The sequence below is a fragment of the Thermobia domestica genome, chromosome 9, assembly GCF_964235325.1.
Source record: "Thermobia domestica chromosome 9, izTheDome1.hap1.1, whole genome shotgun sequence".
Lineage (NCBI taxonomy): Eukaryota > Metazoa > Arthropoda > Insecta > Zygentoma > Lepismatidae > Thermobia > Thermobia domestica.
In genome coordinates this window covers 81,152,454-81,224,542 of record NC_137462.1, presented here as the reverse complement: position 1 = coordinate 81,224,542, position 72,089 = coordinate 81,152,454, and the positions used below count along the sequence as shown (strand labels likewise).

At 34.9% G+C, this 72,089-nt stretch overlaps 10 non-coding genes across 10 annotated transcripts; 4 read left to right on the top strand and 6 right to left on the bottom strand.

Moving 5' to 3' along the window:
• Positions 1 to 6,843: 6,843 nt before the first annotated feature.
• On the bottom strand, positions 6,844 to 6,916 carry TRNAA-AGC (transfer RNA alanine (anticodon AGC)). The gene has a single exon. It is a non-coding gene; the product is annotated as a tRNA-Ala (tRNA).
• A 1,266-nt stretch (positions 6,917 to 8,182) lies between these two features.
• Positions 8,183 to 8,254, bottom strand: TRNAE-CUC (transfer RNA glutamic acid (anticodon CUC)). Its single transcript has one exon. It is a non-coding gene; the product is annotated as a tRNA-Glu (tRNA).
• Positions 8,255 to 9,827: 1,573 nt separating this feature from the next.
• Positions 9,828 to 9,899, top strand: TRNAE-CUC (transfer RNA glutamic acid (anticodon CUC)). The gene has a single exon. It is a non-coding gene; the product is annotated as a tRNA-Glu (tRNA).
• Positions 9,900 to 16,221: 6,322 nt separating this feature from the next.
• Positions 16,222 to 16,295, bottom strand: TRNAT-AGU (transfer RNA threonine (anticodon AGU)). The gene has a single exon. It is a non-coding gene; the product is annotated as a tRNA-Thr (tRNA).
• A 1,343-nt stretch (positions 16,296 to 17,638) lies between these two features.
• TRNAT-AGU (transfer RNA threonine (anticodon AGU)) lies at positions 17,639 to 17,712 on the top strand. The gene has a single exon. It is a non-coding gene; the product is annotated as a tRNA-Thr (tRNA).
• Positions 17,713 to 20,607: 2,895 nt separating this feature from the next.
• Positions 20,608 to 20,681, bottom strand: TRNAT-AGU (transfer RNA threonine (anticodon AGU)). Its single transcript has one exon. It is a non-coding gene; the product is annotated as a tRNA-Thr (tRNA).
• A 9,242-nt stretch (positions 20,682 to 29,923) lies between these two features.
• Positions 29,924 to 29,997, bottom strand: TRNAT-AGU (transfer RNA threonine (anticodon AGU)). Its single transcript has one exon. It is a non-coding gene; the product is annotated as a tRNA-Thr (tRNA).
• A 2,186-nt stretch (positions 29,998 to 32,183) lies between these two features.
• TRNAV-CAC (transfer RNA valine (anticodon CAC)) lies at positions 32,184 to 32,256 on the bottom strand. Its single transcript has one exon. It is a non-coding gene; the product is annotated as a tRNA-Val (tRNA).
• A 5,748-nt stretch (positions 32,257 to 38,004) lies between these two features.
• TRNAV-CAC (transfer RNA valine (anticodon CAC)) lies at positions 38,005 to 38,077 on the top strand. Its single transcript has one exon. It is a non-coding gene; the product is annotated as a tRNA-Val (tRNA).
• Positions 38,078 to 41,433: 3,356 nt separating this feature from the next.
• TRNAT-AGU (transfer RNA threonine (anticodon AGU)) lies at positions 41,434 to 41,507 on the top strand. Its single transcript has one exon. It is a non-coding gene; the product is annotated as a tRNA-Thr (tRNA).
• The last annotated feature ends 30,582 nt before the right edge of the window (positions 41,508 to 72,089 follow it).

The following is a 72,089-nucleotide window of genomic DNA, read 5'->3' as shown; positions in this document are numbered from 1 at the left end:
GAAACAAGTGGAAAAGGAAGGGAAATGAAGGTCTTGAAAGTAAAACGAAGACAAATTTACCAGTCTTCAGAAGATTCTGTCTACAATGCAGTGAGCAGAGTGGGTCGGTAGATCAGACTGAGTCGGTGGATCGCAGTAGGTCATGATGGGTGGTGGGTCACAGTGGGTCACAGTGGGTGGTTGGTCACAGTGGGTCATGCTGTTGACCCATGACCCACTGAGCCACTCACAAAACTTGACCTACTTGACCCACATACCCACTCCATCTCTGCCGGGGATGCACCAATAACTACCACTACATTTAAATTAAATTTGATATTTTTTTGATTTTTTGAGAATGCCTTTAGGTATCTATGGTGTGAATGAGGAATATTGTTTTGCTTGGTGAAGCCTTTTCCTTCAAGCGTCAGAAAATTGACTTAAACTATTACTTTTGCAAAACTCAGCTTTTTTAAAGCGCCAATAGGAAACATGAAGGCAGAAAATTTCGGAAAGTGTTGCTGTTTTCAATGCTAGCTTCTCATTTTAGGTAGTATATATTTACAACGAAGAGGGGGCACATGCACCGGTGCACCCCTAAATCCGGCCCTATATATATATATATATATATATATATATATATATATATATATATATATATATATAAAGTGTTTCAAAACAACACCGTCAACGTTTGGGAGGTGATTCCTGACACTAAGATAAGACAAAAAGTATAGACCAACCTGGGTGCACAAATGCTTCCTTTCGAAGTTATAGGCTGCCGAAAACATGAAAAATGTGAACTTTATAGGTCAATAGTTCCAAAACTATGGGACCTACCGTAGTCGGGTCAAGACTTCACTTAGGAACTAGTATGTGCTCTATCTAAAAAACCCATGTTCAGAATAATAAGGTACTCAAACATCAATTTTTATAGATGCAGTTTGGCTACGGGCATATAATTTGAAGCACTGACCAATTATTTCTATAAAAATTGTCGTAGAAATACCAAAGGATTCTGAAACATGGATATTTAGATAGGACACATACTAGTTCCTAAATAAAGTCTTGACCCGACTACGGTAGGTCTCAGAGTATTGAAATTCACTTTTTTCATATTTTTGATAGCCTATAACTTCAAAAGGAAGCATTTGTGCACCCAGGTTGGTCTACACTTTTCGTCTTATTTTGGTGTCAGGAATCATCTCCCAAATGTCGGTGTTGTTTTGAAATACCCTATATATCTATTCTTTTATAATTCGAATAATGAGTTTTTCGTCCTTGTGCAACACCAAGGTTATGAATGACAATTAACGTGGTCTCTGAACTTCGACCGGTGCTTGAATCTGGTGTAGTTGGGAATTTACAGAGACTATGATGCATCAGAATCAACCATAAACTTTGTGTGGGCTAATATAATTTATTAAAAATAAATTATATGGTGCAAGTTTTCCTAAAAGGGCATTTTCCGTTACGAGAAACAAAACAATATCAACCAACTTTAGACAAAGTGCTAAAAAACAGAAAAAAACGTTAAAAAGCAGATAATAATAATAATAATAATAATAATAATAATAATAATAATAATAATAATAATAATAATAATAATAATAATAATAATAATAATAATAATAATAAGCTTAATTACTATATTCTATTTTAAAAAATTGAAATCTGAGACAAGCTAACAAATAATACCTCATAAAAGTATGGAGTTACTTTTTGTTTTTAAGAGCTTTTATATTATTATTATTATTATTATTATTATTATTATTATTATTATTATTATTATTATTATTATTATTATTATTATTATTATTATTATATCTCCTTTTTAGTATGTTTTTGAAATCGGTTAGTTCTCTTTAAGTTCGTTGTTTTCCACTTTTTCGTTATCCTAGTATTTAGTCAGATAACTAATCTAAAGAAAGGGCATCCACTAACTTAAAGGGGACCTGAACTGTCATAAACGAACTTAGAGATCCCGAAAATTATAAATTCAACACTAATAATCCCTTGTTTTCTTACCTTTCAGGATGTTAATGTGGCCTAAACTTGGACTTAAAACGGTATTCGAAGTTTCATTATTATTTATCTAAGGGACCCGAATTTGGATTCAACGCTATATTGATCGATTTCAATAAATTTTATATGTCAACTCTCCCACTCCCCTAGGTATGCTAGCGGTCTTACCCCCCATAGTACGTTTTTCAAACTGTAAGTAATGTAAGCAGGGGCGGATCCAGGACCGACTTCTGGGAGGGGCGGTGGGTTGTCATACTGCTACTTTTAGGGGCTCCAAATTTTGGGATGGCTTTTATTTATATATATAAAATAAAAAAGTTTCCTCTTCTAGGGGGGGGACGATCGCCCCGATCGCCCCCTTCCCTGAATCCGCCCCTGAATGTAAGTACCAAGTTTGGTTAAAATTGCTCCAGGTGTTCCACAGTTATGCTGGAAGACACACACACACGTACCGTACGTATTGACAACCTTGAACGCAAAATTGACCAAATTAGCTAATAGCTAAACTACATTTTTACTAGCTAAACACAATGTGAAAATGGCTAGATTTAGTCATAAAATGGCTAATGTGGCAACGTAAAAAGGATATATTTTACAATAAGATCTATTCCTATTAACAATACGCAGTGTGCGAATTAGATAATCTATATTGGGGGGGGGATAAAATTAGGCCAAAGGACATAGTCTGAAGGTTCAAATTTCAAAATGAGACAATAAATGCCTTACCCCCCTGATATATATATATATATATATATATATATATATATATATATATATATATATATATATATATATATATATATATATATATATATATATATATATATATATATATATATATATATATGTGTGTGTGTGTGTGTGTGTGTGTGTGTTGTGTGTGTGTGTGTGTGACATCTGTAATAAATAAGAGGTTTATTAATTTAATAAATCTACCGACAATAACTATGCACATATATATTGTCTGACACACACACCCCATTAAACCTTTCTGAACGTGTTTTAATGTTGTACTCACTCTTGTCCCCGTAGCTCTCTAAGGTTCATTTAGTTAATAATTTGGCTGGAGCGATAGCCATGATCACAAGCATATGTTAATTTTTCCACTCATATTGAAAGCTTCCACTTTGCCTTACTACATACAGGTTGCGAAAAGAAACCTACTTCAGTCTTGTGAAAACCACTAAAATTATCAGTTAAACCGGACTTTTTTTTTTTTTTTAAAGAAAATCTAGATATTAGCCTATCAAATAAGAAATGGATTGTTGCTTGACCCGATTTCTCACATCAAGGTCAAATCGAAGGCCAAATATTTAAAATCTCTCAATTCAAATTTCGAGCTTGTGCTTCTACTTCCCGCTAAAGCTGTGCTCATCACGATTTTTTTTCTCCAAATATCCATTCCGTGATGCGAACACTTAAAAATTACTTTACTGTTAGGTTGAAGATGAGTTGATTCACTATGGGCTACGTTATTCAAATAAAGTAAAACATTACACTGAAGTTTTTCAGACAACATTAATTGCGTGGACAGCAAACTGTACAGCGAAAAGATGAAAAAATGAAGGGTTAACTTAAAAAAAAAAAATCGCTTCAGTTGAAATGCTTATACAAACACGAAGAACCAGTCGTATTAACAAATGCTGAAACAAATCTCGAATTATTCGCTTATTCACTTAAAAATCACCTTCATTAACATGTCTGCTCACTAGGAGCGTATCCCCCAGCGTGTACGTTAACATATACTTACGAGAGAATACCTATATCTCAGATTTTGAATACAGTTTCAAATGTTCATTTCCGTAAACTGTAAAAGCAGTGATTACTATGCTAATTATCACAAATTAAATGCAACTTTTGAGTTGCATACACACAAACTACTAGGGAATGAAGACCATGTGCTAACAAAGAGTACACATGGAAAATGAAATAACATGTTATAACAAAAATTAAAATAAGATGATAATCGATACAAATATAGAGGATGAATATGACGTATCCGAACTTCGCCAAGTATGGTAGAAGAAGCTATTTGTTTACTTCTTCTTGGCCAACCGCTAAGAACATTTATAAATCTATATGTGGCTTTGTTATACGCAATTAGTACATTCAAATTCACAAACGATGACGAACTGAAGGCTACGAAGGTACAGTTGCAAGTAACAACCGTAGTCATAATAATATAGTTCTACTAAACAACGTTGAAAATAGTGGGTAATTAGGTGGTAAGTAGAAATGACCAAAACTAAACAGTTTACATCGATCATTTCGAAATACAGCTAGAAGATTAAATTTACAAGAAATAACAAAAATCAGTGAAATTTGGAGTTATACTAAGCATAGTTTGAGGGGGAAAGCGAGCATCCCCGGTGGGGATACTTCAGCTGACTTCTTTGGGGGGGAACAAAATGTGATTGAGGGTGAAAATCCCCCTCATCCCCCCCGGTAATTCGCACCCTGACAATACGTATAAAAATGACAAATAGTTGGTTGAATGATTTGACCTTGGTAAGATTTTTGAAGGTCAAAAGGAGTTTTGACTTGCGAGAGGTAAAAAAAAAAAATTCGCTTTTATTTCTTTAACCAAAAAAGATTTTATTTTTCACTTCTTTTTAATATGTTATTATTATTATTAAATGTAAGCTTCTTTTAAGAGAATGTCGTTTTCCATTTGTTTGAACTTCAAAGGATGAATAACCTTTTTAACTCTTTTTTTTTTTTTCCCTCTTTACAAATTCAACGAGCAAGATAATCTTCACAATTTTTCTTATACGTGGTGTTCGTTCACCTTGAAGACATTATTATAACATGGACTCTTCTGTTCCGTTGCCAAGACAAGGAAACAACGAAAACTTTTTAATCTTTATTTTTAAACTTTATAGTGAATGCAAGCAGACTGTGAATGGTTACGCACCATTAACCAAAAACACTATATCCACATCGTTTATTTTTCTAAAAAGTTCACATTCTTTTATTATTATTATTATTTACTTATTTATTCGTCCAATATCACTAACACTATAAAAACACATTCATATACTTCTTTCTTACACTATCGTTCAATCAATTTCTCATCCAAGGGCACACACACACTCTTCATCAAGATACCTTGGAGTCATCTTTCCTATATATAGTGACACGCTAGGAAACTGAGATTTCTGGGCTTTCGGCGTCTATGGCCATTTATCCAGTCATGTCTATGAGGGATGACGTCCCTCGACGAGCGCACTATTCTGGGACTTATAAGTTAGATGTGCCTAGTACAGTATGAATGAAGAAAACCCGGGAAAACCTCATTCAGGATGGCTGAACTGAGAAAGCTATTTACACTTTTTCCGGGACCGTGATCCCTGGTCTGCTGGCACCGAAAGAGAAAGGGCTCGTAGGGGGCACTGACACGCTAGAAGAACACAAAAGTGGAAAACTTTAACATAGCAAAAATCAACATGCAAATTCTCAATACATGTAACATTAAAGTAATATAGTAAAATAAAAATACATTTTTTTTTTATTTTTCCGGCGACGATAGGGGGAAAAATCTTTTATTGCTGTTAAAGCACTTTCTTCATATGCATTTCGAATGTATGTCAGCTGAGTAGCGGCTCTTGAGGGGGTGTCACATCGCAAAAAAAAAAAAAAATAAATAAATAAATAAATTAATTAATTAATTAATTAATTAATAAAAAATCCAATTGTATCGGTATAAGGTAGGAGGAAAAAACTTATCTAATTCTAATTCTTGCAATCAAAATTTAGGATCTTAAGTAAGTTTTCTTCCCTTAGTTTAGAGCGATTCAGTGTTAATGTTTTGTCGATGTGATTTCCATCAAAAGCCGCCACTGGTCTATCCAAGCCACTTTATTATTATTATTATTATTATTATTATTATTATTATTATTATTATTATTATTATTATTATTATTATTATTATTATTATTATTTAGTTTCATAAGTAATGTGTAATATAATGGCATTCTAATCATTATGCCATGGTACTGAATTTTTACATTTAAAAATTTTAGAAGCTACTAATATAACCTATTCAAGTGTGAAGCATCAAGCAATCCCAGGTAATTTATTAGAAAACTAGCAGCGTTCACCCCGCTTCGCTGGGGTCACCCCGGAACGCAATAAACTTTGTTACTTAGATAATTTTTACTTTTTCGCTTTCAAGTGATATGATAAAAACCATAGAAGATTGGAGTAAATGTTAACATTATATCGCCTGTCATTTATGTTAACCCGCCGAGTGACACGGTCATGTGGGTTGCATATAAATACGGTTAGATTTAGCTATGATGAGCTAACAAAGGATTTGTACGTTATGGACACTTGAATGGTCAATTATCTCAAGACACTGGTAATTGAAAATTAAAGTGATATGATAAAAACCATCTAGGGTCCAAATCTTAATAACCCCCCAAAAATGAAAGAAATTGGTTCAGCCGTATTAGCGTGATGAGCTAACAAAGGATTTGTACGTTCTCTTTTATATATATAGATATTTACTGGACTTGAAAGTTGAAAAAAAGTCCTGTTCGTATATGAAAATAGCAATAGATTCCAGAAGTAATTCGCTATTACTCCTAAGGTGTATATTGTATGTTGTATTGCATGCCAAAAGGGATTAAACTGTTTATCTTTTATTTTAAGAGCTTGGGATTCTATTGTTGATGTAGAATATGGTGAAAAGTAATGTGTGTGGGTATGCTTAACGTCTCGTCATGAATATTTATTTGGGGGTAAGTAGAATAAATCATATTACCAAGTTGAATTCATAGGAACTTCAATAATGAGCCCCTATTTAAAAAAAATATATAAATTTCATAAAATACTAAGTGGAGATGCTGGGTATCGATCCCAGTACCTCTCGCATGCTAAGCGAGCGCTCTACCATCTGAGCTACATCCCCATACATAATACTTATAATTGTAAATTGTGCAAAATATATGCAATTGTCGCTTGCGCATACTAAACTGCAGCAAAACATATTATAATAGCAACAATCCATATTATAATGCATACAAATTATTTATGTTACCTAATTTGCGTGAAGAAAAGATGCAGGTATCGATTTCAGTTCCTCGTACATATTAATGATATTAGAACCGGTATATAAAAGCAAAAAATACATTAATTGTATCAAAAGATTTCCAAAATTTAAAAGAAACGACATGCATCAAGAGAAAATTACTTGTATATAAAGATTTACAAAATTAATACATTATATAGGAAAATTATATACATTAAGAGATCATAAATTATATCAAAGCATTGACAAAATTTAAAGGAAATGTGCATCACGGGAGTATTTTTGTTTTTTAAAAGTAGAAATGAATTGAAATGACCATCTTTGGTCCTTGTGGATACTGCAGAAGGAATTTTCTATAGACAGTAAGGGACTCTTAAATAATCCACCGAGCAGTTGTATGATACATCAATATGAAAAAAAATCCTTCAGCAGCATTCTTAACGTTTTGACTAGTCCATTTATAATTGGATAGTATTGGCAGGAAAATATAATTTTTGTTCAAATTTTCATTGCTTCCTGTAAAACCAATAGCATATATTCTGAGTTTTTCAAGTTTATTTCTCAATGTATTTCGACACTTTTAAGTGTTACTTAGTATATAATACAGTATTGAAACCTATAGTGCTTGGGTGTTATACCGAAAGATGTGTTGTAAAACTACTGAAATACATCACTTATATAAATAATTAGATTACACTAGCTTTCTTATACTTCTCTACTTTAGGGATTATTTCCAACTTTTCTTACATTCCATCAATGTAAACTAAACTGAACTAAACAACTGGTTGTTCAATACTCACACTTTCCTGTTTATTCACTATTCTTAAAATGTTTTCTTATTTTAAGTCGCCTACTCAATTATATCACTAGAATTGCCCGTGTTTAAATTGTTTTATGAATGAAAAAAGTGATTTCACCACTTGCAATATTCAATGCAACCAAAATGACATAGCCGAATTGTCGGTTTTTAGTAAACAATGCAAGCAATAAAATTGATGTAAGTAAAATAGATATTGATATTAGAGTCGGATGAGTGAAACTTAAACCATATAAAATAAAAATTCACTGAATTTTGTTATAAATAATTGCTTTATAACATATTAATTTTAATGTAAAAGCTTATGAAAGTGGTGGCTAAAACCAAATTTCCGGCACCGGGAATCGAACCCGGGCCTCCTGGGTGAGAGCCAGGTATCCTAGCCACTAGACCATGCCGGAGTACGTTACTTATTTTCTTCTTCTTGTTCTCCTCTACCGTAGATTGGTGGCCAATATGGAAATTTTAAACTTTTCTCTTGCTTGTGAGAGCTGTTTTATACTTTCATAAGGCCTCTTCTTCGTAAATGCATCTAGATATTCTTCCTGGTTTTCCTTCTGTGGCCAAGCATGCTGTTTCTTCTTTTTCCTATTATCTTAATGATCTGTCGTCCTTCATTAGCTTCCTTTAATACGTCTTCATTCCTTTTCCTTTTGGTCCATGATATGCGCAGCATTCTGCACCAACACCACATTTCAAATTCTTCCAGCTTGGATATTTCAGCTTTTCTGACCATCTAGAAAATATATCTATAGACAAATTTGTCAACTGCTTTACTACTAGGTATATCCACTAATATACTTCGACATTTATTATAAACTTCCCACCATTAATTTAGACACTAAACTGATTTCCTTCAAAATACGTGTTAATTTTCTGAGTACAATCACTCTCCAAATACAGCAACAGTGTGAAACACTCTATATAAAAGACATTGAAAACGACTACTTTTTACCTTCATCTTCTGTTCCTACTAAATGGACTAAAACTTGCTTCGTTATTTTCGGCTACCATCGTGAAAGGGTATAACGTATTGAAAATAATATCGAAAGAAAAGTTGTCGAGAGCATTACCAGGAATATGAAACACATTTTAGGTTTCGTCTAGCATCAATATTAACAAAGTTACGCATCTTTTAAAAATACGTGAAATCGAATTTAAAACTCCTTAAAAGCATAACATTTTTATTTCTGACTAATTATTTTGTTTGCCAGTTTCAAAACCCTAGGAATATTCCAAATGTTGAGTTTTTATCCCAATTTGAAGGACCTAAACTTTTATTTTTTTTTTTTAATTGAAAAATAACCCTATTTGATTGACAAAGGAAAATGTTTCTTCTTTCGCTTGGAAATCAAATGGGATTACTTTTGGTTGGTGAACTTTGTTAATATTGATGCTAGAGGAAACCTAAAAAAGTGTTTCTTAATCCTGGTAATGCTCTCGACAACTTTTCTATCGATATTATTTTCTATAAGTTATACCCTTTCACAATGGTAGCCGAAAATAACGAAGCAAGTTTTAGTCGATTTAGTAGGAACAGAAGATGAAAGTAAAAAATAGTCGTTTTCAATGTCTTTCATATACAGTGTTTCACACTGTGGCTGTATTTGGAGCGTAATTCTCCTCAGGAAATTAACACGTATTTTGAAGGAAATCAGTTTAGTTTCTAAATTAAGGGTGGGAAGTTTATAATAAATGTCAAAGTATATTAGTGCATACCTAAAGATATACCACATTGACTTGATACCTTGTCTTTCGTTGCTGCTATCGGCTGAAGGAATTCCACTCCCTTTGGTTAAGGCTCTCTCGCTTAGCAACAACTGAACCCTTATTGGCTCAACGCATGAGTGTGTGAGCTTTAGTTCGCATATTTGCCACGGCTCAAGACATTTTGGTAGCACAATAGTTGTAAAGCAGTTGACAAATTTGTCTATAGATATATTTTCCAGATGTAAAGGATAGTAGTTAACGTACTCCGGCATGGTCTAGTGGCTAGGATACCTGGCTCTCACCCAGGAGGCCCGGGTTCGATTCCCGGTGCCGGAAATTTGGTTTTAGCCACCATTTTCATAAGCTTTTACATTAAAATTAATGTTATAAAGCAATTATATATAACAAAACTCAGTGAATTTTTATTTTATATGGTTTAAGTTTCACTCATCCTGCTCTAATGTCAATAACTATTTTACTTACATCAATTTTATAGCTTGCATCGTTTACTAAAAACTGACAATTCGGCTATGCCATTTTGGTTGCATTCAATATTGCAAGTGGTGAAACCATTTTTTTCATTCATAAAACAATTTAAACACAAAACAATTCTAATGATACAATTGAGTAGACGACTTAAAATAAGAAAACATTTTAAGGAAAGTATGAATCCTCAGCGACAAGTTATTTAGTTTCTGACCATTGGTGGAATGTAAGAAAAGTAGGAAATAATCCGTAAACTAGAGAAGTGTAGAAAGCTAGTGTAATCTAAAAAATGAAATCTTTGAGTTTTACGTCCCACGGTTATGTCGGTTAGGCTAAAGGAGACGGTGATGATGAGTGATGAATGAAATGGTGGAATGAAGAAAGTGGGAGAGCCCCGAGAAAACCCACGCACACGGTGTTTGTCCACCACAAAGTTCACTTGGCGGGGCTGGGATCGAACCCGGGACCCCAAGCACCAGAGGTGAGCGCTCTATCACTGAGCCACCGCGGCCCCTAGTGTAATCTAATTATTTATATGAGTGACATATTTCAGTAGTTTTACAACAACCTTTCAGTAAAATACCCAAGCACTATCTATAGGTTTCAATACTGTATGTATATACTAAATAACAGTTAAAAGTGTCGAAATACATGGGGAAATAAACTTGAAAAACTCATAGAATATATGCTATTGGTTTTACAGGAAGCAATGAAAATTTGAAGAAAATTATATTTTCCTACCAATACTATACAATTGTAAATCGACTAGTCAAAACGTTAAGAATGCTGCTGAAGGATTTTTTCATATTGATGTTTAACTGCTCGGTGGATTATTTAAGAGTCCCTTACTGTCTATAGAAAATTCCTTCTGCAGTATCCACAAGGACCAAAGATTGGCATTATTAGTTCAATTCATTTCCACCTTTAAAAAATACTCTCGTGATGCACAACATTTTCCTTAAATGTTGTCAATGTTTTGATATAATGTATGTTCTCTTAATGTATATAATTTCCTTAAAATTTTGTAAATCTTTTGATACAATTAATATGTATTGTCTGACACAAAAGAAAACGCATGTTTTTCGTGGAATAGTATCTTGTGCCCCTTGAAGCAATGTAAGATATGAGAAAATCAGATTGTTTAATAAGTAATTGACCTTATTAAAACTTTTAAGGGGTAAATCTTGGTAAAATAACAACGTATATTAAGTTTGCAAATACAATTAACACAACACATAACACAAATAGTGTAACAAGCAGGAAAAACAGAAAACACTTATTTTTGGAGAAAAACTCGTTTGAATCATTTAGATAGAATCATAACTTTACGTTCATTTTTAACTTATTTGATATTGAAACGTATAACAAAGTACTAACAGCTTAAACAGTTCAAACTGGTCCGACAGAGACACCGCGTTGTAATTCTTGTACGCAGAAAGTGTTAATACGGTTCTTACTACGGACATTGATTTCTCGATTCCATTTCACGTTACACATTAATCACAACACGATGACGCAACCGTGAGGCTTTTTCAAATGTTGCAATAACTTTTTTTTTTTTTTTTTAAGTTTTCATTTAATATGAACACCAACAAAGCGATGGCATAAGCAATGACGATATCTTAAAAGAATTGAAAATTTCCCGATAGAAGATATTAACCTAATGATGATGATGATGATTAGCGAGTGGTAAAACATGACAATTCGTGTTTAAATCAAACAGCGCAAGACAATAGCAAAATTTGGATTTTATTTTATCAAGGCGTGTCAATACTTCTGGGCGTGTCTCCCTGCTTGAGAAGCATTTTTTGAGGTTAGAAAATAAGGCAATTGTGCAACTACGCAATCTCTGGCAGCATCCGCGTCCGCCTGTTAAGTGAACTAATTTCTCAGTTACCTAACGATAAGAGCCAGGATCGGGAATTCTGTTTGTTCCACCGGTAATCGAACCCGAGCGCCAAAGGCAAAACTAACTATTCAGTTACAGGATGTTTTTTTTATTATAATAACTATATTAGCAATTGTTATTAAATAGCAGTATCACGTGTACTCCGTGTGAAGAAGTTTGGTCCGTGTAGTGTGATATTTTCCCAAATATGATAATACTGAAACAAAAATCAATAGTACATTTATACCACCTTTGGTTTTAATAGTGAGATTAGGGTAAGGATGGAATATACTTTTGGGATGCTTAACTGGTTGCAGAAAACAAATTCTCGCTATTTTTTACCGTTTCTACACAAGTTCGAATCCAAGGGGCCGCGGTGGGAGAATGTGGGAGGAGATAGGAGTACTCTGAGAATGTGGGAGGAGACAGGAGTACTCTGATAATGTGGGAGGAAACAGGAGTACTCTGAGAATGTGGCAGGAGACAGGAGTACTCTGAGAATGTGGGAGGAGACAGGAGTACTCTGAAAATGGGGGAGGAAACATTAGTACTCTGAGAATGTGGGAGGAAATACTCTGAGAATGTGGGAGGAAACAGGAGTACTCTGAGAAAACCCGTGGACACAATGTTGTCCCCCACAATATATTCGTATCGAGATGTCGATATAGTTTTTTCGGCAAAAAAAAGTCGTTCTGACAGCAGTGAATCAGCACGAGTAACGTTATTCTTTGACCGATTCAATGGTTCATGACTTCTGTTCACCTAACCGGCAACAAGGTGACGCTACGAGTTATATTTGTTTGAATTTTCATTACAATTCTCATTCATAAGTTTGCATTATTTTAAATAAATTATTTCATGTAGTACAAATTTTGATATATACATATAGGAACTGGCTATATACATATGTTCAATATACTGCATATGCTGCTTTAGGCTTTCCAGAAGGTGGCAAACCTAAATAATCTAAAGGATTATCGTGTGATAGGAAGGAAATTCAATTGATGTCCGATTTCACCATTCACTTGGAACGTTCGTATTCTAACTATATATTATCTTCCGCCGTAGGTCATTGTACTCTCACTGTATTGCCGAAAACAAAATGCTTTTTCTTTTAAATTATATTTTTATTTTTATTTCTTTTCTTTCTTTTTTTAGGCAACGTTATCTGTGTCCACCTACAATGCCCTTATTCAAAAACGCAAAACGTGAAGACATACTGTGGTGATAATGATAAAAATATTTTTTTAAAAGAAAGAAAAAAAAACAAAAACGGTGGGTGGATATAGAATTGCCAGCCATCACGTGATAAGCAATCACTGCTGTTCGAGTGGGGTCTCTTGCCTTTTTAGCGGTGCTCTGGTAGTACAGAGACCCTGCGGGGTCAATGCCATTCAAAAAGAAGATTTCAGACTACGAGAGAGAAAGAGAGAGAGGAAAAAGTCAAGTGTATGATCTTCCGAAGATCGTGCCGCAAGCAGAGGTGGAAATTTTACTTTAATTTTAGTCTTAGTATGATTTTCTTTTTAAAATGTTTAAGCTGACGGTGAGGGTAGATGTAGGGAAAAAACTTTACAGAAGCAATTGACGTATAACTTTTAGTGGAAGAAAAGAGGAGGCACAGATGGATCAGAATTTCAGGGAGCCGTAATTTAAGAAGACAAGGAAAATCTAGGAAGGAAAAATGATAGTTCTCATTGACTATAAGGCATTGGCGAATCTATGGTGTGGATGAAAGGGCCAACGACCCTCCTAAAAGCTATTTGTTTTTATCAACTTGCAACATTAATTCGCCAGGGAAATATATATATATCTTTTGACTTTCACAATATCTTCTTCCTTTATATATATATATATATATATATATATATATATATATATATATATATATATATATATATATATATATATATATATATATATATATAATATTGGCTCGTTCCAGTCTGTGTGACACAAACTTGGCAGAACGGAATCAAAATGTACTTACTTAGGAGTGTCATTTAAACTTCTGAACTGTGGATATGCCTGTTCATATTTCCTTGGATCTGTCTCAATAAGCCCCAAAAGAGCGATTATAAGAACAGGATCATCCTTGGCACATGGAGCTGTAGGAAGGAGTATAAGTCACTCCTTGAACCGTATCACAAGTATATAGAAATGGATTTGAGGACCCGAAATGTGAGATGCACTTTACGTCAATTCAAAGAGAAAACAATATAATCTAATCTTCAGCACTCCTTACCGAAAACTTCTCCGAATTTGATATCTATGGTTAATTTATTTAATTACATTTACGGTCTTTGTCAGCAATTAGGCTATGTAAGAAAATGGAAACACACTAAAGTTTAATATATATATAAAACCTACCTATATCACTTATATTGTTTGTTCAAATATATCGCACCACTTTATTCTATTTTGATATAAAATTTGTGTTCTGTATCTCAAGCCTACGTTCATCGTCCAGAAGGTGACTCCCCTTTCAAACTACACTTCTTAATCCGGTAGTATTACCTAAAGGAATAAGTATTTGACTCATAATAAAATTCTGTTTTCTGGATTCTGCTTGTAGTGATGTAGATATATTAATACTTACAAGTAACGGGTATTCACAGATAAACAAGACTGTGACTAATTCTTTGCTAAACAAACTACGAAGGTTGAATAATCATTTCCTCAGAAACAAAATGAGTTGATTTGAGTTGATTTTGAGTTTAACGTCCCTTTTCAGCAGCGAGGCTATATGAGACGTGGACCTACTGATTAACGTGGAATCCGAATCACATGAGCTCCCGCCGGGAATCGAACCCGGGTCTCCCGCGCCAAAGGAGGAGCTCTCAGAAACAAAAGTCTGCCATTTGATACTATTACACAGCACGCTGAAATATTACCATGCAATTAAATGAAAAATAACAATAGTTTGAATTTAATGGGAATTTCACATTTTTTTTGTAATTTGCACCCTTTCCACATTATGTTTCTGTTTTTTTCTTTCTTTTAAATTTATATAAGTAAGAGCCCTCCTCCTTCCACGTCATATTGAGACATGATAAATGTCAAATTTCATACCTTTTCTTCCGCTGTTTTCGTTTTTCAATTTTGTGGGCTATAAACACAGAAACCAAATGCTTACACAACGCAATATTAGACAAGGTTGTGGTGTAATATGTTGTGACAAATCAATCCAGTCAAAATGGCTGTACAAACTCCTGTATTCTATATTATTCTTTCACTTTCTTAGAGCAATCATAGGAATAAACATCAGGCTCGTATTTACGCAACGGCTATAGGGGCCCGGGCGGCAAATTTCCACGAGCGACAAAAATCGAGATTCAAGTATGGTATGCGACAAAACGAGTCTAAACACGAAAGATAAATTTAAGGGAGTTCTATACTGAAAACTGATTAACTGTACTTGAAAATTTATTTAAAATACTGTGTTGCATTTCCTGTATGTGCCTTGTAGTATTTGTGATTTTTGATTTTATGTTGTATTCTAGAGACATAATGTTTAGTCTATGTGTGTGTGTGTGCTGTTTTTGCTTACACATAACCGAATGTGAACAAATAAGAAAGGGAGGGAGCCGGAAAATTTTCTTGATCCCAGAGGCGTAAAATACCTAAATACGGGTCTGCTAAACATAATCAGATTCCCAATTAAAATCTTTGTCGTCCGGAACAAACTAAGATTTTGCCGCCCCATTTTCGGCTTTTCCTAGGTTTTTTTTTTTTTTTTTTTTTTTGTAGTTATAGTGTTGAATTTTCACTAAAGTGGTATATATAATCTTCTACTGCAAACGAGCTCGAAAGTTTCATATTTTTATCATTTTCAATGTGAATCTCAATGTAAATTAATCATTTATGTTCACTGATTTTACAGAAGTCTCTCCTAATCCGACCAAATTCTTTCAGTATAACAGCGAATATGGCGGAATAGAAAACGTACAGTACATACTCGTTATCAGAAGATTAACGGATTTGTACTTAACGCCCCGTTCCTACTGAAATTATGGGACCGGGCGTTGCTGCTGAAAGAGGACTCCAACCATAACTCTTTTTTTTTTCCTTCTCTCTTCAGAGGATATTTCCTCATAGGGATGGAATTGGGACCATGCATGCATACAGAAGGGACGGCCGATTTTATACGTCACTATTTGTAAAAGAAGGAAATGCAAATGGTTAATTTCCTTTCAATATGCCTGCAGCAACACAGAATGACGAACAGAAGGCAAGTAATATCAATGTATTTGTGATTTACTAAAGAAAAATATCAACATTACCAGGCACCGGAGGGATTCGAACCCTCGATCTCCTGTTTACTAGACAGGCGCTTTAACCAACTAAGCCACGGCGCCGTACACACTTCACATTTGCATAACTACTTGTCTCGCACAAAAAACTCGGATGATATTTAGTATCTCTCCCAACTCGTGTCATGACTCCACCCACACAACACCTGACGTGTATGATATGTAAGATAGATAGAGCTACTTTATAGATACTTAGATTTGTTACGTATAATATCTATATATTTTAAATCGGTGTCAGCTGTTTCCCAAGGCGTAAAGTCATACATAATATATACGGATATTATCCGTAGCAAATATACATTCACTAGATGGTGTGCATAGCAACTAGTTTGCGCATCCGTCAAAGATCAGGTGCCATTGCTTGTTATAGCCTGTTGTTTGCAAGATTGGGAAAGATTGGGAATATCAGCTAAAAACTCTTTCTACTCCTTAAAACTGGGGTGGTGGCACTAAAAACTATTGGTCGATTGGTTTACCGACCAATCTTGAGAATGTCCAAGAATACAATTGGCTTATCAATTTAAGACTTAAAATGCCAATTAGTTTTGTTATTTAATATATTTCCATTTTGATTGACTTTTTTGGTTCGTGACATAATCTTGCTTTATACAACATAGGCCTACCATTTCTCAATAAAAGCCCATTACTTTCATGTTTATCTTCATGTAGTAAAATGAACAGCTTTTCTTCCATTGGACAGAAGACCTCAGAGGTGAGATGTAGATGGACCACAACCTCTACTCCTCAAAAACGTAATTTATTTGAAATTAATTTATATTATATAATGATAACTGTTAAGTCCTATTTGAAGCTTTCCTTCAACATTATCAATACATATCAATCATTAGTCAATTGACACTTTAGTACGAGACAGTGTTCTTATGTTCCACAACATGTGCTATTTTTTGAAAAAGTATGAGAAAGATTAGGGTAACTATGTTTTCGAATACTCTTTAACCCTTTACGAACGGCTATTTTAAATCAGTCTTTCTTCAGACACACACACACACAAATTGCGCACTTTCTGAATACTATAGAAATTGCCTCCTTTTCTCCTCTAAAAGCAGAATTTTCTAAGCTGATGTAAGTTCTCAGCTAATGTTAATTATGACTTTTTTATGCCGAGCTTGTCTCCTGAACTTAATTGATTCGTTAGATATTCTATTCTTGGTAAAACAATTAAATTTTATTTTACTGCCTTTAACATATATTGTACATCTGAAATTAATAGGGTCTATATTGCATTTTAGAAAAGCCTTTTTTCATCCCTTACTTCCGTGACAAAAGCAGTTTTATGCCAAGATTTCACGTTTCTAGTCGTAGTGGTACCCTATATATATAAGTATAGATTAAGGAGACAAGTAATTATGAAAACGAACTAATTATGTGGCGCCGTGGCTTAGTTGGTTAAAGCGCCTGTCTAGTAAACAGGAGATCGAGGGTTCGAATCCCTCCGGTGCCTTAGGTATTCCTTTAATTTTTCTTTCGTAAGTTACTAACGCATACATTTCAGCATTCCTCTGATTCGTTCTGTGTTTAGAATACTATTAATTCCGAGAACCGGGCAGACACAAATATACTCTGGATTATTTCGAGTGTTCTTACTGGAAGCTGTAGAGAAGTGGAGCTGAGCGGAAAGAACACTAATAGTTTCTTGAAATGCACTAACTTATTTACAGCAAACGAGAAAAATAAATTTCATGTTTCTAAAGTTAAGAGATTTAGAGATAGTTACATATTTCTTATTATAAATCCACCTTTTTTTTTTCCTTCCCACACATTTTCTACCCCTCTAGGTAAAATATCAATAAACGCTGAAACACGAGATTAATTATTTAAAATAATAACTCTATCTATCATATTTCACATTTCTAACCTTAAGTGATTCTAAAATATGGTCATTTTAATATTATAATTGCTACTTCTATCACTTCCTTCCTTCTTTAATAGTATCTTACGTCAGAAATCCAATTTTGCACTGCCCAATTTTCAAGTGTCCAGCTTCAGTGGTTTGGCCTGGATACTAGCCACTCACTCACCCTATCAGGACTTCTTTTATTATAGAGCTAGTGGGACAAGTAAATGTGTGAATTCGAGTATGTGTGTGGCGCCGTGGCTTAGTTGATGTTGATGTCCACTAAAAAGATATATACTGAATTACTTCACAGTGTTTTATGTCACTCTGTGAATCGTATTTGTAAAATGTTTCCCACATATGACTAGACTGTGATCTGGCGTAATGAGCACATCAAAATATTATCTTCGGACATTCGTAGTGTTTTGTTGAGCTTTATTCATGATTTACATCCTAGTAATGAACGATTTCACACTATCCATTGTGCTGATTCTCCTAATTGTGTGCACTGTGGTTGCCTGGATACACTTTTGTATCGTGTATCGGAATGTAATGATACTCTTTGCATCTGCACCTCCTCACGTTGTTTACTTGCGGTGATCTGTCGTAAATCGGCTCACTATTTTGATCACCGTCTGCTTGCTTTTCCGGACTATGTGTGGTATCCCTATACTAAACTTAATGCTGTTAATTGGAATATCGGGCATACAATCTATTATACTCTGTCTTCTCGGCCGAAATGTACAGTGGAGGAATATTAGTTGTATTTAAAATATGTTAGTAATAAGACATTTCTTCAGTCCACGAAGCCTGACCCTTCTGTATTTGCTAATTTTCTCACAGTGATCCTGTAAGGTTTTATAGTATCCTTGTCCGACGCTAGGTAATATCAGTATCTGTAATGTAATGTAATAGGTAATTTAGTTCAATAAACGTAATTAAAAAAAAAAAAAAAAGTTGGTTAAAGCGGTTGTCTAGTAAAGAAGAGATCGATGATTCTATTCTCCCCAGTGACTGATCATCCTTACCTTATTTTCCTTTAGTAAATAAATAATAAAAGACACTTGCATTCTTTTGATTTATTCATGTTATAGATAGAATGAACTAAGTGGGCAATGGAAGGTTCCCAAGAACTCTCTGGTTTCCTTTGAAGCTGTGTTGATCATAATGAGGTTGCGTTTTCAATAACTCTATTTAATTCAGTATACCAGGTCCCATTCCAAAGTAAATTTCAAGTGAGCATGCTGCTTAGAATCTCTTAATTACGTGCACATGGTGTGGAAATTAACCAACTTCTAGTGTGTGTTTAGATTATTCATATGCATAGGTGGAATTACCCGGAAGGGCCATGCCTCTCTCCGCGAGAAGCCATGCTGGCCACCCTAAGAATTTTTTACTAGAACAAGAAAAAGTCCGGGAGAAACGAGTCTGCGGAGTATGGTGGGTGATTGACACAACTCCCCTGTTGGCCAAGAACTGCTGCACCAGAAAGGAAGTGTGTGGCCGGGCATTGTCGTGGAGCAAGATTCAGTCGCCTTGCTTGGCGTACTGAGGGCTTATCCGTTTGGTCCGTTGCAGCATATGTTTCAGAATTTCCACATACGTAACGGCATTTAACGTGGTGCAGTCAGGGAGGAATTCTTTATGGATGAGATCCTCAGAATGGGAGAACACCACGAGCATTGCCTTGATGCGAAATATCTCATTTCGCACCTTCATGCTTTTCGACGACCCTGGACCCTGCTATTCCATACTTCGCTTGCCTTCGGGGGCGTACTTCAGGCACCATATCTCATCGCCCGTGACGATGGTTTACAGGATGACTCCACGGCGCTAAACACGTAATCACCCTCACATATTTACATATTTCGCTACCTTTATAATAATAATAATAATAAAAAGTCCTGAGTGGGTGAGCCAGTGAGGAAATAAATGACTGACCACTATCCAGGCTGCACCGCTTAAGCTGGAAACTTGAAATTTGGGCAGTACATGGATTTGTGACGTAAGACACTACTAAAGAAAGAACTGATAGATATAGGAATGGCAAATTATTTTATTAAAATGTCCGTATCTCCGAATCGCTGAAGGTTAAAGATATGAAATATGGTAATGGCCTATGGACTTATTTGTTATTTAAAAGAATTCAGTGTGTTTCAGTGTTTATTAGTATTTTACCTAGAGGGGTAGAAAATGGGTTTGAAGAAAAAAAGCTAGAGTTATAATAAGATGTGTCTATCTCTGAACCTCTTAACTTTAGAAACATTAAATTTGGTTTATTTTTCTATTTTGCAGTAAACAAGTTGGTGCATTTGAAGCAACTATGACTATTCTTTCCGCTTAGCTTCACTTCTCTACAGTTTCCAGTAAGAACACTGAAATTAGTCTACAGTATGTGTCTGCCCGGTACTCGCACTTTATGTTATAAACACGAAATGAATCACAAGAATGTGGGAGTGTATGTGTTAGTACTTTACGAAAGAAAAATAAAACAAGTATCTTAGGCACCGGAGAGATTCGAACCCTCGATCTCCTGTTTACTAGACAGGCGCTTTAACCAACTAAGCCACGGCGCCACAAAAGGTCTTTATTTTACATAATTATTTGTCTCATTAATCTATATTTATCATTATAAAAGAGTAAAAGTGATTCACTCACCAGTGGCCTGGGTATACCACTACAGCTAGAAACGTGAACTCTTGACACAAAACTTCTTTTGTCATGGGAGTAAGGGATAAGAAAGGTCTTTTCTGAAATGCTATATGTTTTATTTCAGAAATGTAATATATCTTGAAGGCGGTAAAATAAAATGTAATTGTTTTGCTAAGAATAGTATACCTAACGAATTCATTAAGTTCGGGAGATGAGCTCGGCATAAAAAAAAAGTCCTCAATAACATCAGCTGAACATGCATTTCAGCGTTTTAGGAAATTCTGCTTTTTAAGAAGAAAAGAGGGGCAATTTCTATAGTATTCAGAAAGTGCCTAATGTGAGAACTCACTTAAATTGGAGGTTTTAAAATTCGGTTCATAAATTCTTAATTCAGTTTAAGGGAACGCTTCTTTCAGGGTTTTCGGAAATTCCACTCCTAAAGGGAAAAGAAGAACTCTTTATATACTATTCACAGTTTCTTTTGTTTATCCAAAAAATGCCTAATGTAAAGATTTGATTAAGTTGAATTATGGAATTAGGTATTTTAACTCTCAATTAAAAGTAAGCGTTTCAGCGTTTTCAAAAATTTTGCTGCTGGGTCGAGTGGGAAACGAATGAGAGTGTGTTACAAATGGTGGAGAAGAAAAGAACAATTTTACATATAACTAAAAAGAAGAGGAGAAACTGGTTTTGACCAGTGTTTCTTCCAGACATGTTTTTTGGGGGGCACTGCCCCCCGGAGCTCTAAGGGTGCCCCCCAGAGGAGACCATAATAATAGGTCTATAATATAGTAACGAATAGAATAGTACCAGGTGTGTCAAATACTTAAGAACATAAGAAAAAAAATTTCTGACACCTTAAAAAATACGAATATACAAATGAACGAGGATAACCTGTTTCCGATATCCATGCACTGTATATAGACCAGAAGCCCGATAGACATCATAGGGAGATTACAATTCTAAGGTGTTGTTTGTTGCAGGTTAATTAAAGTGACTATTTTTATAGATATTAGGCCTTATGCAGAGACGTTCTGAAGCGTGATTAGTGCCCCTACTAACATATGTTTGCTGCAGAAGTCAAGCCTTTAGTATGACGCTAATCTTATGTCAAAACGACTCTGCATAAGGCGGATTGTCTTTATTTTCTTGTTGCAAGTAATGTATAGTGATTAATTCACACATAATTTCTTTCTTTTCTTGTAGCAGATGAGTCATGTTGACTAATTGGTAAGTGTTATGTGTGTTATGTAAGCGTACACATAAATGGTAAGTGTTATGTGTACTAATTGGTTGTTTTTAAGAAAAATACAAAACGGTAAGTAATGTGGAGAATGCGTCCGGATCTGGACGACAAAGACCATCAGAAATAGTATACGAAGTGGTCTTCGTGAAAGTGTATTCGAGCCGCAGAAATCAGAAGGTCGCTTGAGCCCTGAGTTGGACTTTCACCAAACAACCATTAGTCAAATCTTAAGAAAGTATGAACATCGCCCTTATAAGTTGTTACTACACCATTTGACAGAAGACAATCCTAACAGTCAAGTGGAAATGTGTGAGTGGTTTTTAAAGAAGATAATAGATGACGTGGATATTTTAAAAGCAGGATAATGTTTTCCGATAAAGCAATTTTTGTGTGTGTGTGTGTGTGTGTTAACAGATAGGTAAATCGGTAAAATATGTATTATTACTGATTCAACCAGAATGCGCATTGATTTACTGATATGAAACAGCAAGATGCCGAACGGATCATTGTTTGGTGTATCGTTGATGCCTACTTTTTTGAAGACTACTTATTACTAGCGAAACATATCTTCCAATGCTGGGAAAATGATTTCAAATCTCAGACTTAGAAATAATTGGTTCATTCATGTTCGTATTAGTTTATGCAAAACAGAGAGCACCACCACATAAAGGATTGCAGGTACAGTACGTCACTGGTTTGATAAAAACTTCCGTCGGTGGATTGGTCGCAGACGAACCGTGGAATGGGCTCCCAGATCCCCGGTTATAAAATCCAATGGGTTCCACAGTGTGAGACTGCTTGAAAGCCAAAGTATAAAGTGCAAATATCAAAGACAAGGAACATCTGCGTGAGTAAATTGCTTCAGAGTGTGATGCTTTTTCGCCAGATATTCCACCCACATACAACGTGGTGTGGGCCAACATCTACAGACAGACAAGTACACAGAAATTTATTTCGGGAAGGGTCCAAAGCTTTTTTTTTTTTTTTTTTTTTTTAGGGAGGCCAAATTCTTTATAAGGATAAATTATATTAAAATTTGTAAAATCATCCCTAAAATTATACTAAATTTACAGAAAAGTCGAGATTTCGCGGGTCCGGATCCCCAGGACCCGTCCTCTCCGTATGTCCTGAATACAGATGTTTATCGACAATGATAATGATAACATAGAACAAATCTTGTAGTCTCCTATTGTGCGAAGGTTTAAGACCACCCTGTGTATCAATTATTTGTGCTTAAAATAATTTGTATGATTGTATGTTATACTTTATCGTAAACTTTCATACAAAAAGTTCTTTCGATAATCTCTAATGGAAATCTGTTAATGAATATTTATTAAACAATGGAAGCTTAATCCATGTTCCTTTCTCATACCAACCAGATTTCGAACACTAGACATAATTGTATTAAAATTCTTCCTTCTAAACAAGTGCGGAGAAAATACAACGAATACAATAAACATTAGTTTACGTAAACAATAATATTCCTGAATAAACACAGATCAAATTCAAATGAATCATCTAAAACGTAAATTATGAATAGATTAATTTATTTTTTTGATACCCAAGGCATGCAAAGAAGCAATTCTAAGCAGCATGCTCCCTTCTAACCTGAATTACAATAGGCCCTAATACAAAGAAATAATTAGATTATTTATTTGAAATTTTGAAAATGCAATGTCAAGATGTTCAATACTGTTTTCAAAATTTGCATTTTAGAAGAGCCAGAGCATTGTTCGGAAACCTGAACCATCCATTGCCATTTCTATCCTTAACCCTTTAATGGGCAAGCATTGGTAGCATTACCATTAAAATATTTAGTTTGCTTTTATGGTTGAACAATGTCTTCCTGATCATAATTTCGTAATTTTTAAAGTATTTTTGTACTTTGGTTATAAAATACAGGGCGCTTATTTCAAAGAAACGTTTTCATAAAATATGTCTTATATGTAGCTACTGAGCAGCATTGCCCTATTATGGTAAAATATCATAAGAATACTCTCAATAATTACCAACAGTCTCGTTGAAATATTTATTTTCCTACAGAGCAAGAAACCACAAATAAAAAAGTTAAAAAATGAACTTTCGCGGAATGTAGGAGATAAAGCTTCTACAATACTAAATTTGACTGTCTCCTGTTCTAAAAAAAAGTACCTACAGAAGCGACCTGCAAATCATGTATATGAATATTGTATGAAAGTAATAATGCCAATTAAATGATCACTGAAGTTATAATTCGTGCGGATAACGCAATAGAATGCGATGTTGCTTGAGAGCAACACTGCGCACTAAAATGTTAAAAGATGGGTAGTCGACTGAACTGGGATTTTAGTTGAAATAAAAGTCGTATGTAGCGACTTTTGTCTAATATTGCTCTGACGCATTTTATGAACAGACTTCTCCACACAAATACAAAGGTTTCGATATTTCACTACACCCACTGGTACCAAATTTCACATAAGTAAATCCCCACGCTAAGCGGGTTTGCATATCCAGGCTCCTAACTATGAAAATATTTACGATCACTCCAACCCCAATCATTTCACAGATTCAACCTGTTGTATATAAGTTATTAGGACGTAAAATTGAATGTAATTTATACGAAAAACCCTTTTATGCATTGCAAGACCTGTAACGTCCAAATATTCACCACAAACTTATAGTTGTATCGACATAAACAAACAAACAAACAAAAAAAAAGTGTGGAGCACGAAACCACTTTACACAAAAGTCAAAAGAGGTCATTGAAGACATAACAACTGGTCGAGCGGTTTGTGTCACTAGTCTATCAATCAGAAATTTCTGTGTTCAAACCCTGTAGAAAATATTCGTTTTTTTTCTGAAAAGTGTGTTCCTATTTTCATCAGAGAACTGAGAACATTTCTTTGAATAAATCTTTGGAAACTACTTTTCTCTCAAATTCGATTAGAAGCGAACATTATATGAATTGAAAATCTAACATCCACAGCTGAGAACAAAATATTAAGTATGTTCAATATGTCATTATTATCCTTTGATTTGTAGTGAAAAACTAATTATAAGCATTGACAATTTCAGAAGATTCTCCCCCGGTAATGGTCAATATATGAATGAGAAAAAACTGATAAAACATTATTAGTCCATTTGAGCATGATCGAAGATAACTTATGGCCATGAAGGGGAAATTTATGTCGACAGGGTCTCAAATTCTCCGACGGGTCATGACCTGAAATTATCATTGTTTGAAAGATTTCCTTAACAAATAGAATATTATATTTATTTCTCGTTCTACGTTTTGAAATGGAAAAATCATAATTTTAAATAGAATTATAATACGATAAGCATAAAGATTTATACAACTAATGAAGTAAATATCCTTGTGTAAGTTATCGATTTCTATTCGGATTAAAACTCGAATACTCGTTTGCATCACATTTTAAAGTAATTCCTCTCTCTATATATATTTCCTACTGGAAAGCATGTTTAACTCCAATTACTTAATCAATATTTTTAATAATATATTTTTATTGTAATACTCTTACTATTCAATGTTCTATGCACTTAATTTCTCAAAGCAAAATCTCACAAATGTATAATTGACTAGTAAATATTATCAAATAAATTATCATTTAGTTTACGTAAATATTGCATCGCCTGATTTGAAACTTCGTATTTTAAATAATAATAATAATAATAATAATAATAATAATAATAATAATAATAATAATAATAATAATAATAATAATAATAATAATAATAGTAGTAGTAGTAATAAAATCATAGCCCTATCTTTATCAGAATTTCAGGCTTAGTCAATAAATGAATTCAACATAGTCTCTATTCGAAGCTCTATTTAATCGAATCAGATAGAAATACGAAGAGGAACTTCGAGAACAGGTAAAAAAAAATGTCACTTTGGTGGGTTTGGAAGTAACTTTTAAGAGTTTTTTTTTTTTTTTTTTACAAATTACAGACAAATGCCTTGAACACTTTTTTCTTTTCTTTAAGTTAACTGATTCACCGAACGTATCTGACATATGAGTAACTTTTCTCTATTTTCTACTCGGTTATACACTCTTTTCCATTAACCTTGAACGACAAGAACACGAACACAAAAACATCCACATAGGTATGACAGTTAAAATTCCTAACTTCCCCCACGGGGAATCGAACCCGGGACCACATACACCTGAGGCACACGTGCTAGCCACTGGACCAGCGGGAAGAGCAAATGAAATGTATTTTGTAGTGTCTGAAGTTTATAGCTATTTCACCCTGTTGTAGTATGTCTATTGATTTTTTAATGTTTACCGTATTCGTTACTTTGAGGAATGATATATATTATTGATATAGGTTTTATTACATATTTGGCCATAAATATATAAATTATCAGAATTATTCATGATCTTCCATGGAAATTCACTGGTGTATGCGCAGTAGAAACAGAAGAACACAACTTTCTGATGTTGGTCAGAACACAAATTTCTAACAGGATGTCTGAATTCCTTGGTGGAAAGCAGTAGTTCCCAACCTAGGGACCCGCAGCTTCCTCCTGAGTAAGCATGAAGAGCGAGTAAGGTGGCGAAAGCTACTGGCATAAAAGAATTGTGCAATAAATAAATAAAGCACTACTTATTATGACTTTCAAATTCAGCTTGACAATTTTATAATTGCCGTTTTACAAAAACATATTGCACTAGGAGGGTATGCAAAAGTCTTGCTGGAAATAAATATAAATTCCTGGGATTATTATTATTATTATTATTATTATTATTATTATTATTATTATTATTATTATTATTATTATTATTATTATTATTATTATTATTATTGGTCTCCTACTTCTTGGCCAAGATGTGAAATATTCACTACCTTCTTCATACCGCTAAATCAATTTCTTCACTGTTTTCTCGTCACAGCTCATACCCCTAGCTATCTGAATGGCAATTTGTCTAATTGTTGCTCGACCTATGATTTTCCCTCGCATAGTAACATATAGTTTTCTACAGCTTTTAGAGCGAGGTATTTTGACAACCTGTAGAAATTTGCATTGTGATTCGTATTAGCAATGACAGTAAAGTGGATATTTCTGTTCCTACTATGCATAATCAGTATCATTATATCAGAAGTATTCCACCATTACCAGCGGGTCACTTACCGCAGCTGAGAAGCTGCCATGCTCCACGATCCTCTGTTAACCTCTCCATCTTCACATACGATTTTTCTGTTTTGATATCGCCAATAGCCTAATTCTGTTTCTATATAGTCTAATTCGTCCTCTCCCTCTCTTCCCTGCCACCATACCCTCTAGCACATCCGTCATGATACAGTTCCTTCTTAACAGTTTCTACAGTTTCGTCCATGTTTATGTCCTATAAATACAGTAAAATACAGTAAACGAAGCCTTTTATGAGTCTTTTTCTTTACAACTCTATTCGTGGTCCCCTCAAAATACTATTTCCTCCATCCTAAAGGCTCTTTTCGCCATTTCTATCCTTGCTTTTATTTCACGTTCGCATGTCATATCATCACTAGTAATAGTACTCAGATATCGAAAACTAATCACTTGTTGTTTTTTCCCGCTCCTACTTCTATATTTCACACCGATCGCTTCGTTTCAATCACCATGGATTTTGTCTTTCTAACATTTATTTTCATCCCATATTCTTCACAAGCCTTTCTCAAGTTTTCTACATCTTATTAATTTTCTTTTTAGATTCTGCAACAACAACCATATCAACCCCAAACCGTATACACCTCACCATTCTATCTTCTACGGAAATTCCATCTTCATTATGTAGACTCGTTTTCGTTATCTCTTCTAAATAGTTATTAAATAAAATATAATCGGCGGAATATATAATCTCTGTTGAACTCATCTTCCAATTACACTGTCTGTCTACTGTGCATGCACCAGTGAATTTCCATGGAAGATCATGAATAATTCTGATAATTTATATAATATTTATGGCCGAATATGTAATAAAGCCTATATCAATAATATATATCATTCCTCAAAGTAACGAATACGGTAAACATTAAAAAATCAATAGACATACTACAACAGGGTGAAATAGCTATAAACTTCAGACACTACAAAATACATTTCATTTGCTCTTCCCGCTGGTCTAGTGGCTAGCACGTGTGCCTGAGGTGTATGTGGTCCCGGGTTCGATTCCCCGTGGGGGTAGTTAGGAATTTTAACTGTCATACCTATGTGGATGTTTTTGTGTTCGTATTCTTGTCGTTCAAGGTTAATGGAAAAACGTGTATAACCGAATAGAGAAAAGTTACTCATATGTCAGATACGTTCGGTGAATCAGTTAACTTAAAGAAAAGAAAAAAGTGTTCAAGGCATTTGTCTGTAATTTGTAAAAAAAAAAAAAAACTCTTAAAAGTTACTTCCAAACCCACCAAAGTGACATTTTTTTTTACCTGTTCTCGAAGTTCCTCTTCGTATTTCTATCTGATTCGATTAAATAGAGCTTCGAATAGAGACTATGTTGAATTCATTTATTGACTAAGCCTGAAATTCTGATAAAGATATGGCTATGATTTTATTACTATTATTATTATTATTATTATTATTATTATTATTATTATTATTATTATTATTATTATTATTATTATTATTATTATTATTATTATTATTATTTAAAATACGAAGTTTCAAATCAGGCGATGCAATATTTACGTAAACTAAATGATAATTTATTTGATAATATTTACTAGTCAATTATACATTTGTGAGGTTTTGCTTTGAGAAATTAAGTGCATACAACATTGAATAGTAAGAGTATTACAATAAAAATATATTATTAAAAATATTGATTAAGTAATTGGAGTTAAACATGCTTTCCAGTAGGAAATATATATATAGAGAGAAATTACTTTAAAGTGTGATGCAAACGAGTATTGGAGTTTTAATCCGAATAGAAATCGATAACTTACACAAGGATATTTACTTCATTAGTTGTATAAATCTTTATGCTTATCGTATTATAATTCTATTTAAAATTATGATTTTTCCATTTCAAAACGTAGAACGAGAAATAAATATAATATTCTATTTGTTAAGGAAACCTTTCAAACAATGATAATTTCAGGTCATGACCCGTCGGAGAATTTGAGACCCTGTCGACATAAATTTCCCCTTCGTGGCCATAAGTTATTTTCGATCATGCTCAAAGTAGACTAATAATGTTTTATCAGTTTTTTCTCATTCATATCTTGACCATTACCGGGGAGAATCTTCTGAAATCGTCAATGCTTATAATTAGTTTTTAATTACAAATCAAATGATAATAATGACATATTGAACATACTTAATATTTTGTTCTCAGCTGTGGATTTTAGATTAGCAATTCATATAATGTTCGCTTCTCACCGAATTTGAGAGAAAAGTAGTTTCCAAAGATTTATTCAAAGAAATGTTCTCAGTTCTCTGATGAAAATAGGAACACACTTTTCAGAAAAAAAAAACGAATATTTTCTACAGGGTTTGAACACAGAAACTTCTGATTGATAGACTAGTGACACAAACCGCTCGACCAGGTGCTATGTCTTCAATGACCTCTTTTGACTTTTGTGTAAAGTGGTTTCGTGCTCCACACTTTTTTTTTTTTTTGTTTGTTTATGTCGATACAACTTTAAGTTTGTGGTGAATATTTGGACGTTACAGGTCTTGCAATGCATAAAAGGGTTTTTCGTATAAATTACATTCAATTTTACGTCCTAATAACTTATATACAACAGGTTGAATCTGTGAAATGATTGGGGTTGGAGTGATCGTAAATATTTTCATAGTTAGGAGCCTGGATATGCAAACCCGCTTAGCGTGGGGATTTACTTATGTGAAATTTGGTACACTAACAGTGACATGAAGTGAATTAAAAGGAGGGAAGTATAAAGTCACTTACTTAAAAAGGAGTCACAAATATTACAAGGCACCGGAGGGATTCGAACCCTCGATCTCCTGTTGACTAGACAGGCGCTTTAACCAACTAAGCCACGGCGCCACATTCCAAAGACTATGTGCATAATTATTTGTTAGACTAACGTTATAGTGAATAGTTTCTACTTGCCGGCCTTCTATTGTATAACATATCCCTATTATGTTAGGAGCCACCGAATTCAGTTAGTCTATTTTATATACGATTTTGAAAACTCATTCATATTATTATTAATACGAGGAATTGCTCAAAAGTTCCTGGCTTTACTCAAAAAAAGTAGAGCTAGAGGGATGAAATTGCGCAGTTATTCAACATATCTCTCTCCTCCCAATGAAATTGATAGACTTGGTCCAGTGATGTAGCAGGGGGCGGAACATGAATTTATAGCTATGTCCCCGAAAAAAACAGCAGTAAACATTATGATGTATCCAAAATGAAATTCTACTTTCCAAAGTTGAACCAGCACGGAGCGTGGTTAAAGCGATAGCGTCATCTTTCCAGGGGCGTCATTTCAGACTTTGCTTGGGGGGGGGGGGCAAGAGCACCACCGACATAAGAATTTCACATTTTTTACTAGTATATTAGTATGCACCGACTAAGATATATGCATTTTTCAAACTCTTGGGGGGGCAATTGCCCCCTCCTGCCCTCCGTAAATGACGCCCCTGCATCTTTCTTTCTCTATGACCGGCCATGTAGCACTTATGCAGTTAGATGTTCGACGAACAGTAACAGCGAAGTGGTACATTACTTATTGCCTTCCGAGTGTCTTTGAAGCTTGGAGACCTGCCCACCGAGTCTCCACTATCTTATTTTCTTCAGCATGGCAATGCATGGCCAGACACAGCAGCGAAAACTTCAGAGTTTCTACAGAAAAGTTGAGTCCGTAAGCGTGCCCAGTTCATTCTCCAGGTTTATCTCCGTGTGACTTTACCTTTTCCCCAAAACTCAAGAAAAACCTTCAAGGATTCTGCTTTCAAACATGTGATGAGGCTATCGCAGCGTAAAATAATAACATTTCTGATATTTTTTAAAAAAAGAATCACGAATTTTTAAAAATATTTGACTCCTAGTTTTCACGAATGCAAAAGTGTATTGATGTTTGCGGGCTATTTTGAGAAATTGTAAAAGGTTTTGTCTAGATAAGTTGATCTGTCAAAGAGAACCTAAAAACCGTCGGCACGACCCTCGTAATTTGTGTTATTCATTTCTACGTAAAAGTATCTTCAACACTATTAATAATTTATCAGTTGATTCACAATTTGATACATGGTAATGCTTATTGCTAAATCGGTTCATTATTTATTAGCACATAGTTTATTTAAAATCTCAACGGAAACCAGAACATTAAATGCATGAAATATGCACCGGAAATATTCATCGTTCAATTATGAAGAGATAAAATTTTAATTTTCTTTGTTAAGTAATTAGTGATCTTGCTTTCATTTGCCTCGAACTGTTTCTCCTCACTAATATCCTTTCATTCAAGAGTTTTCAAAGGACAATATCCCTTCCTGGGATCTTAATTGGAAAGATATGTTTAACTCTTAACTCGTTTACCATAGAAAGGACTATTCTGTCGTCTCTTCTTATCAGGAGTGGCTTACAATTGTTTCCATAGTGTAGAGGCTATCACACGCGCAAGGTCCCCCGTTCGATCTCAGGCGGAAACATAAAAGTTTTCAAATTTTTATAACTTTTTCAGTGCTCATGTAGTAATGAAAAAAATAAAGAACTAAGAGATAGGGTAACATTTTCGCCTCATATCCATTTTAAATTACCAAAAATATAATTCGTTGGATTTTAGTTTCCCCTTTCCTGCTAAGATTACTCCGTTCATGTTTATATGCTAGACTTGAACAATTTGGTGCAAAAGGAAAGATTTGATAAAAGTTATTTAGCCTGTTGGTTTATTTAACAGCGTTTTGTAGATATTATCTGGCTCATTTTCAATTTTTCAATACTCTTCATTGTCTTTAATTTACTGACAATAATTACAAATTGTTAGTAAAATTAGAGAGGAGGAACCTTAAGAAACACTAATTAAGTGTTCAGCTCTGAAGTATAGCCATAGACAGAATAATTTTAGGAAAGTGTAGAGAATAAAATGCAATAAGTTTCCTTTCGACTTCGTACATTTGACTTTTCTTTAACTTTCTAGATACTCCCTTCTACCTCACAATATGTTTTTTAACATTTCTGTATTCCTACATGAATAATGTGAAAGTTATAAAACTTCAAAAATACTTATGTGTTTCCGCCCGGGATCGAACCGGGGACCTTGCGCGTGTGAGGCGCACGTGATAACCACTACACTACGGAAACGACTGAAAAAAAGTTCTCCTCATAAGAAGAGTGGATAGAATAGTCCTTTGCAGGATAAACGATCTCCAACCAAACGATACATTATCTACAGCTTCAAGTCAGTCCTACTCAGAAAGTGTTTTCTCTGATTCATAATGCGATTAAACACATCAATGTTACATTTGTAAGATAATAAGTTAATCAGTCACCATCCTTACTTGTGTTAGTAAGACACATTTATAATAGAAAGAGCAATGATTGTTAGAATAACTCTACTTCACTTGGAAAGAGTATTACGTGAAGTGTGAATCACTCAAGCGTCAGATCACGACTAAACAGTGTTGCCACAGTCCTAGCTATGGAGTGGGCTGAAAAATAGTACCAAATTCCAACAAAAAGGGCTGAATTCTTTATTTTATACCAGTGCAGGACCGTGCCGTGGAAAATCAGCGCCCGGGGCGAGAGTATACGATTTCGCCCCCATACATATATTCCAAGTATTTTTTCCTATCTTTTTTCCTTTTTTCTTCCGAATTTTTCGCCCCCCTTGCTTCGGTGCCCGGGGCCGTCGCCCCGCTCGCCCCACCCCCCACGGCACGACCCTGTACCAGTGTAACACCTGGCTCTATTACACGAACCTAAAATAAAAGGTAAAGTTCGGGAATCCCCCCTCTTCCAACAGTCCAAATCAAGAAACTGTTCTTTAAAAAATAATTTTTAAAAACATCCAAATAGGAGGACACCGAACAACCGTGGAAGTAGATGAAACTTTTCTCGCACGTAGGAAGTATAACACAGGCCGCAAATTAAAAGGGAAAACAGTTATCATCTTCGGTATGTATTGTAAGGAAATCAAAGTGACTTAATAAACCAAAACAGTATTATGCCCATATATGAAAAAAAATATATAAAACGAGCAAGAAATCAATCATCTCCGAGTTCGTGTGTAATCAGTAGGTTATAATAAAATATTAAAATATAAATTATTGCACTTCATTCTCGGTTATTTGTTAAATGGTGATGAATTGGGTAGAATTGTACCAACTTTTTCACAAAAGGGGCTCAAAATGCCTCCGTGGTACCAACGGGCCAATGAATGACAAAAAGGGCTGAATTTGGTACAATTGTACCAAGTGTGGCAACACTGCGACTAAATAAATGTTCCGCTTCCCATTCATACGTTGACATTAGTGCTTGACAGAAACTTTGACACTTTATGTAAATATTAACCGTCGGAGGAGGAAATAAAATACTAGTTGCTACTTATTACGAACATGGTTTAAATGAGAAACAAAAATAAATAAATAAACGAAAAGAAAATAAAAAATAGATGAGATAGATATCAATCAATAGATATAATAAAGGTAAACAAAATTATATGGGCGTATAGAAATGCTTATGTGTATACTTTTCCAGAGAGTAGAGAAAAAGATTTCTGTTTTAAACTTAAAAATTAGTGCTGTATGATAATCACACCATCTGCGTTACTTGAGATGAAACTAATAGACTGGAAGTACTGTATACTCAAGTCAAGCTCTTCATCATGGACAATAGTACGTCACAATATGGGTACTAAGATATACAGTAGCTCAAAATTATGATCAACTTTTTAAACTTTACGTTTTCCTTAATTATATTGTGCAAAGATAGAAGATATGGCATTTATTCCGAAGTTGGTTGTCCGCCTAATTTTTGACAAGAGACGTAGTGACAGCTACGAAAATCCATATCAAGGTAATGAAATAATACTGTATTACTTGCTATGTTTTATAATATTGAAACTAAAATTAGTAGTACATTTCTATCAATTAGTAGAGAGACACGTGTGAAGATGGCATTTTTTTTTTTTTATCAGACGTCGAATCGATTCCAAAAAACCGCTTGTCACTACCTGTTACCGTTTTTGTTTTATTCGTATGGTGATCGAAGGTGAAATCGAAAATGCTTAATTACTACCACTTCTGGTTTAAATACAGGAATAACTGGCGAGATGGAACCTATTCCTAGGACGCTGAATAGATTTTAAGAAACAGATTTTTGATATCTTGACTGCTTTTCTACTTAGATACGTGTTAACAGTTAGACAGACAAACGTACATAACCGCTCTATTAGACTTCCGATACTTAGCTTAGCACAGTTTGGAAGCCTGACAACGGGAAATTAATAACAATAATGATAGAACAATTGATTTGGTTCGATATACACTACAACCCAGTTTAACTGATTTATGGTAGTGTTAATAATTAATATACTTTAGTGGTATGGCAGTGGAAAAGGTTAGAAGACCTTCTCTAGGTTAACGGAGAAGGTCCATTAAGAGGGCTCTCGACGCCGAAATTAAATTGCCCGCAAATTTTAAACTTTTTCGTAAATATCCCAGTAACGTATAAAGCAGAGAAAAATTGCAAGTTGTTGTTCTTTTAACAATATGGTTTTACAAATGATAGGGTAGTTACAACTTCTCTGAATGTTTTCCGTTGTTCGAAAGTTAGGAAATCAAATTTTTACCGCGAAAAAACAATTCGTTCCTAGCTTTTTTACATAACCAAAACATGCAAAGGAGTTGTAACTACGCTATCATTTGGAAAATCACATTGTTAAAAGAACAACAACTTGCAATTTTTCTCCTCTTTATAAGTTTATGAAATATTTAGGGAAACGTTTAAAATTTGCGGAAATTTAATTTCGGCGTCGAGAACCCTCTTAATATAAATGAATGATTATAAAGAACCCATAGACACGACGTTGTCCGCCACAAACTCAGACGGCTTCGGATCGAACCCAAGACAGCAGGAGCGCCCAAAGAAAATTTTCTAAGGAGGGGCCCATCTCCATGGTTGCTATATTACGTCTGTTATTTAATATACGTGGTTTGCTATATTACGTATACAATTTAGAGAGCCAGAGGGGGGCCTGTGCCCCACCCTGCCCTCCCCTTCGGGCGCCATGCAAGACAGTACACCACAGATGAGCACTCTACTATTGGACAACAATGTCCCCATTGGTCATATATAAGCTTAGCATTATTATTTCATCAAGATACAGGAACACTTATATTAAATGTTGTGCTTTAAATCTTATATATTTAAAGAAAAACATAGAGTACGAAGAGTTTCCAATGCTGTGCCGGATCAGGGAAATGAGCCGGGCTGAGTTTTCAACAGATCGTGCAATGCTGGCGGCTGAGATCACTTAACATCTTCCCGAAACGAGAATAGCAAACAATGGATCGAGTAAGATAAAGGAATTCTTCAACCTACAATACTTAAGAACAACCAAACATATGTGTCGGTAAAAAAAAAAAAAAAAAAAAAAAAAAAAAAGTCGAAAGAAAAGTTCCACAATATTAACGAACGAAAATGCTATACTTTATAGAGTATTTCAAAGAACAGTAGCAGAAGGATTGAATTTATTGAATTCTACTTCCAAGATCTAACTCAGTAATATAAAAAGCAATAATTTCTATGGTTACAATTCCTCTGAAACACTTACGAATGCTTCCAGCTCATTGATACTCTGGGAAGTCAGAATTGAAGAAAGTTTATTAGTGTGTATATACCCATGATATAGCCATAAATACTCAGTTTCTATACATGATACTGGTTGTTCGGTTTGAAGATTGCCCCTTTCCAGCATCAGGGCTATGGAACACGTGCAGGATTGTCAACGAAACGAGAAGTGTAGACAGAGTTTTCGTGACGATATATGAGACGAGACAGAGAATTTCGGGTAGAAACAAATACACTTTCTGAGACGACAGATCACTTTCGTGGCACCTTTTTGAGACGAGACAAGTCTCAATTCTTGTCGCCTAGATAACCCTAAAGACGTGGATATACACAGCTTACTATTTATCTAAACTACATGAGCTCCACCGAGATGTGAACCCAGGATTCCTGCACCGAAGACAAATTTGCATACGACGTAGTCCTAATCTTAATTTCCAATCAATTTCTTTTTTCCAGCTCCCCTAAATTCCCATGGATCATTTTCAACTACAGGGGAACACCGTGGCTCAGTGGTAGAGCGTTTCCCTCTATTGTGTAGGGCCCTGGCTCGATATCTCGGCCAAGTAAGCTTATGGTGGATTACGTCGTGTCCATGGGTATTCTCAGGGACTCCCGTTTCCCCCCACATTCTCATTCCACCAATTCTTCCATCATAATTCGCTTGCCTTATTCATCCGTCCCCCTCAGTCTAACAGGCATAATCGTGGGACGTTAAACTGAGAGATTTCATTTTATTTCTTTCAACCACAGTGGCAACTGATCATCCTGCTTTGTCGTCTTGCTTTTTTTCATTTCTTTGAAGCCTGTAATTTACTGTCCCTCCCTTATGTGTGATAGTTAGAGCAGTCGTTCTTCACCAACGTGTCGCGCAGTTTCATAAGATATGTCGCGAAATGTTTGAAGTTAAAACTCATGAAGCAATTAGTAATTCATTAAAATCAATTTTGAGACAGATTTACTATTCAATGTCTCCAGCGGTAACATTTTATAGAATATTCTATTTTATAGAACTATTTCATAGAATCTTATAGCTTTACAAATTCATAACTTACACTAAAGGATGTCCATAAAGAACGTAACTCTTAAAATACCCGCCATTTCTGTTCTAGTAAGTTGGCAACACTGAACGTTACTCGATTTTCATCTATTGTCTTTGTGGTTAGTAGTTACAGAACGTCGAATAGCACCTGATCGTTATCTGTTTTCTGTATAGATAGGAATGAACCGCTTCACGACGGAACAGCGTGTTGCCATAGTGACCGACATAGTTGTCCGTCTTGAAGCGCTCGTGTGCAGAAAACATATGATTGTCAGGCGCTATTCAGCGCTCCGTGACTAGAGTACGTTTGTTTTATCTTGGCACGCTTTCCGCATAAAGGATGGATCTGTCTGCAACGCGTTGTTGCCAAGCCACGGTTAAGTTGCGAGTCACAATACGCTAGGAAATACAACAAAACGCCACACTACTCACAAATCAGTGTAACACACTTGTTCGCGTGTGGCAAACTAAGCAATTCAATTACCCGACAAACATCAATGACCTCATTTGATTGGTTAGCTGACAACTAACGTCACCTTCACGAGGGAACCAATAAGACATCTATTGGATTAAAACGTTCACGTGAGTGCTAGCAGAAAATACTTTAAAAGCCAACCAAGTACACTGGCGGGAGTGTGCCAAGATAAGACAAACGCACTCTAATAGCCACAAAGACAACAGATGAAAATCGTATAACTTTCTGGAAACGGAAAATGTGATTTCCGGAAACCGGAAAACTCTTTTTCCGGAAATGGCCATCCCTAATATATATATATATATATATATATATATATTCATAATTGAACGGCGTATATTTCCGATACATGTTTTTGAATAATGTTCTGGTTTAAAACTTGTTCGTAACAAGTAGCAACAAGTATTTTATTTCCTCCTATGACAGTTAATATTTACGTAAAGTGTGAATATTGCACTAATGTCAGCGTATGAATGGAAAGCGGAACATTTATCTACTCGTGATCTGACATTCGGGTGATATAATAGTGTTTCGAAGTGAATTATCTTTAATATAATCATTGCTCTTTCTATTATAAATGTGTCTTACTAACACAAGTAAGGATGATGACTGAGCAACTTATTATCTTACAAATATAACACTGATTATTATGAGTCAAATATTTTTTTTTTTTGATGCATGTAGAACTGACTTGAAGATAAAAAGAATATAGGCAACCTATCGTTAAAAGCCGTACGGTATAGATGTTTCCGTAGTGTAGTGGTTATCACGTGCGCCTCACACGCGCAAGGTCCCCGGTTCGATCCCGGGCGGAAACAGAGGTAGTACTTTTAATTTTGTAACTTCCGTAGCTTTCATGTATTAAGACAGTAATGTAGTAGCTTAGTGCGTTTTAGTCTCTACACTCTCCTAAAATTACTCCGTTCATGGCTATACTTCAGAGCTGAACACTTCATTAACGTTTCTTAAGACTCTTCGTTAAGTCTAATAACATTTTTGAATTATAGTCAGTAACTTAAAGACAATGATGAGTATTAAAAATGTTGAAAGTGAGCCAAATAGTAACTAGAAAACACTATTAAATAAATTAACAGGCTAATTAATCCTTATCAAACCTTTCCTTTTACACCAGGTTGTTCAACACTGGAGTAGTATAATGATGGAAGGAGTAATCCTAGAGAAGACTAGAATCCAAGAAAATACATTTTTTTTTTGTTAATTTAAAATAGGTATATTTTGAGGCGAAAATGCTAGCCTATATCTCAGTTATTTATTTTGTAATTACTACATGAACAGTAAAAGTTTATAAATTTTTAGAAATTTGTCTGTTTCCGCCTTGGATTGAACCGGGAACCTTGTCCGTGTGAGGCACACGTGATAATCTCTTTACTACGGAATGAACTGTAAGCCAGTTCTCCTGATGAGAAACGAGGACAGAATAGTTCTTTGCAGCGTAAAGTGTTTTGGAGTTTAAAATATCTTTCCAATTAGGATCTCAGGAAGGGATATATGTGTGAAGAAATGCAGTTAGAGTGAAATGAAAACAAGATCACTAATTAATTAATTTTTAAAAGATCAAAATTTTATCTTTTCGTAATTAAACGTTGGATATTTCCGATGCACGTTACCGAAGAATGTTCTATACAGTTTCCTTTAAGATCTTAAATAAACTATTCCGTAATAAATAATGTACCGTACTAGTTTAGTAATAAGCATTGTCAAGTGCTTAGTTATCAGTCAACTGATAAATTGTTGGAGAGAGCTTTACATAAGAAATGAATAACACAAACTACGAGGGGCATGTCGAAAGTTGTTAGACACTATTTGAAAAATCAATTTGCTTACATAAAACCTTTTACAACTTCTTAAAATAATCTACAAACATCAATATACTTCTGCATTCTTAAAAGTCATGAGTCAAATATTTTTATTTTTTATTTTTTAAATATAAATTTCATTACTATATGCTGTGATAACCTCTTGATTTGTTTAAAGCGACACATCCTTGAAACTTTCTCTTGAGTTTTGGGGAAAATGTATAGTCACACGGAGATAAATATGAAGAATAAACCGGGTGCTTTCGAATATGGACTCCACTGTCATGTAAAAAAGCATAAAAATTATGTTGCAGCATTTATTTATGAAATACGAACATAATTATGTTTTCGGAAACTTCATTCGAAGCAAACTCAGCCCCAAAAGTAAACTATCGTTTGTGGACTTTCAATGACAACTGACTAGCCTATATTTGGAATATTTATGATACTTATGTTCTAAATATGAACAAAATCGTCTGAGTTGTTTTTGAGAAAATCGTCCGAATAGACTCACCCCTGAGTATAAAGTATTCCTTTTGAATTTGTTTCAGGACCGTGGGTTATGTCATATTGTCAGGTTAGTAATGGAACATTTATTTATGAATTATGGACAAAATCGTCTGAATCGTTTTTGAGAAAATTGTCCAGGAAAAGCACCCTAAAAATAAATACCCTTTCTACATGTTTCCTAGTAAAAGACTTACGCCATGTTAAGATTTATTAGTGGAACATTGATTTATGAAATGTGGATAATATCGTTAAAAGCCACATACAAGAAAATAGCAAATTTTGATTTTCAATCTTCAGTAAACTATCTATTTTGGGGGTAGGAAGAAAATTTCCAAAACGCACGTAGTGAACCTTACCAACAAAAGTAAGTTTTAAATTTAGTCTCGATACGTTAAATAGTATATATAGTCCTTAGGTGAATAATCATCTTTACATCTGGACGAAGACGGATGGACATTTAAAAATCCGTTTTTCTGCATGTAGGGTCCATGAAACCTGCAAATCCGCTGAAATCTTGAATTCGATTTTTTAAAATCGTAATTTCTTCTTTCCTATCGTCCCGCGTCATTTGAAATTGAAATGTGCGAATGTACGAGGAGGTGCTGAAAAGTTCTTGTTTCTACGCTTCATCCACATAAAACCTTGAGAGTAGATTCATAGAAAAACTTAGTATCTTATAGGTAACGGTGCAAATGTAGGTTTCTTGTGATTAGTGTAACTGTATTTTTTCAGGCTTGAAGCAGTGATGGTGGAGGTTTAAGCAAGTTTTACTCTTTGGTACATTTTTTAACGTTAAATACATGATAACAATGTGTTCTATCTTAAAACGAATTTCTTTTGGGTGCTTAACCAAAAATACATAAAAATAAAAAAAAAAATAAAAATAAAAATAAACTTGCTAATCGTGATGTGCTTGTTGCCTACTTTCGGGTGCTGAAAACTAACTTTTTTGAGACGGGATAAGGAATTCACCAAAAAAATCTGCAACTTTATATTCAAACTGCTCTGACCAAATGGCAGCTTTTCCGCAACTTGCTTAAATGAAATTCGAAATCAAGAACTTTTGACTCAACCCGCAATACTGGACAAGCGCAAGGTTTCAAAGAGGTGCCGAAATATCTCAATAGAAATGAGAAGAAATGAGATGAAACATTCAAGCCAGTTTTGACCAGTTTTGAGGTTATAGTTCTCGGAATTGTTTTGACCGATTATTGACTGCTGATGAGATGAAAGCTGGCTTCATATTTATGGTCATGAGAAAAAGGAGCAGTCACTATACCCAAACACGAAATGCTGCAGAAAGTTGTCTGAAGGGATTTTCATTTTACATGGCAATTGCTCAACTCCAACACCCACGTTGTAACTGCCAAATTGAACACACTCAGATTCCAATTGGTCCACCATCCCTCTATTCACCTGACCTGACCTGACCTCTCTGACTTATCATTTGTTCCCAAACTTTGACGAAATACCTCTTTTGCCATAGGCTCAAGGATTTTTTTTTTTTTTTTTTTTTTTTGCAAAGGTGACAAAAGCAGCTACATCACTGTACCAAGTCTACCAATCTCATTGGACGAGAGGGGGAAACATGTTGAATAACTGTGTAGTTTCATCCCTCTAGCTCTAGTCTTTTTGAGCAGTGCCAGGAACTTTTCAGCATTCCCTCGTATTGTTAATAAGATGATTAGGTTTTCAAAATCGTATCTAAAATAAATAGACTACCTGAATTCAGTGGCTCGTAACATAATTGGGATGGGCCAATGTTATACAATAGAAGGCCAGTAAGTAGAAACTATTTACTATAGTATTAGTCCACTAAATATTTATGCACATTGGGTTTAGAATGGGGCGCCGTGGCTTAGTTGGTTAAAGCGCCTGTCTAGTAAACAGGAGATCGAGGGTTCGAATCCCTCCGGTGCCTTAGTTAAATTTGTTTAATTTTTAAATGATTAACTTTATACTTGCCTCCTATTGATTCACTTCATGTCATACAATAATTATGAGCTCGCGACAAAACATAACCAATTTTTTCCTCGAAGGTCAAGATCTAAGGGTTTACTTGTCCCTACCATAAATCCTTCATTGTAACTAGATTCCGGCGTTGCCGCTCCAACTCAGGTAGAACTGTATAAAGCTCTCAGTATGGCTAACCCCATTTACGATTATCATAGTAGCCTGAGCCCGTGCAGACCTCTAAACACATTACCCCACAGAAATGAGTGCCGTAAGTCAAGGCCTTCTAAAGGCTGTTGCGCTTGGAATTTAGTTATCATTATTATTATTGCTAATAATAATATATAATATTAGTAATAGGCTTAATAAAGATTCTACCTGTTTATCTGTTCTGCTTGTAAGTATATTATTTCTAACTTTAAATTGAGTTGAATTTCAGTTTAGCGAGGCTATATGAGACGTGGACCTACTGATTAACGTGGAATCGAACCACATGAGCTCCCGCCGGGAATCGAACCCGAATTCTAACTTTAAGATATAGTTATACAGGTCAATATATAATTGATAAGTTTCTTTCTAATGTGATTCGTCACGTATATAAAAACTGGACAAACTACAAATTAGGATACTAAACACAGGAAATTAATTATGATAGCTTTATTACTCAGATATTAATCTGCATACATTAATACATATGAGGATTTAGGTACTTAATAGAATGCTTTTTAATCATTTCCTTTTTTTAAAAGAAAGTTTTAAATTGTCATTATAGACAGATAGCCTGTCGAATAATAATAATAATAATAATAATAATAATAATAATAATAATAATAATAATAATAATAATAATAATAATAATAATAATGTTTTCCCAGGACATTGAACAAAGTTATCGTGTCTTGCAATGGAGACAAAGATCATGATGTCATCGAGATAGATCAATCGTTCTCAGAAACTGAGGAAAACGAAAACGAGGACATGTTTTGAACTCTTGAAGTTCCAATTGTTTATTTTATCTATTTATGTGAGAATTTTCAAAATAATGTTCAATCAGGTCTGATATAGTGCTTTATGTGAGATTGATTCTAAGTTGCATGAAGGGCATAAACAAATGATAATAATAATAATAATAATAATAATAATAATAATAATAATAATAATAATAATAATACTAATAATAATAACATTTATAAAAGACTAACATTAGTGCATCACGTTAACTTCTAATAGTAAATCACGTTGATGCTCATTGCAATAATATAATGCAATAATTCAGATTTGAGCATTTATATTTATGTATCCGCAAGTTCGTTGGTCGGCTAACTAAAAAAAAAAAAAGAAAAGAAAAGAAAAGAAAAAAAGAAAGAAAGAAAGAAAGAAAGAAAGAAAGAAAGAAAGTGAATGCAAACAATTAGAGCTCTTAAGTATTGACTTTAACCTATAATTAGTGCTTGAACTTTTCGGGTAAACTGTACCCGCCCGATACCCATTGCGTTTGGTTTACTCGATCCTTAGACCTGATAAACCCGTTTGACCCGTGTTTGGCCTGTTTGGACCGTTTGAACCGATAGACTTGTTATGAGTTCGTACATGATAATTAGAACAATTTGTGTTATGATAATAAAGTGAAACAACACATCATTTACAACAATGACAGACTAAGCTTTTTTCATAAAAACGGGATTATCAGGTCATCCGTATTCATACTGTTCAATAGGGTAAACCCAATTCATACGGGTAAAAAAAATACAATATCGGTCCAACGTGTGGTCCAGTTTCTATTCTGTTTTCCGAGCATTACCGCAAATGCACAGTAGCCCGAAATGGCTCGGACGTAAAAACTATGAAATTATTATTATTATTATTATTATTAATAATAATAATAATAATAATAATAATAATAATAATAATAATAATAATAATAATAATAATAATAATAGGAGAGAAAATTACTTGTTGAATGACCTGTACGTATTTTATCCCTATTTTAAATAGTTATTCTGGTTTTATGTATCTGCTTATTGGTTTGCAACACTCAGAAATAATAGTTCGAGACTTCATTGTTTACCCTGGCGACAGGGAGAGCGGCTAAGCTTTTGTTATACCGGCAACATCCAACTGGTTGACAAACCGCACGTGGCCGCTAATAACCATATGACAGTTTTACTGCTGATAAGAAAACTTGGTTTAGTTTTGAAAACCACTATACTGTTAGTGTAACAGTGGGTGTAGTGAAATATCGAAACCTTTGTATTTGTATTGGGAAGTATACTTAGTAATCTGTTCATAACATGCGTCAGAGTAGTATTTACTATATTCGACTTTTATAATAATTTAAATCCCACTTCGGTCGACTCAATAGTCGAGCCATGTTTTAAAGAAATAAATAACTGAATGGACAATTCAGGTCTCCCAACAATACTCTGGTTCTTCTAAAATGCAATTTTAAAAACTATTTTAAACATACTGACATTGCATTTTAAAATTTGAAATAAATAATCCACTAATTTCTTTGTATTAGTGCCTATCTTAATACAGATTTGAAGTGAGCATGCTGCTTAGAATTATTGTTTTATTTATTTATTTATTTATTGCTTTGATGTCATAAGAATAAATTAATCTATTCATAATTTACGTTTTAGGTACTTTATTTGAATTTAATCTATGTGCATTCAGGAATATTATTATTTATGTAAAGCAATGTTTATTGCATTCGTTCCGTTTTTCCCGCACTTGTTTAGAATTAAGAATTTTTAAGCCAGTTATGTCTAGTGTTTGAAATATGGTTGGAATTAGAAGGGAAAATGAATTAAGCTTCCATTGTTTAATCAACATTAATTAACATATTTCCAATAAAGATTATTGAAAGAACTTTCTGTGATAGAGTTTATGATAAATTATCATTCAAACATAAATTCTTTTAAGAACAAAGAATTGATACGTAGAATCGTCTAAAACCTTCGCACCATGGGAGACTACAAAATTTTTCCATCTTATTAGCATCATTGTCAATACAGATTTGTAGGCAGGGACGTCCCCAGAGGGTGGGTCCTGAAGGTCCAGACCCCCCGAAATTGGAAAATTATTTTTTTAACTCCATTTCTGAAACCTCTAATGAAAAACACAAATAATTGTAACCAAGAAAGTTCTGTCGCTTTTGTAGAGGTCTGTTTTCCATTGGTCCTCATACTGTGAGTTGAATGCGAATGAAGATAAGGCGAAAGTCAGTTGTTGGTGTGAGTATATCCAACATACTACCGGGTTGTGGCAGTTCGCGTAAGGACAGAGTGAACATGGGACCTTCACAGAGAGTCATAAGCGTGTGTATGCTGTACGATTTCAAACGCCGCTGCAACGGGGCAGAGGATATGCTAGGCTTTTGGTAAGGGGGTCGTTACTACGCGGACAGTGCAGCGGTGGCTTAAAAGTTTAAAGACGGTAACAAAGCATTCGAAGACGCACCATGTGCCGGAAGACCATCATATATGTACAAAATGAACATCTTCAAGCAGCAATTGAGGAGAATAGTGGCCAGACATGTGAGGAACTGGGACTGCAATTCAATGTGAGTGGAGAAACCATTCGGCAGCACCTATATCAACTTGGAAAGCACTACAAGTTGGATTGATGGGTCCCACATGATTTGACTCCGGGCCGAAAGCAACGGGAGCAGACACTTGTGTTTCTTCGCTGTCTCGTCTGAGGAAGGAGCAATTTCTGGACAGCATGTTGACATGTGATGAGAAGTGGGTTTTGTACGAAGCTCCATAGCGCCGTCATCATTGATTAGCATTCCATGAACCGGTTCCAAAACAGCCGAAACTAGCACTGCACCAGAAGAAGGTCCTGCTATGTGTTCAGTGGACTGCTCGTGGCATCGTGCATCGGGAACTGCTACCAGCTGGTCATAGCATCAATGCAACTATGTACTGTCAGCAGGTGAGCCGTGTTCAAGAAAAACTCAAAATTCTGGAGCCAGCACTTCTGAACCGCAAAGAGATCCTCCTGTTACAGGACAACGCTAAGGCCCACGTGGCGGGTTACATGCACAGGACCGACACGGCGTAGGATCGACACGGCATAGGATCGACACGGCGTAGGATCGACACGGCATAGGATCGACACGGCGTAGGATCGACACGGCATAGGATCGACACGGCACAGAACCGAAACGGCACAGGATCGACACGGCATAGGATCGACAGCAGAACTTTCATACGATCGAAATAATAAAAAATGCATTATTTTATAATTACGCAATATTAAGTAACAATTATTTTCTCAAGGATATATAGGAGAGAACCGTCATACGATCGAAACGGCGTAGGATCGACACGGCATAGGACCGAAACGGCACAGGGCCGACACGGCATAGGATCGACACGGCACAGGATCGACACGGCACAGGATCGACACGGCATAGGATCGACACGGCACAGGATCGACACGGCACAGGATCGACATTCTGTAGGGTGGTCAACACTTTCTGAAAATATCAATATCGCATATCCCTCACCTTGAATTTGTGGATATAAAAAATTGTAAGGATAAATAATTCTAAATGGTATATTTTTAAAATATATATATACAAATTGTATAAAAATATTGTGCGTAATATATCCATGCCGTAATAAATACACCTTTAATTTTGTGATATTAAAAAAAAAACGCTAAATAACTCCAATAGTTGATTCGAGGTTTTCAATACCGAATAAATAATATTATTTGTCTGATATTTTTATAATGCTGTAATTTTTTATGTATACTAAGTTGAAGTACGTACATGTAACTGCAATTTTAAAACTGTAGGCTTAGAATTTGCGTTTGGATTTTTTTTTTAAGCGAAGCAATGCACCTATGTTAAGTTGCCTCCTTTCAAATTTCGAATTGAAATCGGAAGCCAATCGTTTGTTTTTCGTTTGTTATTGACTTTTTTGAAGAAAAATAGTAAAAATCGTATCTTTCTTAAAACATAAAGAGATGTTTACAAAATAAAGTTGGTATATGGCCAAATTTACCCTTGTTCCTCCACTTAAAATTTTGATTGAAAATCAAAATCAATTGTTTGATATGCGTATGCTACTAATTATTTTGAAAAAGAATAGTCTGTTTCGAAAAACATAAAGAGTCTTTTCAAGAGAAATGGGTGATGGAATTTCATATTGGCTCCACTTTAAAGTCTCGAATCAAAACCGAAGCCAAGCGTTTCTTATTGGTTGTTTTTAAGAGCAAATCGCTTGTTTCGAAAAAATAGAGAAAGAGATTTACAAAATAAATTTAGAATGTGATCAAATTCAATCTGATTCCTTTACTTACAAATTTCGATTCAAGACCAAAATCAATCGTTTGATATGGATTTGTTGTTGCTTGTTTGGAAGAAAAGTAATTTGATTCGAAAAACATAAGAATATAATTAAGAAATAATGTTGATGAAGGTGATTTGTTTCGGGGCAGTTTGCTTATTTTGAAGAAAAAATCACTTGTTTCAAAACAACCAGTAAAATATATCTATTTCCAGGATACATTTGGTGGTCAACTTCATACTGTTTTTTCTGCTTTTAAATATCGATTCAATACTCAAGCTAATAACATGTTTTATTTTCTTATTGATTGGTTTGAAGAGGAAATAGTTTGTTTTGAAAATTATTAAGAGTCATTTACAAAATAAGGTTGGGTGGGCCAACTTTTTGGTGGTATTTCAAATTTCGATTTAAAATCAAACTCAATCATTTATTTTTCGTTCGTTATTGATTGTTTTGAAGAAAAACTAAGAACCATTAAAGAAATTTTTATAGTAAAGGTGGTCACCTTCACAGGGTTCCTGCACTTCAAATTTCGTTCAAAGCATAAAACGGTTAAAATAATAAGAGAAACACAATCAGTACTCTACGCAAATGTTTAGGGGGTTCAGGGGCTTTAGGAACACAAGTTTATATAATATCAAGTGTTTATATATATAAACGTGCTAATATGATAAACGTGCTTAATTTTGCATAATACCTTGCTCAAGGGGGGTTTCAAAGTCCTTAATCCCTTTACTTCAGTACGCCACTAAACATCAATTATAAGTCATTCGTTATCCAAATTGTACTTCTTGTACTGATTCAATCCTTAATTTTAAAGTTCAAAATTATATGAGCACTTATTATGCTATTGGAAAAGAGCACATATTTTATGACAGTGCAAGGTAGTTTCTTGTTTTAACAATTGAAAGAAAGGAAAACACCAATAAAAGTAATAATAATACCTGACACGAATTCCGATAGTAAATCATATTTTATTATCTTATTTGAAACTTTGAGAAAATTGAAGCTCTACACCGAATACAAATTGGATAATAAGCAATGCTTTATAATTGCTTGATAAATTTCAAATTGAGAACAAAGAGAGTGATACTGTTTAAAAGAAAGATTGGATAAAAACAAGAATTTTAGGAATGATCTAAAAAATGGATCAAAGTATTATGATCTTGGCTAATATTAATTTTTGGATCAGTTACCATAAAATATTCGAACGGTCTCTAAATCGAGTTTTCTCCAGATATGTAGTTCTCCAGGTATAAGGAGTACAAGAAAAATTTCGATTAATTAAATATTTTGGATTTTTTTTTTATAACGGGCCACAAAATTTTTGGACAGTCCCTAAATCGACTTTTCATATTTTTTACGCAATAAGCATATCACACTGAGTTAAGTGATATCTTGGGTTGGGTTACACTATATGTAGTTCTCCATATATAAGACATACAATAAAATTATTGATTGAATGAAATATATTGGACTTTTTGGATCAGGGGCTACAAACGTTTGGACGGTCCCTAAATCAAGGTTTCGTATTACTTTCGGAATAAGCACATCATGCTGAGTTAAGTGATAGTTTTGGTTTGGCTGCACTATATGTAGTTCTTCACATATAAGACGTACAAGATTTTTTTTTTTTTATTGAATGAAATATATTAGATTTTTTGGATCAAGGGCAACAGAATTTTTGAATGGCCCCTAAATCGAGCTTTCGTTTTATTCAGGCACTAAGTACATCATACTGAGTTCAGTCATAGTTTAGGTTTGGGTACACTATATGCTGTTCTCCAGATATAAAGCCTACAAGAAATTTATTGTCTGAAATATATTGGATCTTTTGATCCAATAATAGTCCTTCATCCTCCATTTATACATTAAGCAAGTAACAGTATAACGTGTACATTACGTGATACACTTTGTATTTTATGGTGTGATGTTTAATAATAAATTATTAACAGAATACCCGTTCTTCGCACGGGGAGAATAGTTTCATTTTGAGCATAAAGGGCAATGGAATCTGAGTATGGATTTAAACTGCATCGGGAGTGTTACTGTTCGTCTGAGTGACTCCAAATACTATTTCATCGACACTAATATCGGTATTATTTTTTATCATTATATATATAGTGTGTAACTTCATTAATGTAATGAACGTCTGGAGGTGATTCCTGGACTCGGAAGAAGAATTTAAATGAAACGAAGTCTTTAGCTTATCATAATTATAACTTCTATGCCAATGGTAACGGATGATCAATCAACGGCTTCCTGTTCAACTTAAGAGTGTGTAAAAATGAGAAAAAAATAACTTTGATCCAGAGTAGGTTTATAACGACTGTGCATAAGACAGTCAGAGGCAAAAGATCATGTACGATGAACTAGAGTATAAGGGATTCTTCACATAACAACAGTGATTCCCACAAATTATGTGAATATAATTTGAGCCAAAGTAAGCTAGATTAAAAGATTTCCTCCCCGTAATGCGTAAATCCGTGGAAGATAACTACGAGTACAGAAGGAATGAAATTCGACGATACTCAAGGTGTTGCGCGTGTTGCACAAGGAAAGAAAGAAATACAATTTCAAATTATCGATTTATTCTGTTTCGTACAAGGTAGGATAACTGTGAAATACTCAGAGGTACCTTGTACAGTATTTGCGCAATGCAGTATGTGTACACGAGACAGCTATGAAGAATAACAGTTCACAGTCTGATATTGTCGACCGTTGACCGCATTGCAAAGATGACATCGGCGAAGCAAATTTTTCCGCCTGTGATCAAGCACATCTGAAATTTCGTAGATGATTGCCGCAGCTATATTACATCGAGCTACAAGTTCTTCGACTGTCGTGGCCGGAGTTTCATACGTATCCCCGAAATAAAAAATCAAGCAGCGTGAGGTAGAATGAACGAGGTTGTCATAACACGTTTTTCTCTCCCAATCTGGGAATGTTTCATTTAGGTAAGTCTGCATATTCGTGTCAAAATGTGCAGGTGTACTATCATACTGAAATCACATCTGCTGTCTTATGTTCAAGGGCACATGTTCTATCAATTTTGGGAGACAATTACGTAGAAATAAAAGATACGTACTCCCACACAGGCAGACCGATAATAAATAAGATCCTACCACAAAATTATCCACCACACCACACCAAATTTCTGCTGCTGATCGTTTACTAGAGTTGCATGTGGGTTTTTACGCCATACACATGATAGTTTCAAGACGGTTTTGATCATTCGACGTACGCTGTCTTCAAGTTCAGCTGTCCATATGGGGCTATTTCCTCCGATTTCACGTACGAGAAACCGAAGGGACCCCTCTCTCGAAGTCGAATATGGAGGCGTGGAAAAATACAAGGAAAGTTACTCTCTTTTGAGGGCGACGGTCACGATGTAAACGCCTCACTTCTGGGCTATTGCCCTTTGCTACTCCATAAATGAGTTGCATATCTGCCAGCTCGTGGACAGGGTAATCTTCCATCGCGCAGGCGTGTACAGGTTAACACAATCAATTTTACTTAAACACCAACGTCTACACTTTTACACGACCTTAAATACCTGGACACAACCCTCTACCGTTGAACACAACATTTCCCATCCTGTTATACAGTAATTACACGTGTAACAGTAGAGCATCTGACTATGTATATCACTCACAAGTTGCGTAGATGCTTATTACAACTCAGCCATGCTAACTGAAGCCATTCCACAATAAAACTTCAAGACAGCCTTCTGTAAGCCACTCGCAATTGGCACACAAGGGACGATAGTTCCGTAGGTATTCCTCCGTGTAGGTATTCCATACAGCTCTAAGGTATGTACAGCGGTGGACACTTCTAAATGGTACAGCCATATGGAGATTTACGGCTAAGGTGTACCATTTAGAAGTGTCCACCGCTGTACATTAGAATGTCGAAAAAAGACTATCCTTTTTTAAAAATGTACTTTCAACGAGCTTCCTTTGAGAAAATTTCTCCGGCAATGATAAAATCAAAATGTAAGTGGTCTACACTAGGATAGTATTTTGGTATATTCACAATAGCAATGAAGTTTTTCATAGCTCAGGGAAAAGTTGAGGTTTGCCAACTCGAAGGAAGGGGAAAACGCCATCAAAAGTATTCCTGGGAGAAGATTCATCTAACGGATAAATCAAGTATACTATTCCAGCGCACTTCTTGGTATCGTTATGCAACGTGTACAACATCCCTTGTTTCCCCACTTTTGTTGCTTCTGTGCACAGAAGTACCATATTCCACGGAATTACATATTACGAGGAAGAAACCGTTTAATGGAGCTTACTTTTGCCCCATATCTATTCACACAATATTTTGAATCCCTGGGTCATGTGGAGAATTCCTTGTACACTCGTTCATCACATATGATCTTTGCATTTTTCGATGTTATATTTATTTACATGCCGCCTGACTGTCCTATGCACAGTCGTTTTAAACCTAATCTGGATCAAAGTTATTTTTCCTTTTTCACACACTCTTGGACAGGAAGCCGTTCATTTATCATCCGTTACCATTAGCCTAGAAGATATAAGTGTGATACGTTAAAGACTTCGTTCCATTTAAAATCTTCTTCCGAGACGTCATTATGTACTGAGACAAAATAGATGAATCACACATGTGTATCTCTCTTTCTTTCGAATTCTGAGTGTTCTTCTAACTTGAACGATGCACTATTATTTTTTAATGTTAAATCTTGTACTTGATTGATCATTTCTTCATTCAACGTTCGATAAAATACTCAAAGGAATGCTCCAGTTTCTTTGGAAGTCATCCTTGCATCGTCACTGTACACTAATCGAATCTACGACTAAAAACAATGGACATTCTTTTGCCCGACTTCAATCCGACGTTTTGTTCATGAGTTATGGCGGTTTATACATTTTTCCGACAAATTTTCGGGTGTTACACCCAGGTTGTTGTATAGTTTTTGTTTTATTTCGGTGTCAGGAATCACCTAACGACGTTTGTTATATTAATTAAGTTACACCCTATATATATACGGGCGCCATTTTATGTATTAAAAAAAAACAAATTTGTTTAGTAACGTAAATAGCTAAACTATGAAAACGTATTTACTAGAGAAACACTTTTTAGTTCTTGTAATAATTTTCTCTCAAACAAACTGAAGGTAAATATATACCAATAAATCAATACAGCTATATTTTAGAAAATGAAATGAAATCTTTGAGTTTTACGTCCCACGCTTATGCCGGTTAGGCTGAAGGAGACGGTGATTATGAGAAAGGAATGAAATGGTGGAATGAAGAAAGTGGGAGGAAACGGGAGAACCCCGAGAATATCCACGCCCACGGCGTTTATCGACCACAAAGTTCACTTGGCGGGAGCAGGGTTTGAACCCGAGACCCCATGCACCAGGGGTGAACGCTCTACCACTGACCCACCGCGGCTCCAGCTATATTTTAGAAATACAATAGGCACTGATTTTTCGAAGACTGCTCTAATACATAGGAACAATCAAATTTGTAAATAGAGAGTTTTCTTTTTAAATAAAACAAACTGAATTGCTTAAACTGCCCTATATCGATTGGTTTCAGCATCTGATTTTTTAAAAATAAATAATTAGCAGCACGAAAAATTCCTATATTATCTTCGAAAATAGACCTACATGTTAATTGCTTTACTGGCTTTATACATTTTTTTTTTTGAAAAAGTGATTGTAGGGGAAGATGGGGCTAGTTGCAACAATTTTCAGGTCTGTTTTTTTACTCGAAAATTATTATAGATATAAAAACTATATTGAGTGTACTAAAAGGTACATGCCTTAACTACATACCAAAAAAAGAGAAGTGCAAAACATCGAACGGCAGTTTTGATAGCATCCACTTTTTGAACTAAGTCCGACTGTTGACACTTGCCCCACCCATGGGGTAAATTGCAACATCATCTGGGGTAAGTTGCAACAATCGGACTTGATTCAGAAATTTAATGCTATCAAATCTACAGCTTGAACATCGCTTCACTCATTTTCACTGTGGCAGTCAATGTCTATAATCTATACAGATGTAGTACGGATTTCTCTCGGAACACGACCAATGAGACCACTTCTCACAACATAAACACTGTACCCAGTCTTCTTCTGTATCCTGTTCTTCGTACGGTTCTTCAGAAACCAAACAGACGACTTGAGAATAAATTCTTCTCAGCTGATGATTTTACGTTTTCGGTTGCTTTTAGATGCTTCTTTTTCATTTCGAAAGTACTTTTTTCTAGAGTGTCTGTAAGAATAGCACATCTCTTCCTTTTCCGAGCTGTCAGTTTTCTAGTTCCAGATTTTGGAAAGAACCATACATGTTCAGGAGATCATCTGAAGGATTCTACACTATCTTCTTAGATGCATTTGCAGGTGATCCATGAAGCTCACTTTGACCTGCAGTCTGAAGTTCTAACTGAGAAGATGAAAGGAAACAACTACTACTAGGCACTGCAAGCAATAAGCCATCACTGTTGTCCTATAACAATAATAATAATAATAATAATAATAATAATAATAATAATAATAATAATAATAATAATAATAATAATAATAATAATAATAATGGAATAATAATAATACTCTTAGTTTTATTACCAACAACAATTGTTCATATAACAATGCTTAACCGCAAAAATTTCTATTTCAATGGCATGCGGCATGTTGCAACAGATGTTGCAAGTTACCCCATCGAAATATTTATATATAAAAGCTTTCCTCCCCACTAAATAGCAGGTAACATGGGAACAGAAATATAATGTCATTGTACTTCAACTGTTATACTATTTGGGTACTACATCTTACTTATTGTTATTACATATATGTAAGGAGTAGTTAGTGCTCTCAAATGGGTCAGGTCGGGTCGGGTCAACTCGCGTCGGGTTGTCGTGTCGGGTCAGTCGGGTCAGCTCAAGTCGGATTGTCGTGTCGGGTCAGCTCGGGTAGGGTTCTCGGATCGGGGTCAATCGGGTCAGCTCGGGTCGGTTTGTCGGGTCGGGGCAATCGTGTCAGCTCGGGTCGGGTTGTCGGGTCAGGCCAATCGGGTCGGGTTATCGGGTCTGGTCAATAGGGTCAGCTCGGGTCGGGTTGTCGGGTCGGGTTAGTCGGGTCGAGTTGTAGAGTCGGGTCAATCGGGTCAGCTCGGGTCGGGTTGTCGGGTCAGGTCAATTGGATCGGATCACTGGTCGGGTCACTCGGGTCGGGTCGGGTCAGTCAATTCTAGTCACGGGTCGGGTCGGGTCGGTATTGAACCCGACCCGACCCGTTGAGAGCACTAGGTATAGTAAAGAAAGAAATGGTACCAGGTTATGCGTACGCTGATGATGTAAATTTAATAGGGGATGATGGGAGAACAATAGAAAGAAATGCAAAGGTCTTATTAAACGCTTGCAGGACAAGGGTTTAGAAGTAAATGCAGAGAAAACTAAATACATGGAAGTGGGTTGGGAACGTAATACGGCCAATTATGAATGCGTTAAAATATTAAATAATACTTCTGATAAAGTGGATACTTTCAAATATCTAGGATAACGAAAATCATTTTCACGAAGAAATTAAATGTCAACTAAAACAGGGAATTAGTGTTATTATTCAGTTCAAAATCTCTTGTCGTCGCGAATTCAGTCGAGGAGTTTGAGACTTAAAATATATAAAACAGTAATCATACCTGTTGTTCTGTATGGTTTCGAAACATGGTCGCTTACTCTGAGGGAAGAACATAGACTGAAAGTATTTGAGAACAAGATGCTCAGACGAATATTCGGACCCAAGAGGAATGGCGGAAACTTCATAACGAGGAACTACATAAATTATACGGCTTACCAAACATTGTTATTATCATTAACTCTACTAGGCTTAGGTGGGCAGGACATATAGCCAGGCAGGGGTGAATTCAGGGGGTGGCCCGGGGGAATCTCCCCCCGAAGAAAATTCATCCCCCCCCGGAGAAATTAAAAAAAATCAGTCACAAAATGTAGAAATTTGCTTTTCTTTTCGTGCACGTGCAGACAAAATCCGATCTCTCAATATACATATAAATGACGCAGACCCATTCTATATAAGTATTAAGCATATAACATGTAAGATAGAATACCAAATAGCAGCGGCGGCTGGTACTAATGTTGCATGGTTGTGCAACCTGACATTTTTTTAATACTTAAAATATTTTTAAGTATTAAAGTAGTGTATCAGTGAAAAATAAACCTTTGATCTTGAGCGCAAAACAGTATTGATGCATTTCTGAAAAAAGTCAATTAAAAAACGGAAAGAAAGAGATGATTTACATTTCCAGTGGCAGCCAACGTTGTCACTGGAAGCAGTAACATTGAGCATATGGCAGCGAGCTCCTATTTCTTAACCTGGAGAAGTGGATTTATTCTTGCATCGCTCCTATCTTCCCGTATTGCTCTCTTGCGATTGCATTTTCTCCCGCAACTGGTCAGCTTCTGTAATAGTTAAGAATTCCTCCGCTTAGCAGCGCTTGACTCAATTGATAGGGTGAGAGAGATACAGAGAATCTTTATTAAGCCTATTACTAATATTACATATTAATATTAGCAATAATAATAATGATAACTAAATTCATGGCGCAACAGCCTTTAGAAGGCATGGACTTATGGCACTCATTTCTGTGGGGTAATGTGTTTATAGGTCTGCACGGGCTCGGGCTACTATAATAACCGTAATGGGGCTAGCCATACTGAGAGCTTTATACAGTTCTACCTGAGTTAGAGCGGCAACGCCGGAATCTGGTTACAATGAAGGATTTATGGTAGGGACAAGTAAACCCTTAGATCTTTACTTACTATATATATATATATATATATATATATATATATATATATATATATATATATATATATATATATATATATATATATATATATATATATATATATATATAGATAGATAGATAGATAGATAGATAGATATCGAGTGTTGCAAAATAAGTGTTACAACTCTTGAGAGGTGACTCCTGCCACTGAGACAAGAAAAAAAGTTCTCTTGAACTTTCGGCTATCGGACATAGTTTCGGATCTACAAAGCGTGGAAAAATGAGTTTCGGACGCCAATAGTTCGGAAACTAACCAACATAAAGAGGGCGGGTAAAAAATTCACTGAAGAAGTCATACCTGCTCCATTGAATTTTGCATGTTTCACAATCCTACCATGCACGCGCAAGGGTTCCCCAAAGGAACGTAGGGAGTCCCGGATAATCTTCCAAGTGAAACTTGGTCTAAATGGATATGAATTGATAAGCTTGTACCAGGTAACAATAATTCGTTTGTATTAAGTCGATATCTGGAACAAATATAAAATGGCGGACACCATGCCCGTTGTGTGTGGTTGCATAATCGCCAGGTATGGATGCCGGACAACAGTGATGTTCTGAGTATTAAGTATAGCGAATTTGTACTCAAATGCTCTAGAAAGACATCTGCAATGTCGGTACAGCATAACAGTGAAGCAGGGTGATTCAAATGTGTGGAAACACTTTACGAAAAATCCCCAGAATGCACTCATACTCAGTAAACGTGAGTTCAAATCGTCGGAAATGTAAGGATTAGCGTCAAGAACATGAAAGCCATTGCCAATTCATCAATAATATTCCCTCAAACTGATGCCATGTGAGTGCACGGTTGCATACCAATAAGGATGCGATAACTGAAGCCAAGTTACTTTACATATATATGATTGTTATTAGTAAGAAGATAAATAAGAAAATAATCAGGCAGTATATTATAAGGAAAGAACATTAATGATCATAACGAAGGATTAGGTATAGAATGCACGATACGTATGATATAGTAATGGGCGTGAATGATGTGGCGAGATGCATACACAGGACAACACGTGGGTGATATTAGTTAGACAAATGAGCTTATCTTTAGCCTAGAGGCTGCTCTATTCAATGATGAAAATGAATGAGTCCCATGTTAGTAAATAATGGTAATCACTGTGCTGGAAATGATGGGTGAATGAGAGGAAGATGTTCATGAATGACGTAATCGGCGATGATAAGTAAAGAGGGATCTAACGGTGGTAGATTATAGGAGCGAAAGTGGAGAATGATAGTAACGGTGAGGTGTTGGGTGAAATGCTAAATAACGCATTGTATCCTGAAGTAAAGGATGTCGGTTTTCCAAACGTCTGGTGATATATGTTAGCCGAAGTTTTCCAAGAAAGTATTGTAAGGTCGGAAAGGTAATTTGGCGGAGTGTGCAATTAAAACAGTTATCGTGGAATATGAAAAGAACACGAGAAGCTGACTTCCAATGCGAGGCCGAAACGTGTAAGTAGCCAGTAATGAAATTTAATGCATAAATGATATATTTACTCTTAAAACAATTCTAAGCGATATAGCCCAAGGCTTATCCTATGTCTGGCGTGTTATTTCAAATCATTTTGCTAATATGATAATCTTTGTAAGTCAAACAAAATATCTATTATTATTTTAAACTCTGTTAAACTAACCTTTGTGACACACAGAGTTTGACCCTGGTTTAGCAGATACACAGTAGTGACCAACAGATTCCCTTTTGTTGTATGTATACCTTATGTAAATAAACTATCATCATCATTATATATTTTCTCTCTTATTCCATTTTGCAATTGTTAAATAAGATTAACAAAAGGTTGTAAGAACTAATAGCGTTATATTAACAAAGGTTCACCAAGTAGTTTATAAAATAATATCGTCCTTATTTGTAATGGAATTGCAGGGGCTTATCGCCCAGCCTTGTTAGGAAGAAGAAGCATAAGCATATACAGTTTATTGCATTGCAGATAGCATACCCTACAGGGAAATAAAATCATAGGTCACACTCTATCACTGTACTACCAAACCAAACTAGTAATATTCCAAGACAAGAACCATTGTCTTGTTCTAAAAATAACACTAGACTAGTAAGTGATAACACAATACGTGTACAGAAACCAATACATAGTCATTCAGGGTATAGCCAGCAAGTTTTTCTAGAGGGCCTTCATTTTTACAAACTAAAAACAAATCAAAAGTTTCTTTCAAGATTATGAAAGAATTAATAACACATAGATACATATGTATTTCAGAAGTACATATTATTATTATTATTATTATTATTATTATTATTATTATTATTATTATTATTATTATTATTATTATTATTATTATTATTGTTATTATATTATTATTGTTATTAATATTTAGTAGTAGTAGTAGTAGTAGTAGTAGTATAGTAGTAGTAGTAGAAGTAGTATATTTCATATATGCTACATTTCTGAGACTTGAGTCTTGATAGTACGTGAAGTTTAAATCAAAGGTTATGTTACGGACGGCAAATGATGGCTTAACACCAAAGACATATTCTGGCCGGGACCGGAGGTTAGTCTGTTTTATGTTTATTAAACGTGTTTAATAATTACAGCAAATAAAATATGTTTATAATAGAATGTGAAAGAATACAGTTTTAAAAGAATTAAACTACGTCAACATGTTAAAATAATTAAAAGAACCTAATTAATCAGCCACTTTGTACTCTCGTTTGTTTAACTGGATGAACCGAGGCCTAAAGGAAAAAGAGTTTTCTGCCCAAATCTCATAAGCAGTGGGATATTTTAATATTATAGAAACTGACCCTCCTTTCGCTTAGAAGTGTAATTTTCAAGACGCTGAAACATATAGTATTTTATTACTTTTAGTTAAAAGTTCAAATGCCGAGTTTCACGCATCTAGCTTAAACAAATCCTTCCTTAATTTATTTACATATTTTCTGAGTAAGTAATGGGGAAATTGAACATAAAAAAATGTGCTCCCTTTGCTCTTTCCCTTTTATGTGTTCAATTTTCAATTTTCAATTTTCAGTTGTTTTTTTTTAATAGGAAAGCTTATATGCCAAGTTTTATTTTACTAGCTTTAGAAACTTGCGAGATATACTACCCTTTAAAAAAATCTTACCCCACCCTTTTTACGATACTTATTTCCAAAAATTCTTTCTTATAGTAGTAGGGACCCCGTTATATCGAGCCGAGTCAGCAAAAATTTTTGTGACGTCATAGGTCAAAGGTCAATGACCTTGGCCCGGGGTCAATGACCTAGGGGTACCTAGGACCACCCCCTCTAAATTTTGGCAGGGGTACCATGGCCCACCCCCTAAATTTTGGCAGGGGTACCTAGGACCACCCCGCTTAAATTTTGGAAATTGCCAAATTTAAAAATTGGGTATGGTAGCCTAGGACCATAGTATGTACCTCTATCAGTATTGGGTGTCTATGTCGTTCCCTTTCATGGGTAAAAAATTGCCAAAAATTTAAATTTCGGGGGTTTTTGACCTAATTTATCCCCTTTGATGAGGTGTTATTACCCTATATAGTTATATGGGCGTATACAGGGGTCCATTACCTTTCACAAGACATGGGTATATTAATGCACCCCTTGAAAAATTTGGGAGGGGTACCTTGGCCCACCCCTTAAATTTTGGAAATTGACCAATTTAAACATTGGGTATTATAGTACAGGACCCTAATATGTATTATGATAAATTTGGGTGGTCCACCTCGTTCCCTTTTAGGGGTACAAAATTGCCAAAATATAAACGTAAGCAATACGTAGTACCACGTGCTTGGTTTTTGGTCGATTTTATCCCCTTTGATGACGTGTTATTATCCTATATAGTTATATGGTCATGTATAGGGGTCCATTACCTTTCATAAGATATGGGTATATTTGTGCACTCCTTTAAAAATTTGGGAGGGGTACTTTGGCCCACCCCTTAAATTTTGGAAATTGCTCATTTTATATATTTGGTATTATAGTACTGGACCATAACATGTATTATAATAAATTTGGGTGGTCCACTTCGTTCCCTTTTAGGGGTACAAAATTGCCAAAATATAAACGTAAGCAATACGTTGTACCACGTGTTTGGTTTCGACCCAAGTTATCCCCTTGGATGAGGTCCTATTACCTTATATGGTTATATGGTCATGTATAGGGGTCCATTCCCTTTCATAACATATGGGTATATTGGTGCACCCCTTTAAAAATTTGGGAGGGGTACATTGGCCCACCCCTTAAATTTTAGAAATTGACCATTTTACATATTTGGTATAATAGTATAGGACCCTAATATATATTACTATAAATTTGGGTGGTCCACCTCGTTCCCTTTCATGGGTACGAAATTGCCAAATTGTTAGTACAACCACGTGTTTCGTTTTTGACCTAATTTATTCCCTTGGATGAGGTCCTATTACCTTATATGGTTATATGGTCATGTATAGGGGTCTATTACCTATCATAAGACATAGGTACATTTGTGCACCCCTTTAAAAATTTGGGAGGGGTACCTTGGCCCACCCCTTTAATTTTGGAAATTACCCATTTAATATATTTAGTATTATAGTATAGGACCCTAATAGAGATTACTATAAATTTGGTTGGTCCACCTCGTTCCCTTCTAGGGGTACAAAATTGCCAAAATATAAACGTAAGCAATACGTTATACCACGTGTTTGGTTTTTGGTTGATTTTATTCTCTTTGATGAGGTGTTATTACCTTATATGTTCACATGAGCGTATACAGGAGTCTATTACCTTTTATAAGACATGGGTATATTGATGCACCCCGGGAGGGGTACCTTGGCCCAACCCTTTAATTTTGGAAATTGTTTAATTTCATCATGTGGTGTCATAGTACTGGATCCTAATATGTATCATGATAAATTTGGATGGTCCACCTCGTTCCCTTTTAGGGGTACAAAATTGTCAAATTTTAGTACAACCACGTGTTTGATTTTTGACCTAATTTATCTCCTTGATGAGGTCCTATTACATCATATAGTTATATGGTCATGTATAGGGGTCCATTCCCTATCATAAGACATAGGTACATTTGTGCACCCCCGGGAGGGGTACAATGGCCCACCTCTTTAATTTGGAAATTGCTCAATTAAACATTTGGTATTACAGTATAGGACCCTAATATGGATCACTATAAATTTGGGTGGTCCACCTCGTTCCCTTTTAGGGGTACGAAATTGTCAAATTTAGGTACAACCACGTGTTTGGTTTTGACCTAATTTATTTCTTTGGATGAGGTACTATTACCTTATATGGTAATGTATAGGTGTTCATTCCCTATCATAAGACATAGGTACATTGATGCACCCCGGGAGGGGATTCGGTATCATAGTACAGGCCTCAACATGTATCATGATAAATTTGGGTGGTCCATCTTGTTCCCTTTCATGGGTAAAAATTGCTAAAATATAAACATAAGCAATATGTTGTACCATGTGTTTGGTTTTTGGCCCAATTTCTCCCCCTTTGATGAGGTTCTATTACCTTATATGGTTATATGGTCATGTATATAGGTTCATTTCCTATCATAAGATATGGGTACGTTGATGCATCCTTTAAAAATTTGGGAGGGGTATCTTGGCACATCCACTCGGTTTTAGAAATTGTTTAATATAAGCATTTGGTATCATAGTACAGGTCTTCAATATGTACCACTATAAATTTGGATGGTCCACATCGTTCCCTTTTCATAGGTAAAGAACTACCAAAAATCAAATTTCGGAGGTTATTGACCCCTATTTAGCACATTATATGGGTATGTACAGAGGTTTATTACCTTTATATGTTTATGTTCCCTTTTAAATTTGGGAATTATCAAATAACAAAATTCGGTAAACGTTTTCTAGGACCCGTTGGTATTCCTCTTATGGCCAAATATTCAAAATTTAAAGGTTATTGACCGGCTTTATTATTGAATAAGTACAGGATTTATTACTTTTTTCATAAGACACAGGTGTATTTGTGTACCAATCTTAAATTTTGGAAGGGGGTACATTTCTTATTGTCATATCAATAATTGGTAATTGGATAGTATCTCATTCATTGGGTAAATCATTGTCAAATATGAGTATGACCACGTGATCGGTTATTGACCTATGATGGGATTAGGAGTCCAGGACATTGGTACATTGAAACTTTGTAGGATAATTTGAGAATTACGTCATTGGTTTTGATTATTCCCGCCAAATATAAACGTAAGCAAGACGTTGTACCACGTGATTGTCCTTGATGAGGTAGTGTACAGGGATTCATTTCCTTTGTTGTGGTACTTCTTAAGTTTGAGTACATTAAACAGTTGGTTCTACTCAGGTAAACAATTGACGGACATTATTGACCTTATTGAACATATAATGATATGATTAATTCTAAGACTTAGGTATATCAAGAGAAGTATTCTTTAAATTTGGGAATGGTGATAAACAGAATTTTAACATAAGGTGCGAAATTTGAAACAATACATTGAACTTTAGTCACAGCTCATAGTCTAAGATCATTGGTGGTGATTCATTTGACCTTGAGCTTTAGAAATCTGATAGCTAACCTTATTGAATCTTATGACTCATAGACGAAAGGCAATACATGCTACAACACTGGCAAAGTTATTGTTAATGCAATTTGATTGGTTGATCACTATCTTTCCTGCAATCTGATTGGTTGATCACTATCTTTCGTGCAATCTGATTGGTTGATGATTTTCAAATCTTTGCTGTATTCAGTTTTAAGTTTTGTTTAACATTTAAAAATCTTGGTTTCGTTCAACATTTTGCACTCACTGATAAATATGATCAAAACCGTTTATTTGTTAATCGAATAGTTAAAAACCGGATAAAGTTTGACGGTTAACCGTGAAACGTAAAATTTTTTTTAGTTTGAAATTTTTTTGCTTGAAATTTTTTGTTTGAAAATTTTTTCGTTTCCAAATTTTTTTGTTTCAAAATTTTGTTTGAGATTTTTTCGTTTGAAATTTTTGTTTGAAATTTTTTTCGTTTGAAATTTTTTGTTTGAAAATTTTTGTTCGAAAATTTTGTTTAAAATTTTTTGTTTAAAATTTTTCGTTTCCAAATTTTTTGTTTGAAATTTTTTGTTTCAAAATTTTGTTTGAAATTTTTTTCGCTTCAAAATTTTGTTTGAAAATTTTTGTTCTCGAAATTTTTGTTTCAAAGTTTGAGTTGACATTTTTAAAAGTTTGTGCACTTATTAGTAAAGAACCGGAACTGTTTAGAACAGAAACCTTTGACAACATTGTGGTGCAATAGTACACGTCAGAACCTGGGGTTGTACTTGAAATGAAAAAACACAATTCATTGAAATGGATCATTTTATTACACTCCACATACATCCATACCAGATAGTGGTTCTGGATATTGTCGATACAATGTATTTTGAACTTCTTGCACTAGTTTGTCTTTAGCATATAATTTTAATTCCAGTTGAAGTCTTTTAAGGTCTAGTGCAATATCAATTGGTGGAAACTCAATGTCCATTTGATCACAAATAAACTGTTTATCAATACAGGTATGCACTAGCCGGAACTGTTTAGAACAAAAACATCTGGCAACGTTGTGGTGCAATAGTACACGTCAGAACATGATCATGCAACGTCATCAGTTTTGCATCATATATAAGTATCGTTCGAGTTAGTATTCATGATAACATCATCATGGCTACTTGTCTGCAGTTTCTAAACACACGTGATGTGATGAAATCATTTACCAAGATTACTGATTTACAACAAAGTGTACCTTATAGAATCTTAGCTAGCCAAATGATCCCTACAAAGTTTGGATTAAGAATCGTAGTGAAGCTTGAAAATGATAAGAATATAATTTTACCAGCAAGATATTTACCCATGGAACCATCAAAACAAGAAGAACTGCTGCGTTTCTTAAATACTGGATCTGTATCTTTATGTTACAAAGGATTCTTGGGTCGAAGTCATCAACTTGAATTTAGTACACAGCCAGATTCGTCAGCCATTGTGATGAAATCATGAATCAGCACATTTCTTTCCAATGACGTCAGCTGTAGTTGTATGAATTTGGTTGGTCGGCATGACGTCAGCAACTGTGATGAAATCATGAATCAGCACATTCCTTACCAATGACGTCAGCAATAACTATAAATCAACCAATACAGTGTCATCCCACGAAATCATTTGAGCAAGTGCTTTTCAGGAGGAAAGATGTGTACTTCTAACGATAAAGAGTTCATCTTCGCAAGCTATTATCCAATAAATATATTTCAAACAAAACATGTGATGATTGGTATCAGTGCTAGAACATTTGAACCTGTGATTCGATTGGGCAAAGCAGAACAATTTGGTGTACAACTGACCTGTGAAGAATGGCACGAATCGACCAAATGAACGATTATTTTCATGATGAGCTAAATGTGACCATAGTCAAATCATTAGGGTCAAATCATGAAGTGGTCCTCGAAGAGAAGATGGTGCTGTTACGTAAAAAGAGTACATTCCATGTCCCTCGCAACATGGTGTATCTAACACAAACGGAATGGAACAAATTCATCAGCGTATTTCAGTGTGTGAAACATGCAGTGGAAGTGTGAAACAAAACAAGTATATTCCTGAAAAAGTACTATTTTGAAAAATGTGTTATGCATATTGTACAACATGTATCTAGATATTGTGATGGTTGTCAACATCGTTCGTGGGTGCATACCTGTATTGATAAACAGTTTATTTGTGATCAAATGGACATTGAGTTTCCACCAATTGATATTGCACTAGACCTTAAAAGACTTCAACTGGAATTAAAATTATATGCTAAAGACAAACTAGTGCAAGAAGTTCAAAATACATTGTATCGACAATATCCAGAACCACTATCTGGTATGGATGTATGTGGAGTGTAATAAAATGATCCATTTCAATGAATTGTGTTTTTTCATTTCAAGTACAACCCCAGGTTCTGACGTGTACTATTGCACCACAATGTTGTCAAAGGTTTCTGTTCTAAACAGTTCCGGTTCTTTACTAATAAGTGCACAAACTTTTAAAAATGTCAACTCAAACTTTGAAACAAAAATTTCGAGAACAAAAATTTTCAAACAAAATTTTGAAGCGAAAAAAATTTCAAACAAAATTTTGAAACAAAAAATTTCAAACAAAAAATTTGGAAACGAAAAATTTTAAACAAAAAATTTTAAACAAAATTTTCGAACAAAAATTTTCAAACAAAAAATTTCAAACGAAAAAAATTTCAAACAAAAATTTCAAACGAAAAAATCTCAAACAAAATTTTGAAACAAAAAAAATTTGGAAACGAAAAAATTTTCAAACAAAAAATTTCAAGCAAAAAAATTTCAAACTAAAAAAAATTTTACGTTTCACGGTTAACCGTCAAACTTTATCCGGTTTTTAACTATTCGATTAACAAATAAACGGTTTTGATCATATTTATCAGTGAGTGCAAAATGTTGAACGAAACCAAGATTTTTAAATGTTAAACAAAACTTAAAACTGAATACAGCAAAGATTTGAAAATCATCAACCAATCAGATTGCACGAAAGATAGTGATCAACCAATCAGATTGCAGGAAAGATAGTGATCAACCAATCAAATTGCATTAACAATAACTTTGCCAGTGTTGTAGCATGTATTGCCTTTCGTCTATGAGTCATAAGATTCAATAAGGTTAGCTATCAGATTTCTAAAGCTCAAGGTCAAATGAATCACCACCAATGATCTTAGACTATGAGCTGTGACTAAAGTTCAATGTATTGTTTCAAATTTCGCACCTTATGTTAAAATTCTGTTTATCACCATTCCCAAATTTAAAGAATACTTCTCTTGATATACCTAAGTCTTAGAATTAATCATATCATTATATGTTCAATAAGGTCAATAATGTCCGTCAATTGTTTACCTGAGTAGAACCAACTGTTTAATGTACTCAAACTTAAGAAGTACCACAACAAAGGAAATGAATCCCTGTACACTACCTCATCAAGGACAATCACGTGGTACAACGTCTTGCTTACGTTTATATTTGGCGGGAATAATCAAAACCAATGACGTAATTCTCAAATTATCCTACAAAGTTTCAATGTACCAATGTCCTGGACTCCTAATCCCATCATAGGTCAATAACCGATCACGTGGTCATACTCATATTTGACAATGATTTACCCAATGAATGAGATACTATCCAATTACCAATTATTGATATGACAATAAGAAATGTACCCCCTTCCAAAATTTAAGATTGGTACACAAATACACCTGTGTCTTATGAAAAAAGTAATAAATCCTGTACTTATTCAATAATAAAGCCGGTCAATAACCTTTAAATTTTGAATATTTGGCCATAAGAGGAATACCAACGGGTCCTAGAAAACGTTTACCGAATTTTGTTATTTGATAATTCCCAAATTTAAAAGGGAACATAAACATATAAAGGTAATAAACCTCTGTACATACCCATATAATGTGCTAAATAGGGGTCAATAACCTCCGAAATTTGATTTTTGGTAGTTCTTTACCTATGAAAAGGGAACGATGTGGACCATCCAAATTTATAGTGGTACATATTGAAGACCTGTACTATGATACCAAATGCTTATATTAAACAATTTCTAAAACCGAGTGGATGTGCCAAGATACCCCTCCCAAATTTTTAAAGGATGCATCAACGTACCCATATCTTATGATAGGAAATGAACCTATATACATGACCATATAACCATATAAGGTAATAGAACCTCATCAAAGGGGGAGAAATTGGGCCAAAAACCAAACACATGGTACAACATATTGCTTATGTTTATATTTTAGCAATTTTTACCCATGAAAGGGAACAAGATGGACCACCCAAATTTATCATGATACATGTTGAGGCCTGTACTATGATACCGAATCCCCTCCCGGGGTGCATCAATGTACCTATGTCTTATGATAGGGAATGAACACCTATACATTACCATATAAGGTAATAGTACCTCATCCAAAGAAATAAATTAGGTCAAAACCAAACACGTGGTTGTACCTAAATTTGACAATTTCGTACCCCTAAAAGGGAACGAGGTGGACCACCCAAATTTATAGTGATCCATATTAGGGTCCTATACTGTAATACCAAATGTTTAATTGAGCAATTTCCAAATTAAAGAGGTGGGCCATTGTACCCCTCCCGGGGGTGCACAAATGTACCTATGTCTTATGATAGGGAATGGACCCCTATACATGACCATATAACTATATGATGTAATAGGACCTCATCAAGGAGATAAATTAGGTCAAAAATCAAACACGTGGTTGTACTAAAATTTGACAATTTTGTACCCCTAAAAGGGAACGAGGTGGACCATCCAAATTTATCATGATACATATTAGGATCCAGTACTATGACACCACATGATGAAATTAAACAATTTCCAAAATTAAAGGGTTGGGCCAAGGTACCCCTCCCGGGGTGCATCAATATACCCATGTCTTATAAAAGGTAATAGACTCCTGTATACGCTCATGTGAACATATAAGGTAATAACACCTCATCAAAGAGAATAAAATCAACCAAAAACCAAACACGTGGTATAACGTATTGCTTACGTTTATATTTTGGCAATTTTGTACCCCTAGAAGGGAACGAGGTGGACCAACCAAATTTATAGTAATCTCTATTAGGGTCCTATACTATAATACTAAATATATTAAATGGGTAATTTCCAAAATTAAAGGGGTGGGCCAAGGTACCCCTCCCAAATTTTTAAAGGGGTGCACAAATGTACCTATGTCTTATGATAGGTAATAGACCCCTATACATGACCATATAACCATATAAGGTAATAGGACCTCATCCAAGGGAATAAATTAGGTCAAAAACGAAACACGTGGTTGTACTAACAATTTGGCAATTTCGTACCCATGAAAGGGAACGAGGTGGACCACCCAAATTTATAGTAATATATATTAGGGTCCTATACTATTATACCAAATATGTAAAATGGTCAATTTCTAAAATTTAAGGGGTGGGCCAATGTACCCCTCCCAAATTTTTAAAGGGGTGCACCAATATACCCATATGTTATGAAAGGGAATGGACCCCTATACATGACCATATAACCATATAAGGTAATAGGACCTCATCCAAGGGGATAACTTGGGTCGAAACCAAACACGTGGTACAACGTATTGCTTACGTTTATATTTTGGCAATTTTGTACCCCTAAAAGGGAACGAAGTGGACCACCCAAATTTATTATAATACATGTTATGGTCCAGTACTATAATACCAAATATATAAAATGAGCAATTTCCAAAATTTAAGGGGTGGGCCAAAGTACCCCTCCCAAATTTTTAAAGGAGTGCACAAATATACCCATATCTTATGAAAGGTAATGGACCCCTATACATGACCATATAACTATATAGGATAATAACACGTCATCAAAGGGGATAAAATCGACCAAAAACCAAGCACGTGGTACTACGTATTGCTTACGTTTATATTTTGGCAATTTTGTACCCCTAAAAGGGAACGAGGTGGACCACCCAAATTTATCATAATACATATTAGGGTCCTGTACTATAATACCCAATGTTTAAATTGGTCAATTTCCAAAATTTAAGGGGTGGGCCAAGGTACCCCTCCCAAATTTTTCAAGGGGTGCATTAATATACCCATGTCTTGTGAAAGGTAATGGACCCCTGTATACGCCCATATAACTATATAGGGTAATAACACCTCATCAAAGGGGATAAATTAGGTCAAAAACCCCCGAAATTTAAATTTTTGGCAATTTTTTACCCATGAAAGGGAACGACATAGACACCCAATACTGATAGAGGTACATACTATGGTCCTAGGCTACCATACCCAATTTTTAAATTTGGCAATTTCCAAAATTTAAGCGGGGTGGTCCTAGGTACCCCTGCCAAAATTTAGGGGGTGGGCCATGGTACCCCTGCCAAAATTTAGAGGGGGTGGTCCTAGGTACCCCTAGGTCATTGACCCCGGGCCAAGGTCATTGACCTTTGACCTATGACGTCACAAAAATTTTTGCTGACTCGGCTCGATATAACGGGGTCCCTACTACTCTTATGTACTGCTTTCATAAGAAAATTATATCTTATAACTAAAATTTATCGACTCTACTTGTAGTAGTATGCCCAAAAATCACTCATCTTTACTCTTTTATATAAGAGTACAGAAGATAAATACAGTCAAACAAATGGACTTCCATGAACAGTTTCCGATTTCTTATAACTAACTTATTCGTACATTTCCCACAAGCTGTGGTTTTAAATTTACGCTCTGTCAAGGTCCAGGTTTCAAAAAGGAAGTAACTGGAAATACAATAATATTATGTATTTATGTACATGTGTAATATGTATAAATTTATTGTCTTATTGAAGTTTTTGTAATCTGAAAATAAACTTTTGATTTGCTTTTAATATATAAAAATCAAGCTCCCCTAGAAAAAATTGCAGGCTACACCCCTAAATGACTATGTAGCAATTTCTGCAAAAATGGCACAGGACCTAAAATTTAGGTCTAGTGCCTATATTTTTAGGACTTGTGCCGTTTAGAACTTATGAATGTCACCCAATGTATTGCATAGTAAATGTTCTTTGTTCAATTTTAAATCTACTGCGTTCTTTATGTATACCGTTGGTATTTAATGTTCACTCGTGAAATGTCTAGTGAGCTTTTGTCTTAATTAAGTAAACTTTGGTGGATTTTTGTCTTACTCTTAATAAAATTCGCTCCACACAGTATATATTGAAATTCTGAATGTTTTCTTGCTTTCAGAAGTCTGGTAAAATATGCTTTTTAAACATTTTTTCAATTTTTTATTTATTTATTTTTGTTTTAGGAATTTGTCTTGGGATTCTCGTATCTCCATTCGAAAGAAACGAATTTCTTAACTAATTATGTAATTAATTCTTAGAATGAAATAAGTTGTATTATGTAATTCACATATAAGTGCAGAACAGATAGTGATAATAATAATCTTAGTAGTACAAATATAGTTGTTATTGTTGGAATTAGCTACGTTCGTGACATTATTGCCAACTAGTTGCTGCATCGTCGCAATTTCGTGGGGTGGTGGCGAATTTCAGAACTAAAGCAAGTGAATGAAAAAGGCACAAGACCTAAACGGCACAAGTCCTAAAAGGCAGAAGTCCTAAACGCCAGAAGTCCTAAAAATTATATCGCGGCACAAGTCCTAAACGGCAGAAATCCTAAAAATCATACCGTGCCACAAGTCCTAAACTGCAGAAGTACTAAAATTCAGGTCTAGTGCCTATAGTTTTAGGAGTTCTGCCGTTTAGGACTTCTGGATGACACCCAACACATCATGCTGCCTCAGTGATGGTTTGGTGGGGAGTGAGCTACTCAAGCACAACCCAGCTGTATTTTTGCGAACAAGGTGTTAAAACATCTATCAAGGTATACCAGAACACAGTGCTAACACCTATAGTGTAACCACTATCTGCTACCAGGTGGACCTTCCAACAGGATTCCGCTCCAGGCCACACAGCGAAACCAACTTAGGACTGGCTGGCGCGGAACGTCCCTCACTTCATTTCTACCATTGATTGGCCTTCTAGCAGCCCGGATCTTAACCCGTTGGACTACAAACTTTGGGCAGTACTTCAGGCAAAGGTCTGCCATAAACGGCATCCATCTGTCGACAGTCAGAAACAATCTTGGCCCGAGCAGTGAACAATTTTCCCATGGACAGTTTTGGGTAAGTTACATGTAAAAATGTAACGCGTTACAAGTTACTTTACTTTTTCCTAAAATGTAACGCGTTACTTGCCCCCAAAAAGTAACTGTTACTTTACTTCGAAAGTAACGCGTTACTTTTAGGTCTGAAACTTAGAATATGTGAACAAATGTTATCACTTCAATTTTCCGTACTAATATTACTATCGCTTTTATTATTATTATTATTATTATTATTATTATTATTATTATTATTATTATTATTATTATTATTATTATTATTATTATTATTATTATTATTATTATTATTGCCCTTTCTGAATTGCTTTATGTAAATGCAAGGACACATTTTTACTTGACAGCTATAAGTTATGAATATTTTCATATAAGGTAACATTGGCTAAAATGCCATACTGCGTTACTCGTACGGATGGGCTAGGGTAACCAGACGTACTGATTTTCGCAGTACAGTACTGTTTTTCAAAGAGCTGTCCTGCGTGTTGCGAAGATGTCTAGGAAATCGAGAAATATCCTTCTTCTTTAAAATGTCCTGCGAAATGTCCAGAGTTAATTTACTTGCAATATCTTAATGTTTCATTCTTTATTCACAATATTTTGAATCAAACACACTCTTTTCCTGAATGATGAACCGCTGTGTTTTTTAACACTCCTCAGAAGACTAGGGATGGAGAACAATCAACAAACCATTTTTTACAATACATCGCTTTTACTGAGAAGGCCTTGTTGAGATATCGGTCAAGTAGGAAAGGTTTCTTATTGAACTTATGACAGTGATGCTAACCAAGTTAAATAGAAGTTCCTTTGTGCCGGTCTAAATTTTCTTTCATTTCTTAAAATAATACCACGCTTCGAAATTTATTATTATTATTATTATTATTATTTAGCCCAACACGAACTTTGACTGTACGTTCATAAAATAAACCAATTTGTTATTCATCAAAGCATTTGGAGTTGTGTTTAATTCCTTTAATAATTTTGTTCAGATCTTCTTCTTAACAAAAATGTTCATTAACTTAAGGTTAACATTAATTGAAATAATGATATGCGTATTGCCGACGCAGTAAGATATCATATACAGTACTATTATACTTGTGTCCTACTTTTCGATTGTTAGAATGTGGTCATCCTACGATGGGCACGAGTGAGTACGAGCGAGTATTCTTTGAAACTCGATTCGACTAAAAACAGACATCTTTGAACGCAATTCGAAAAATTTCCTCCAACTCGACTCGAATTCGGGTCGAGTCGAACCAAATCTGGTTTGTAGTTTCGAGTATTCTCTTCAAGTATCTTGCATAGACAATATAGGTTATCAATGATACTAGTACTACTACTAGTACAACTTTTATTATTATTATTAATAATAATAAATAATAATTATAATTATAATTATAACAACACTGTGTTTAAACATGAAAGAAACGCGGTCTGTGTTTGAATACTAAAAAACTAGTTGATTGCTAACCTCGGTAGTCGTGAATTCTAGGAGTCAAGGATATTGTTCACGAGCTTGTGAATTTGGGTTGAGGGTTTAGGTTGAGTATTCGGGCTCGAGCCAAACATTGTTAAAAGTTATAGGGCACTGGCCAAATATCTTCAAAACTGTTCGGCCCGGGTTTACAATTGTAAACAACTTGAGCAGCTGGGCTCACAGCTCACTCACTATGGACCCGAACCGAGAAGTGAGCC